The sequence below is a fragment of the Motacilla alba genome, unplaced genomic scaffold, assembly GCF_015832195.1.
Source record: "Motacilla alba alba isolate MOTALB_02 unplaced genomic scaffold, Motacilla_alba_V1.0_pri HiC_scaffold_34, whole genome shotgun sequence".
Lineage (NCBI taxonomy): Eukaryota > Metazoa > Chordata > Aves > Passeriformes > Motacillidae > Motacilla > Motacilla alba.
Genome location: NW_024037436.1, coordinates 1780530 through 1847346, shown reverse-complemented (window position 1 = coordinate 1847346; position 66817 = coordinate 1780530). Strand labels below are relative to the sequence as shown.

The 66817-nt window shown below is 52.2% G+C and overlaps 1 protein-coding gene across 1 annotated transcript; it reads right to left on the bottom strand.

The window, feature by feature from the left end:
- Positions 1 to 8496: 8496 nt before the first annotated feature.
- On the bottom strand, positions 8497 to 55277 carry LOC119696643 (bromodomain-containing protein 4-like). The gene is given in 24 exon segments (XM_038126447.1): positions 8497 to 8628; positions 9845 to 10136; positions 13106 to 13317; positions 14235 to 14362; positions 15239 to 15404; positions 18881 to 18993; positions 20334 to 20700; positions 20750 to 20967; positions 22415 to 22751; positions 24047 to 24099; positions 28669 to 28776; positions 29622 to 29920; positions 32174 to 32373; positions 34590 to 34799; positions 36220 to 36348; positions 36957 to 37319; positions 39426 to 39467; positions 39469 to 39698; positions 41661 to 41796; positions 42729 to 42866; positions 44813 to 45131; positions 46072 to 46184; positions 46985 to 47056; positions 55143 to 55277. Coding segments are annotated over 22 exon segments (4149 nt in total). The 5' UTR covers positions 46092 to 46184; positions 46985 to 47056; positions 55143 to 55277; the 3' UTR covers positions 8497 to 8559.
- Between the last annotated feature and the right edge of the window lie 11540 nt (positions 55278 to 66817).

Here is a 66817-nt window from a genome sequence, read left to right as displayed (position 1 = left end):
CCCAGCGTCCCCAACGCCCTCAATGCCCCCAGTGTCCCCAACATCCCCGATATCCCCCCGTGTCCCCCGTGTCCCCATGTCCCCAATGTCCCCAGAGTCCCCAATGTCCCCAATGTCCCCAACATCCCCCCGTGTCCCCCGCTGTCCCCGCTGTCCCCATGTCCCCTGTCACCTGCCATCACCCCCCTCTGGGGCGCGTCCATCACCACCAGCTTCTCCACCAGCTGCGGGTGACTCGATGCCACCTCCCAGGCCAGGACCCCTCCCCAGTCGTGTCCCACCAGGACGCAGCGCGGCGCCCCCGCCGGTGTCCCCAAGGCCTCGATGACGTCGCAGATGTCCCCAAGGAGCAGCTCCAGGCCGTAGCTGTCCCTCCCCGGGGGCTTCTCCGAGGCCCCGCAGCCGCGCAGGTCCAGGGCCACCACCCGGAAGCGGGGACTGAACTCCCGCAGCAGGTGACGCCAGCAGAACCTGGGGACACCGCGGGGACAGCGGTGGCACCGCGGGGACAGGAGCGGGGGGGGGCATGGGGACAGCGGTGGCACCGCGGGGACAGGAGCGGGGTGGGTATGGGGACAGCTGGGGACACCGGGGACAGCGGTGGCACCGCGGGGACAGGAGCGGGGGGGGGCATGGGGACACCGGGGGGACAGCGGTGGCACCGCGGGGACAGGAGCAGGGGGGGCATGGGGACACCGGGGGGACAGCGGTGGCACCGCGGGGACAGGAGCGGGGGGGGTACGGGGACACCGGGGACAGCGGTGGCACGGCGGGGACAGGGGGGGCATGGGGACACTGGGGGGACAGCGGTGGCACCGCGGGGACAGGAGCGGGGTGGGTATGGGGACAGCTGGGGACACTTGGGGGACACTTGGGGGACACCGGGGACAGCGGTGGGACAGGAGCAGGGTGGTTATGGGGACAGCTGGGGACACCGGGGACAGCGGTGGCACGGCGGGGACAGGAGCAGGGTGGGTATGGGGACACCTGGGGGACACCGGGGGACAGTTGGGGACCCTTGGGGACACTGACCAGTTCTGGGGGAAGCCGTGGAGCAGCAGCATCAGGGGGGCACCGGGGGGACCCCGGGTGACGTAATGGAGACGCAGCCCCGAGCCCTGGGGACACGGGGACACCGGGTGACACTGGGGACAGGGGGGGACACCGGGGGGACACCGGGGGGGGCACAGGGGACAGGGATACCTTGGGGACACCCGCAAATCAGCCCCTCCCCCCAAATCCCCTCAGGATCCCCCAAATCCCTCCAAAATCCCCCCAGATCCCACCCAAAATCCCCCAAATCCCCTCAAAATCCCCCCCAAAACTCCCCAAAATCCCCCCAAAACTCCCCCAAATCCCCCCCAGGACCCCCCAAAACTCCCCCAAATCCCCTCAAAACCGCCCGGGACCCCTCAAATCCCCCCCAAATCCCCCAAATCCCCCCAAAACTCCCCCAAACCCCCCAGGACCCCACAAATTCCCCCAAATCCCCTCAAAATCCCCCCAAATCCCCCCCAAAACTCCCCCAAATCCCCTCAAAAATCCCCCAAATCCCCCCAGGACCCCCCAGGACCCCCCCCGGAGCCCCTCACCCGCAGCCGCAGGTGCCGGTGCTCCCCGAAGGTGCCATCGGCCAGCCCGGCCGGGGCCGTGTCGCGCCGCCGCCACCCCAATGTCGCGCGGGGCCCGCGGCGCAGCAGCAGCGCCACCGCCCAGGCGACAAAGGCCACCCCCGAGGCCACCGCGGCCACCGCCAGCGCCCCCCGGGCCACGAGCCCCCGCAGGGCCAGCAGCAGCCGCGTGGGGGCCAGCAGCAGGGACAGCAGGCGGCGCGGCATGGCGACACGGGGACACCGGCGGGGACACTTGCGGGGACACGGGGACACCGGCGGGGACACCTGTGGGGACACGGGGACAGTGGCGACACGGGGACAGGGACACGGGGACACCGGCGGGGACACCTGCGGGGACACGGGGACACGGGGACACCGGCGGGGACACGGGGACACCTGCGGGGACACGGGGACAGGGATGTGGGGACAGCGGGGACACCTGCGGGGACACGGGAACACGGGGACACCTGCGGGGACACGGGAACACGGGGACACCTGCGGGGACACGGGGACAGGGATGTGGGGACACCTGTGGGGACACCTGCGGGGACACGGGGACAAGGGATGTGGGGACAGCTGTGGGGACATGGGGACACTGGCGGGGACACCTGGGGGGACACGGGGACAGGGATGTGGGGACACCTGCGGGGACACCTGTGGGGACACCGGCGGGGACACCTGTGGGGACACCTGCGGGGACACGGGGACAAGGGATGTGGGGACAGCAGTGGGGACATGGGGACACCGGCGGGGACACCTGCGGGGACACGGGGACAAGGGATGTGGGGACAGCTGTGGGGACATGGGGACACTGGCGGGGACACCTGGGGGGACACGGGGACAGGGATGTGGGGACACCTGCGGGGACACCTGTGGGGACACCTGTGGGGACACCTGCGGGGACACGGGGACAGGGATGTGGGGACACCAGGGGGATCTGGGGACACTTGGGGGGACACAGGGACATGGGGACAGCGGGGACACGGGGACAGGGACATGGGGACTCCTGCGCGGACAACTGCGGGGACACCTGTGGGGACACGGGGACACCTGGGGGACCTGGGGACACTTGGGGGGACACAGGGACATGGGGAAACCTGGGGGGACATGGGGACACAGGGACACGTGCGGGAACACGGGGACAGGGACATGGGGACACCTGGGGGACCTGGGGACAGGGACAGGGGCATGAGGACAGCGGGGACAACAGGGACACCTGGGGAGACACAGGGACAGGGACATGGGACAGCTGGGGACAATGTGGGAACAGCTGCGGACCCAGGGACAGGGACATGGGGACACTGCAGGGACACCTGAGGGTCCCATCCCCAAAGGTGTCCCCTATGGCAGGGTGGCCTCGTCACCAGTGTCCCATGTCCCCAGGCTGTCCCAACCCCACGGTGGCCCTGTCCCCAGAAGGTCCCCACTGCCACCAGGGTGTCCCCACAGCCCCTGCAGTGTCCCCACCTTGTCCCCATGGTCTCCATGGTGTCCCCATTGTCCCCAAAGCCCCCATGGTGTCCCCAAAGTCCCCACCTTGTCCCCATTGTCCCCACAGTGTCCCCATTGTCCCCAAAGCCCCCAGGGTGTCCCCAAAGTGCCCTCAGTGTCCCCTCCTTGTCCCCCACTGTCCCCACCTTGTCCCCAAGGCCTCCGCGGTGCCGTTCCCGGGATGTGCCACCACCTGTCCTCATTCCCGGGTGGCACCACCCCAGGGTGGCACCGTCGGGGGTGTCACCACCCCCTGGGTGTCACCACCGCCCCCAGAATGTCCCCGTTCCTTGGATGTCCCCTTGGGTGTCACCACCCCTGAGTGTCACCACCCTCGGGATGTCACCATCCCCTGGGTGCCACCACCCCTGGGTGGCTCGGTCAGGAGTGTCACCACCCCCAGGGCGTCACCATTGTCTGGGTGTCACCATCCCCTGGATGTCCCCATTCCTTGGGTGTCACCACCCCTGAGTGTCACCAACCTCAGGATGTCACCACCCCCAGAATGTCCCCGTTCCTTGGGTGTCACCACCCCTGGGTGTCACCAATGTCTGGGTGTCACCACCCTCAGGATGTCACCATCCCCTGGGTGTCACCACCCCTGGGTGGCACCGTCTGGGTGTCCCCATTCCTTGGGTGTCACCACCCCCAGGGTGGCACTGTCAGGAGTGCCACCACCCCCAGGGTGTCACTGTCCCCTGGGTGTCACCATTGTCCAGGTGTCACTGTCCCCTGGGTGTCACCACCCCCTGGGTGTCACCAATGTCCCGGTGTCACTGTCCCCTGGGTGTCACCATTGTCCAGGTGTCACTGTCCCCTGGGTGTCACCACCCCCAGGGTGTCACTGTCCCCTGGGTGTCACTGTCCGTGGGTGTCACTGTCCCCTGGGTGTCACCATCCCCAGGGTGTCACCAATGTCCGGGTGTCACCATCCCCTGGGTGTCACCATTGTCCCGGTGTCACTGTCCCCTGGGTGTCACCACCCCCAGGGTGGCACTATCAGGAGTGTCACCACCCCCAGGGTGTCACCACTGTCCCCTGGGTGTCACCACCCCCAGGGTGTCACCAATGTCTGCGTGCCACTGTCCCCTGGGTGTCCCTGTCCCCGGGGTGTCCCTGCCACCCAGGGGGTGTCCCTGTCACGGTGTCCCTGTCACGACATTGGGGTGTCCCTGTCACCAGAGTGTCCCTGTCACGGTGTCCCTGTCACGAGGTGTCACGACATTGGGGTGTCCCTGTCACCAGAGTGTCCCTGTCACGGTGTCCCTGTCACGAGGTGTCACGACATTGGGGTGTCCCTGTCACGGTGTCCCTGTCCCAAGGGGGTGTCCCAGTCCCGGTATCCCTGTCATGAGGTGTCACGACATTGAGGTGTCCCTGTCACCAGAGTGTCCCTGTCCCCGGGGTGTCCCTGTCACGGTGTCGCTGTCACGACGTGTCACGACATTGCGGTGTCCCTGTCCCCACGGGGGTGTCCCGGTGTCCTTGTCACCACGAGACGTCGCGACATTGCGCTGTCCTTGTCCCCGCTGCCCGATCGGGGCTCTCCCGATCCCGCCTCTATCGCGACAGCGCCGCCGCGTCCCCCCCTCCCCCACCGCGCCAGCCCCGCCCCCGCCCCGCCCCTATCGCGACATGGCGCCGTCCCCTCCGCTGCCGGGGCTGTTCCCCGCCGCCTCTGTCGCGACAGCGCGGGGCTGCCCCGCCGTCACCGACCTGTCGCGACCCCGGGGGGCTCCGCGGGCCCCGGGGCTTTTCTGTCGCCTCTGTCGCGATCGCGGCGCCGCCCCCGCCCCTCCCCCCCCCCCCCCGCCAGCGCCGCTTCCGCCTCCAGCCGCGCCGGCCCCGCCCCCGCGCGCTGATTGGACGGCGGGAAAAAGAGGGTGGAGCATTCCGTGAGCAGCCAATGAGAGCGCGAGAGGCGTGGCCTGGGCATACCGAGGGGGCGGGGCCTCCTGGGGGCGTATTTGGGGCATTTTTGGGGTTTTTTGGTTTTTTTCTCCTTTCTTTCTCTTTTTTGGTGGCGTTTTTTGGCTTTCCCCGTTTGATCCTTTTTAGTTTTCGCCTTTTTTGTCGCTTTCGCGTCTCCGGGCGCCTTTTTATCCTCGCAATTTTCATTTATTTTGAATTTTTCCCCCATTTTTCCCTATTTTTTCCCATTTTCATTCAATTTTCCCCCTCCTTTCCTTATTTTTATATTTTTGGCCATTTTAAACTAATTTTTTTTTTGCCTCTTCTCACTTACTTTCCTATTTCCCCCCCATTTTCCTCTTTTTTTTTCCCATTTCCTTTCCATTTTCCACAAATTTAAACCTTAAAAATGTCAAAATCCAACGGAAAAAAATTCAATTTACATCAAAAATCTCAATTTCTGCCGATTTCCACTTAAATATTCAAAATTCGGATTTAAAAATTCCAGATTTCTGTCAATTTCCACTTAAATATTCAAAATTCTGATTCAAAACCCCCCAATTTCTGTCGATTTCCACTTAAATATTCAAAATTCGGATTTAAAATCCCCAATTTCCACTTAAATGTTCAAAATTTGGATTTAAAACCCCCAATTTCTGCCGATTTCCACTTAAATATTCAAAATTCTCATTTAAAAATTCCCGATTTCTGCCGATTTCCGCTTAAATATTCAAAATTTTGATTTTAAAACCCCCAATTTTCTGCAGATTCCCAGTTAAATTTTCAAAATCCGGGTTTAATAATCCCCGATTTCCGTCGATTTCAACCCCAAAAATTCCGTTTTCCGCCGGTTTCCGCCCAAACCTCTTCAAAATTTAAATTATAAATTCCCGATTTCCGCCTCAATTCCCGATTCCGGGGCTTCCTCCTCCCTCCAATTCCCATTTTAATCGAAATATTTTGAATTTTAATTCCCTTTTTCCCCCCTTTTCCCCCTCCCATTCCCTCGGATTTTTTTTGGGGGGTTTTTTGGGATAAAAACGGGGCAGGAAAAACCTGAAAAATTCGGGGTTTTTTTTTTTTGTTTTTCTTTTTTTTGGCGTTTTTTTTTATACAAAAAAACCAAACTCGCGGCGTTTTTTATTTCCACGATCGGCGAAACCCCGGCGCGGGGAGAGGGGAGGGGAGAAAAAAACCCAACCCAAATAAAATTAATTAATTATTAATAATTAATCCAACCCCGGGGGGAAGGAGGGGGAAACGGGGAGAATTCCCGGGATTTTAGGGGGGAAGGAAGCGATAAAAAATTCAAAAAATGTGAATTAAAATGGGGGGAAAATGGGATTTTTTTGGGGGGGAATTGAGGGCGCGGCGGCGGATTTTGGGGGGGAAGGGGAGGGGAGGGAGGGGAAAGGGGGGGATTTAAAAAATTTGGGGTTTGTAAAAAAATTGGGGGAAAAATTGGGGAAAAATGGGGAAAAAAAAGGGGGAAAATGGGGAAAAAAGGGGGAAAAAATGGTGAAAAAATAGGGGGAAAAACGAAGAAAAAATGGGGGAAAAATGGGGAAAAATGAAGAAAAAAAGAAGAAAAAACAGAGGAAAAATGGGGTAAAAATGGGGAAAAATGAAGAAAAAAAGAAGAAAAAAGGGGAAATAATGAGGAAAAAAATGGGGGGAAAATGAGGAAAAAATGAAGAAAAAATGAAGAGAAAAATGGGGGGAAAATGAAGAAAAAATGAGGAAAAAATGGGGGAAAATGGGGGAAAAATGAAGAAAAAATGGGGTAAAAATGAAGAAAAAATGAGGGAAAAATGGGGAAAAATGGGGAAAAATGAAGAAAAATGGGGGAAAATGGGGGAAAAATGAAGAAAAAATGAAGAAAAATGAGGAAAAAATGTGGGGAAAATGAGGAAAAAATGAAGAAAAATGAGGAAAAAATGGGGGGAAAATGAAGAAAAATGGGGGAAAATGGGAATTTTGAAGGAAGAAATTCAAATTATAAAAAGAGGGAAAATAAAAATTAATGAAAGGGGATAAAGATAAAAAAAAGGGGAAAATGGGGGAGAAAAGGGGAAAAATCAGGGAAAATACAAAAAGGATGGGAAGGAAAATGAAGAAATGAGGGGAAAATTGGGGAAATATTTTAGAAATGGGGAAAAATTAAAAATAAAAGGGGGAAATTGGGAAGGAAAAAGAAGGAAAAGAAAAGAAAATTGGAAAAAAATCAGGAAAAAATGAAGAAAATCAGGGGGAAAATAGAAAAAAGTTAGGAAGAAAAAAGTGAAGAAAAAAAGAAAAATAATCAGAAAAAATGGAAAAAATTGGGGGAAAATTTTAAAAAAATCAGGAAAAATTGGAAAAAATCAGAGGAAAAAATCGGGAAAAAATTGAAAATAATCAGGGGAAAAATCAGGAAAGAAGTTGAAAATAAAAATCAGGGGAAAAAGTGAAAAAAACCCAGGAAAAATTGGAAAAAATCAGAGGAAAAATCAGGAAAAAAAGGAAAATAATCAGGAAAAAATTGAAAAAAATCAGAAAAAATTTGAAAAAAATCAGAGGAAAAAATCAGGAAAGAATTGAAAAAAAATCAGGGGAAAAAAGGAAAGTATCAGGAAACAATCTGAAAAAAATCAAGAAAAATTTTGAAAAATAAGAGGAAAAAAAGGGAAAAAAATCAGGAATAAATAAAAAAAATCAGGAAAAAATGGAAAAAAATATCAGGAAAAAAATGAAAAAAAAAAATCAGGGAAAAAATGAAAAAAAATCAGGAAAAATGGAAAAAAATCAGGAAAAAAATGGAAAAAAAATCAGGAAAAAATGGAAAAAAATCAGGAAAAAAATGGAAAATAATCAGGGGAAAAAGGGGAATTTTTGGGGAAGGAAGGGAACTAAAAAAGGAGGGAAAAAAGTGGGAAAAGGGGAGAAATTCCAGGGAAAACGGGAAAAGGCGAAGGGGGGGAAGTCCCTGAGGCCGCGGGTGGGGGAGGGGCCGCGCCCCTCCCCCCATCACCCCTCCCCCACCCAGTTCCTCCCCAAAAAGCCCCAAATCCGCCCCATTCCAACCCCCCCAAAAAAAAAAAAAAATCGGGATTTTTTTCCCATTTTTTCGCCGCCGCCCGAGGGGAAAAAAAACCCCAAAAAATCCAAAAAGAATCCAAAAAAAATTCCAAATTCCAATGAAAATCCCGGGAATTCCCAGGGTTTTTGTTTTTTGGTGTGAAAAAAGGGGAAAAAGGGCAAAAAAAAATGGGAATTCCGGGGTAAGGCGGCCCCGCCCCCGCTCCCATTCCCGAATTTTTCCGCAATCGAACGGAGAGTCCCAACTTTGAATTTTTTTTTTTTCTTTTTTTTTTTTGTTTTTCGCGTCGTTTTTTTTGGCCAGGAAAAAAAAAGGGAAAAAGAGAGAAAAAAAAAAGGAATTTTTTCTTTTTTTTTTGTCGTCGTCGATATTTTTCCACTTTTTTTTTTGTTTTTTTTTCCGGGTTTTTTGTTGGGGTTTTTTTTTTGTGGGAAAAGTCAAAATTCCCGGCCGGAGTCGCCTCTCCTAGAAAAGATTCTCCTCGAAAATGGCCAGGAGGTCGCTCTGGAAGTTCATGTCGATCGTCGCCGCCATCTGTAAAAAAAAAGCAAAATAAAATCCCAAAAAATCGGGAATTTATTCCCAAAAAATCAGGAAAAAATTGCCAAAAAATCGGGGAGAAATTCCCCCAAAAATCGGGAAAAAATTCCCCAAAATTGGGGAATAATTCGGAAAAACATCGGGAAAAAATTCCCCAAAAATCGGGAAAAAAATCCCTAAAAATTGGGGAATAATTCCCGAAAATCGGGAAAAAATTCCTCAAAAATTGGGGAATAATTCCCGAAAATCGGGAAAAATTCCCGAAAAATCGGGAAAAATTCCCCAAAAAATTGGGAATAATTCCCAAAAAATCGGGGAATAATTCCAAAAAAATTGGGAATAATTCCCAAAAACTCGGGAAAAATTCCCAAAAAATTGGGAAAAAATTCCCAAAAAATCGGGAAAAAAATTCCCAAGAGTGGGTGCCCCCCCCCCCAGTTTTTTGGGGCCATTTCTATGGGATTTTCTGGGATCATCCCGAAGATTTCCCCCCATTTTTGGGGCCATTTTTCTGGGATTCTTTGGGATCATCCCGACGATTTTCCCCATTTTTGGGGCCATTTTTCTGGGATTTTTTTGGAATATCCTGATGATTTCCCCCCCTTTTTGGGGCCATTTTTCCGGATTTTTCGGGATCATCCCAACAACTTCCCCCCATTTTTGGGGACCCTTTTCCAGGTATATTCCCATTATTCCCCCATTTTTGGGGCCATTTTTCTGGGATTTTTTGGAATATCCCGACGATTTCCCCCATTTTTGGGGCCATTTTTCTGGGATTTTCTGGGATCATCCCGACGATTTTCCCCATTTTTGGGGCCATTTTTCTGGGATTTTTTTGGAATATCCCGATGATTTCCCCCCCTTTTTGGGGCCATTTTTCTGGGATTTTTCGGGATCATCCTGACAACTTCCCCCCATTTTTGGGGACCCTTTTCCAGGTATATTCCCATTATTTCCCCATTTTTGGGGCCAGTTTTCAGGGATTCTTTGGGAACATCCCAACAATTTCCCCCATTTTTGGGGCCATTCTTGTGGGATTTTTTGGGGAATATCCCGACGATTTCCCCCATTTTTGGGTCCATTTTTCTGGGATTTTTTGGGGAATATCCCGACGATTTCCCCCATTTTTGGGTCCATTTTTCCGGGATTTTCCGGGATCACCCCGACGATTCCCCCCTTTACCCCGGTGCGTTTTTAACCCTTCTCTCACCGCTTCCCGGCGCCTCCTCTCCTGCTCCCTCTTGCGGGCCATCTCCCTCTGCTGGTCCAGCATGGCCTGCGAGCCGGCCGCGCCCTGCGCCTGCGGCGCCGCCGACGCCGCCGCCGGCACCGGCCCCGCGCCCGCGCCCGGCCCGGCCTGCGCCGCCGCCTGCGCCTGCGCCTGCGCCTGCTGCTGCTGCTGCTGCTGCTGCTGCGCCGCCTGCGCCTGCTGCTCCTGGCGCCGCCGCACCTCCTCGTGCACCCGCCGCGCCTGCTCCAGCGCCTCCTCGTCCTCCCGGCTCCTGCAGGGACCAGAGTGACCACTGAGTGACCATCAGTGACCACTGAGTGACCAGGAACCCTACAGGAACCACTGAGTGAGCAGGAACCCCCCAGACTGTTCCAGAACCTCCTCGTGCACCCGCCGCGCCTGCTCCAGCGCCTCCTCGTCCTCCCGGCTCCTGCAGGGACCAGAGGGTGACCATCAGTGACCACTGAGTGACCACAGGGACCACTGAGTGACCATCAGTGACCATCAGTGACCACTGTTCCAGAACCTCCTCGTGCACCCGCCGCGCCTGCTCCAGAGCCTCCTCCCGGCTCCTGGAGTGACCACAGAGTGACCACTGAGTGACCAGGAGTGACCAGGAGTGACCACTGAGTGACCAGGAGTGACCAGAGTGACCACTGAATGACCAGGGGTGACCACTGAGTGACCACAGTGACCACTGAGTGACCACAGGGACCACTGAGAGATCACAGTGACCACTGTTCTAGAACCTCCTCATGCACCCGCCGCGCCTGCTCCAGAACCTCCTCCCGGCTCCTGGAGTGACCACAGAGTGACCACTGAGTGACCAGGAGTGACCATCAGTGACCACTGAGTGACCAGGGGTGACCACTGAGTGATCACAGTGACCATCAGTGACCACTGAGTGACCAGGAGTGACCACTGTTCCAGAACCTCCTCGTGCACCCGCCACGCCTGCTCCAGCGCCTCCCTGTCCTCCCGGCTCCTGCAGGGACCACAGAGTGACCACTGAGTGACCATCAGTGACCACTGAGTGACCAGGAACCCCACAGGAACCACTGAGTGACCACAGTGACAATCAGTGACCACTGAGTGACCAGGAGTGACCACTGTTCCAGAACCTCCTGGTGCACCCGCCGCACCTGCTCCAGCGCCTCCTGCCGGCTCCTGGAGGGACCAGAGGGACCAGGAGTGACCACTGAGTGACCATCAGTGACCAGGAGTGACCAGGAGTCACCATCAGTGACCACTGAGTGACCAGGAACCCCACAGGAACCACTGAGTGACCACAGTGACCAGGAACCCCCCAGACTGTTCCAGAACCTCCTCGTGCACCCGCCACGCCTGCTCCAGAGCCTCCTCGTCCTCCCGGCTCCTGCAGGGACCACAGTGACCACTGAGTGACCACTGAATGACCATCAGTGACCACTGAGTGACCAGGAGTGACCACTGAGTGACCATCAGTGACCAGGAGTGACCACAGAGACCATCAGTGACCACTGAGTGACCAGGAACCCTACAGGAACCACTGAGTGAGCAGGAACCCCCCAGACTGTTCCAGAACCTCCTCGTGCAGCCGCCGCGCCTGCTCCAGCGCCTCCTCGTCCTCCTGGCTACTGCAGGGACCACAGTGACCACTGAGTGACCAGGAGTGACCACTGAGTGACCAGGAGTGACCACTGAGTGACCACAGGGACCACTGAGTGACTACAGGGACCACAGAATGACCATGAACCCCACAGGAACCCGCCAGACTGTTCCAGAACCTCCTCGTGCACCCGCCGCGCCTGCTCCAGCGCCTCCTCCCGGCTCCTGGAGGGACCACTGAGTGACCAGGAGTGACCACTGAGTGACCACTGAGTGACCAGGAACTGGACACGAGTCAGGAAATGTGGGAATGGGGCCATGGAGTGACCAGGAGTGCCCGGCCGTGTATGTGGAGCTCATGGTGGTGTTTGTGCGGTTCCTCGCCACGGTTAGGGTGTCCCTGATGGTGTCTGTGGTGTCTCTGGTGGTGTTTGTGCGTTTCCTGATGTTCTGATGGTGTCTGTGGTGTCTGTGATGGTGTCTGTCGTGTCCCTGGTGGTGTCTGTGGTGTCCCTGGTGGTGTCTCTGGTGGTGTCTGTGCGGTTCCTGATGTCCTGCTGGTGTCTCTGCTGGTGTCAGTGGCGTCCCTGCTGGTGTCTGTGGTGTCCCCGATGTCCTGCTGGTGTCTGTGATGGTGTCTGTGGTGTCTCTGGTGTCTGTGATGGTGTCTGTGGTGTCTCTGGTGGTGTCTCTGGTGTCTGTGATGGTGTTTGTGGTGTCTCTGGTGGTGTTTGTGGTGTCCCTGGTGTCTCTGGTGGTGTCCCTGGTGGTGTCTGTGCAGTTCCTGATGTCCTGCTGGTGTCTGTCATGGTGTTTGTGGTGTCAGTGGTGTCCCTGCTGGTGTCCCTGCTGGTGTCTGTGATGGTGTTTGTGGTGTCTCTGGTGTCTCTGGTGGTGTCTCTGATGGTGTCTGTGGTGTCCCTGCTGGTGCCCCCGCTGGTGTCTGTGGTGTCCCCGATGTCCTGCCGGTGTCTCTGGTGGTGTTTGTGCAGTTCCTGATGTTCTGGTGGTATCTGTGATGGTGTCTCTGGTGTCTCTGATGGTGTCTGTGGTGTCCCTGGTGGTGTCCCTGCTGGTGTCTGTGATGGCGTTTGTGGTGTCTCTGATGGTGTCTCTGGTGGTGTCTGTGCAGTTCCTGATGTCCTGCTGGTATCTCTGATGGTGTTTGTGGTGTCTCTGGTGGTGTTTGTGCGGTTCCTAATGTTCTGCTGGTGTCCCTGCTGGTGTCTGTGATGGTGTCTGTGGTGTCTCTGGTGGTGTCTGTGGTGTCTCTGGTGGTGTCTGTGGTGTCTGTGATGGTGTCTGTGGTGTTCCTGATGTTCTGGTGGTGTCCCTGGTGTCTCTGGTGGTGTCTGTGGTGTCCCTGGTGGTGTCTGTGCAGTTCCTGATGTCCTGCTGGTGTCTGTCATGGTGTTTGTGGTGTCTATGGTGGTGTCCCTGGTGTCCCTGCTGGTGTCCCTGCTGGTGTCTGTGATGGTGTTTGTGGTGTCTGTGGTGTCTCTGGTGTCTGTGATGGTGTCTCTGGTGTCCCTGCTGGTGTCCCCGCTGGTGTCTGTGGTGTCCCCGCTGGTGTCTGTGGTGTCCCTGCTGGTGTCCCCGCTGGTGTCCGCGGTGTCCCCGCTGTCCCGCCGGTGGCCCGGGCCGCGCCCTCACCTCATCCTCTCCTGCTCCCTGCGCAGCCGCTCCTTCTCGCGCTCCACCTGCTCGGCCTGGGCCTTGAGGGCCTTCTCGCGCTCCTCCTTCTCGCGCGCCGCGCGCTTGAACTGCTCGAAGGAGTCGCTCGAGGACTTGGCCGCCGCCGCCGGCGCCGCCGGGTGCTTCTGCACCAGCGACGCCCACGAGCCCATGTTCTTGATCTTCAGGTCCTGACGGAGACAGGGGACACCGCCGGGTCACCGCGGGGTCACCAGGGGGTCACCACGGGGTCTGGGATCCACCAGGAGCCACCCGAGCCGTGGTGGCCTCCACGGGATCCTCCAACGGCTTTGAACTGGAGCCGAATCTGAGCTCCCTCAGCCTGGGGGCATCTCAGGGGCTTCCCCAGGTCCAACCCTGGAGTTCCCTCAGCCTGGGGGCATCTCAGGGGCTTCCCCAGGACCAATCCTGGAGGAGTTCTGCTCCCTCAGCCTGGTGGGATCTCAGAAGGTTCTCCCAGGTCCAATCCTGGAGTTCCCTCAGCCTGGGGGCATCTCAGGAGGTTCCCCAGGTCCCTCAGCCTGGGGGCATCTCAGGAGGTTCCCCAGGTCCAATCCTGGAGATCCCCAGGTCCCTCAGCCTGGTGGCATCTCAGGGGCTTCTCCCAGACCCCATCCTGCAGATCCCTGGGTCCCTCAGCCTGGTGGGATCTCAGGGAGCTCTCCTGGATCCAACCACGGGGTCTGGGATCCACCAGGAGCCACCCGAGCCGTGGTGGCCTCCATGGGATCCTCCAACGGCTTTGAACTGGAGCCGAATCTGAGATCCCTCAGCCTGGTGGGATCTCAGAGGCTCCCTCAGGTCCAATCCTGGAGATCCCCGGGTCCCTCAGCCTGGTGGGATCTCAGAAGGTTCTCCCATTTCCAACCCTGGAGATCCCCGGGTCCCTCAGCCTGGTGGGATCTCGGGGGCTTCTCCCAAATCCAGCCGTGGAGTTCCCTCAGCCTGGTGCTCCTGGGAACTGCAAATCTGGGGATTTTTACTCAAAATTGGGGGATTTTTGCCCAAGCCTGGGGATTTTTGCCCAAATCTGGGGGATTTTAACCCAAACCCGGGGGTTTTTGCCCGGATCCGTGTCTTTCGTTACCTTTTTTGGGGCCACGGGGGTTTTGGGCTCCGTCTTCTGCCGCTCCTTGTCGGGCGCGGGCGGCGTCGGCTCCGGGGGCCGGATCACGGCGCGGGCGCCTCCCGCCTCCAGCGGCTTCAGCTCCGGCCCTGCGACCCCAAACCCCATTAGGGGGACCCCGGAAATGGGATCAGGGACCCAAAAACGGGGATTATGGACCCAAAAATGGGATCAGGGACCCAAAAACGGGGATTATCGACCCAAAAACGGGATCAGGGACCCAAAAACGGGATCAGGGACCCAAAAACGGGGATTATCGACCCAAAAACGGGGATTATCGACCCAAAAACGGGATCAGGGACCCAAAAACGGGGATTATCGACCCAAAAACGGGATCAGGGAACCGAAAAACGGGATCAGGGACCCCGAAAACGGGATCAGGGACCCCGAAAACGGGATCAGGGAACCCGAAAATGGGGATTATGGACCCAAAAACGGGATCAGGGAACCCGAAAACAGGAATGATGGAATTCGTGGGATTTTAATGGGATTTTAAGGGATTTTTTTGGGGTTTTCTCTTTCCCCATGACATTTGATGGGATTTTTTTGGGGTTTTCTCTCTCCCCACGACACTTCATGGGATTTTTTTGGGTTATTCTCTCTCCCCATGACATTTCATGGGATTTTAATGGGATTTAATGGGATTTCAATGGGATTTTATGGGATTTTTTTGGGATTTCTCCCTCCCCATGACATTTTCTGGGATTTTTTTTGGGTTTTCTCTCTCCCCATGACATTTCATGGGATTTTAATGGGATTTTAATGGGATTTTAAGGGATTTTTTTTGGGTTTTCTCCCTCCCCATGACATTTCATGGGATTTCAATGGGAATTTTTGGGTTTTTCTCTTTCCCCACATTTCATGGGATTTCAATGGGATTTTTTAGGGTTTTTTCCGGGGTTTTTGGTCTGTTTGGTTTCCGGGGGTGTCCCATGCCTGGGGGGCTCTGGGGTGGCCGCACTCACGCTGGGGGAGGTGCGGGGCCGCCTTGATGCCCTCGGGGTGGCCCTTGGGGGGCTCCTGGCGCAGGGGGGGGCTGAAGGTCTCGGTGCGGATCACGGGCGAGTGCAGCTTCTCCTCCTTCCCCGCGCCCAGCGGCTGCGACTGCACCACCGAGGCCGCTCGCAGCTCCTGCCACGGAAATCCGGGATCAGGATCCAGCCCAAAATCCCAATCCCGACCCAAATCCTGAGCCCGAGGCCGCTCGCAGCTCCTGTGGAAATCCGGGATCAGGATGGGCCCCAAAACCCTGATCCCGACCCCAATCCTGATTGTGGTTCCTGCTACTGAAATCCGGGATCATGATGGGCCCCAAAACCCCAATCCTGAGCCCAATCCTGAGCCCGAGGCCGCTCACAGCTCCTGCCACGGAAATCCAGGATCAGGATCCAGCCCAAAATCCCAATCCCGACCCAAATCCTGAGCCCGAGGCCGCTCGCAGCTCCTGCCACGGAAATCCGGGATCAGGATGGGCCCCAAAACCCCAATTCCGACCCAAATCCTGATCCCGAGGCCGCTCGCAGCTCCTGTGGAAATCCGGGATCAGGATGGACCCCAAAACCCCGATCCCGACCCCAATCCTGATTGTGGTTCCTGCCACGGAAATCCGGGATCAGGATGGGCCCCAAAACCCCAATTCCGACCCCAATCCCGATCCCGAGGCCGCTTGCAGCTCCTGTGGAAATCCGGGATCAGGATCCAGCCCAAAATCCCAATCCCAAACCCAATCCTGATTGTGGTTCCTGCTACAGAAATCCGGGATCAGGATGGGCTCCAAAACCCCGATCCCGACCCCAATCCTGAGCCCGAGGCCGCTCGCAGCTCCTGCCACGGAAATCCGGGATCAGGATGGGCCCCAAAACCCCAATTCCGACCCCAATCCTGATTCCGAGGCCGCTCGCAGCTCCTGCCACGGAAATCCGGGATCAGGATGGGCCCCAAAACCCCGATCCCGACCCCAGTCCTGATTGTGGTTCCTGCCACAGAAATCCGGGATCACGATGGGCCCCAAAACCCCAATCCTGAGCCCAATCCTGAGCCCGAGGCCGCTCGCAGCTCCTGCCACGGAAATCCCGGATCAGGACGGGCCCCAAAACCCCGATCCCGACCCCAATCCTGATTGTGGTTCCTGCCACGGAAATCCGGGATCAGGATGGGCCCCAAAACCCCAATTCCGACCCCAATCCCGATCCCGAGGCCGCTCGCAGCTCCTGTGGAAATCCGGGATCAGGATGGGCTCCAAAACCCCGATCCCGACCCCAATCCTGAGCCCGAGGCCGCTCGCAGCTCCTGCCACGGAAATCCGGGATCAGGATGGGCCCCAAAACCCCAATCCCCACCCCAATCCTGATCCCGAGGCCGCTCGCAGCTCCTGTGGAAATCCGGGATCAGGATGGGCCCCAAAACCCCGATCCCGACCCCAATCCTGATTGTGGTTCCTGCCACGGAAATCCGGGATCAGGATGGGCCCCAAAACCCGAATTCCGACCCCAATCCCGATCCCGAGGCCGCTCGCAGCTCCTGTGGAAATCCGGGATCAGGATGGGCCCCAAAACCCCGATCCCGACCCCAATCCTGATCCCGAGGCCGCTCGCAGCTCCTGTGGAAATCCGGGATCAGGATCCAGCCCAAAATCCCAATCCCAAACCCAATCCTGATTGTGGTTCCTGCTACAGAAATCCGGGATCAGGATGGGCCCCAAAACCCCGATCCCAACCCCAATCCTGAGCCCGAGTCCGCTCGCAGCTCCTGCCACGGAAATCCGGGATCAGGATCCAGCCCAAAATCCCAATCCCGACCCCAATCCTGATTGTGGTTCCTGCCACGGAAATCCGGGATCAGGATGGGCCCCAAAACCCCGATCCCGACCCCAATCCTGAGCCCGAGGCCGCTCGCAGCTCCTGCCACGGAAATCCGGGATCAGGATGGGCCCCAAAACCCCGATCCCCACCCCAATCCTGATCCCGAGGCCGCTCGCAGCTCCTGTGGAAATCCGGGATCAGGATGGGCCCCAAAACCCCGATCCCGACCCCAATCCTGATTGTGGTTCCTGCCACAGAAATCTGGGATCAGGATGGGCCCCAAAACCCCGATCCCGACCCCAATCCTGATCCCGAGGCCGCTCGCAGCTCCTGTGGAAATCTGGGATCAGGATCCAGCCCAAAATCCCAATCCCAAACCCAATCCTGATTGTGGTTCCTGCTACAGAAATCCGGGATCAGGATGGGCCCCAAAACCCCGATCCCCACCCCAATCCTGATCCCGAGGCCGCTCGCAGCTCCTGCCACGGAAATCCGGGATCAGGATCCAGCCCAAAATCCCAATCCCGACCCCAATCCTGATTCCGAGGCCACTCGCAGCTCCTGCCACGGAAATTCGGGATCAGGATGGGCCCCAAAACCCCGATCCCCACGCCAATCCTGATCCCGAGGCCGCTCGCAGCTCCTGTGGAAATCCGGGATCGGGATGAGCCCCAAAACCCCGATCCTGACCCCAATCCTGAGCCCGAGGCCGCTCGCAGCTCCTGCCACGGAAATCCGGGATCAGGATCCAGCCCAAAATCCCAATCCCAAACCCTGATCCCGACCCTGATACTGCTCACAATTCCTGTGGATCCCCAAATCCCATTTTTTCACCTGACCCCAAACCGCAAACTCCAACTCCGGTTGTTTCAGCCGACCCCAAACTCGGTGTTTTTCACCTGACCCCAAACCCCAAACTTCAGTAGTTTCAGCCGACCCCAAACTCGATGTTTTTCACCCGAACATCAAACCCAAACTCGGTGTTTTTCACCTGACCCCAAACCCCAAACTCGGTGTTTTTCACCCGAACATCAAACCCCAAACTCGGTGTTTTTCACCTGACCCCAAACCCCAAACCCCAAATCCGGGGTTTGTCACCTTTCCACGCACCCCAAATCCGGTGTTCTTCACCTGATCCCACACCCCACACCCCAAATCCGGGGTTTGTCACCTGACCCCAAATCCCAAATCCGGGGTTTGTCACCTGACCCCACACCCCACACCCCAAATCCGGGGTTTTTCACCTGACCCCACACCTCAAATCCGGGGTTTGTCACCTGAACCCACACCCCAAATCCCAAATCCGGGGTTTGTCACCTGACCCCACACCCCAAATCCGGGGTTTGTCACCTGACCCCGCACCCCAAATCCGGTGTTTTTCACCTGACCCCAAATCCGGGGTTTTTCACCTTTCCCCACACCCCACAAACCCCAAATCCGGGGTTTTTCACCTGACCCCAGACCCCAAATCCCAAAACCGGGGTTTTTCCCCTGACTCCAAATCCGGGGTTTGTCACCTTTCCCCTGACCCCAAATCCCAAATCCGGTGTTCTTCACCTTTCCCCACACCCCACACCCCAAATCCGGGGTTTTCACCTTTCCCCACACCCCAAATCCGGGGTTTTCACCTTTCCCCAAATCCCAAATCCGGGGTTTGTCACCTGACCCCACACCCCACACCCCAAATCCGGGGTTTTTCACCTGACCCCACACCCCAAATCCGGTGTTCTTCACCTGACCCCACACCCCACACCCCAAATCCGGGGTTTGTCACCTGACCCCAAATCCCAACTCCGGGGTTGTCACCTGTTTTTTTGGCTGGATGTTTTGCTGAGGGGGCGACTGAGGCACGAGGCCCTGGAACGGCGGCATCTGTGGGGAAGGCATCATGAGAGGGGAGGGGGCTTCCCGCAGGTGACCTGCAACAGGTGGGCACCAGGTGGTCAGTCCGCGTCCTCGCCGGCGCCGCGCCGCCGCCACGACCCCGCCACGCCCCAAAAAATCCCAGGGTGGCCCCAAAGACCCCAAAATGTCCTCGAGGAACACTGGGGTATCCTGGAAGAACTCCAAAATATTCCTGAGGGACATCGGGGTTTCCTCCAAGAACGCCAAGATGTTCTTGAGGGACATCAAGATGTTCTCAAAGAACCTTGGATGGCCCCAAAGAACCCCAAAATGTCCTTGAGGAACATCGGGGTTTCCTCAAAGAACCCCAAAATGTTCTTTAAGGACATCAAGATGTTCTCAAAGAACCTTGGATGGCCCCAAAGAACCCCAAAATGTCCTTTGGAACATCAGGATGTCCACAAAGGACACCAGGATGGCCCCAAGGGATCCCAGGATGGCCCCAAAGAACCTCAAGATGTCCTTGAGGAACATCGGGGTTTCCTCAAAGAACCCCAAAATGTCCTTGAGGAACATCAGGATGTTGTCAAAGGACACCAGGATGGCCCCAAGATGGTCCTGAGGGACAAGAACCCAAGACCCTCAAAAACTGGAGATCCTCGAAACCAGAGATCCGTGAAATCCTCAACAACTCAAGATCTCCAACACCTGGAGATCACTGAGATCCTCAACACCTGGAGAGCCCCGAGATCCTCAACATCTGGAGATCCCCAACACCTGGAGATCCCCAACACCTGGAGATGCTCAACACCTGGAGAACCTTGAGATCCTCAACACCTGGAGATCCTTAACACCTGGAGATCCCTGAGATCCTCAACACCTGGAGATCCTCAACACCTGGAGACCCTCAACAGCCTCAACCTCTCCCAGCTCCCGGATGTGCTGAGCCCTTGTGGGGTGATTCCACCCCACCCTACCCCATCCATCCATCCATCATCCATCCATGGATCCATCTCTGGATCCATCCGTCCATCCATCCATCATCCATCCATCCTTGGATCCATCCATCCATTCATCCATGGATCCATCTCTGGATCCATCATCCATCCACGGATCCATCTCTGGATCCATCCATCCATCATCCATCCCTCCCTGTGTCTGTCCATCCATCCATCCATGGATCCATCCATCATCCATCCATGGATCCATCCATAGATCCATCTCTGGATCCATCCATCATCCATCCATGGATCCATCCATGGATCCATCCATGGATCCATCCATAGATCCATCTCTGGATCCATCCATCCATCCATCATCCATCTATCCATGGATCCACCCATCACCCATCCCCGTTTCCATCCATCCCGTCCCGCGTCCGTCTGTCCGTCCCGGCTCGGCCGCCGGGGCTCACCGGTGCCGTAGGGGTCGGCTTTGTGGTGCCGCGGCGACGGGTGGTGCTGGATGACCTGCTGCGCTTTCGCCGGCGCCGCGGGCGGCTGCGGCGGCGCCGGCTGCGGCGGCTGCGGCTGCTGCTGGGGCTGCGGCGGCGCCGGCGGCTGCGCCAGGTGCGACGGGAAGGGCAGGGGCTGCAGGTGCAGCGGGCGCGGCGGCGGCGGCGGCTGCAGCGGCTGCACCGCGGGGTGCGCCGGCGGCGGCGGCAGCGCCGGGGGAGGCGGCGGCGGCTGCGGCTGCGGCGCCGGCTGCGACTGGACCTTCACTGAAGGGAGAAGCGGAGTCTGCGGCTGCACTTTCTGCAGCTGCTGCAGGTACAGCTGCATCTGGCTGGCGCTCAGGGGGAGGTTGTGGTGCGGCGGCGGCGGCACCGGCGGCGGCACCGGCGGCGGGCACCGGCGGCGGCTCCTCGTCCTCCAGCAGCACCTGCGGCGGCTGCGGCAGCGGCGGCTGCGGGAGCAGCGGCTGCGGCGGCGGCTGCGGCGGCGGCGGCAGCGCCGGGGACACGGCCGGCGGCCGCGGCGGCTTCGGGGGCAGCGCCGCCGCCCGGTTGCTGGGCCTCGAGGGCTGCTGAGGCAGAGCGTTGTGCAAAGCTGCCGAGGGAGGAAGGACACGCCGAGAGGTCAGGAGAACTTCCAGGGCATGGTCCTTCGGCCCCAGCCCCACCCAACGGTGTCCTCTGCTTCTGGGATGTCCCAGGAAGAACACGGTGGTGGGACAGGACAACTTCCATGGCATGGTTCATCACCTTCCAATCCCAACCCATCATCTTCCCGAAGGAACCAACCCCACCCACCACCATCCTCCTCCTCTGAGATGTTGGGACACCCCAACGAGACCATGGTGGACACCAAGAATGAAAAAACCCCACCCACCACCATCCTCTTCCTCTTAGGACGTCCCAAAAAGAGCACGGTGGACACCCAGAGCCGAGAACCTCCCTCTCCCCCACCCACCACCATCCTCTTCCTCTTTGACATCCCAACAAAACCATGGTGGACATCCAGAGCCGAGAACCTCCCTCTACCCCATCCACCACCACCCTCATCCTCCTGGGCCACCCCAAAAAAGCCACGGTGGACACCAAGAGTGAGGAACCTCCCTTTTCTCCCATCTACCACCGTCCTCATCCTCTGGGATTTTGGACATCCCCACAAGAGCATGACGGACATCAAGACCCAAGAACCTCCTTTTCCCCTCATCTACCACCACCCTCATCCTCCTGGGCCATCCCAAAAAGACTATGGTGGACACCAAGACCCCAGAACCTCCCTCTCCTCCATCTACCACCCTCCTCATCCTCCTGGGCCACCCCAACAAAGCCATGGTGGATACCAAGAGTGAAGAACCTCCCTTTTCTCCCATCCACCACCACCCTCATCCTCCTGGACCCCCCCAACAAATCCATGGTGGACACCAAGACCCAGAACCTCCTTTTTCCCCCATCCACCACCACCCTCATCCTCCTGGGCCACCCCAACAAAGCCGTGGTGGACACCAAGAGTGAAGAACCTTCCTTTCCTTCCATTCAGCCCCTTCCAGAAGACCCCAACCCCATCCACCACCCTCCTCATCCTCCTGGGCCACCCCCAGAGCCCACGGTGGACACCAAGACCCCAGAACCTCCCTCTCCCCCATCTACCACCATCCTCTTCCTCTTGGACCATCCCAACAAATCCACGGTGGACACCAAGAGTGAAGAACCTTCCTTTCCCCCATCCACCACCCTCCTCATCCTCCTGGGCCACCCCAACAAAGCCGTGGTGGACACCAAGACCCCAGAACCTCCCTCTCCCCCATCTACCACCATCCTCTTCCTCCTGTGACATCCCAACAAAGCCATGGTGGACACCAAGACCCCAGAACCTCCCTCTCCCCCACCCACCACCCTCCTCATCCTCCTGGGCCACCCCAACAAAGCCGTGGTGGACACCAAGACCCCAGAACCTCCCTTTCCCCTGCCCACCACCCTCCTCATCCCCTGGGCCACCCCCAGAGCCCACGCTGTCCCCCAGGCAGGTCCCCCGTGTCCCGCCTCACCTGGAGGAGACACCACGTGCTGGTTGAGGTGGGGCGGGGTGCTGTGCTCGGGCGCCGGGGGCAGGTGGGGCGGGGGCAGCTCGGGCTGGGGCAGGTGCAGGATGGGCTGGCCGAAGTGGGCCATGGTGTCGAACATGGTCCCCGGCAAGGGGTGCTCCAGGACGGGCACCTGGGCGGGGACGAAGGGCGGCGGCGGCGGCGGCGACGCCTTCAGGGGCGCGGCGGGCTGCGGGACGGGCGGCGGCTGCGGCGGCTGCAGCGCCGGCGGGACGGGCTGCGGCGGCGCCGGAGGGGGCTGCGGCGGCGCCGGCGCCGCTTGGTGGTGGTGGTGGTGGTGCTGTTGGAGAGGGAGGAGTTAGAAAGGGAGGAGACGTCGCGGTGGCGCGGCAGAACGGGGGTTTGGGTACGGGGACGAGGCGGTGGGGCGGCAAAGGGGTGCGGTGGGGCGTCAAAGTTGGTGGTTTGGTTGTCAAAATGACCTCTTGGGTCAGCCAAATGCGGTTTTGGGCACCAGAATGGTCTTTTGGTCATCGAAACGGCCTCCTGGGTCATCCCAATGTGGTTTGAGACACCAAAATTGGTGTTTTGGTCGTCAAAACGACCTCTTGGGTCATCCCAATGTGGTTTGAGTCACCAAAATTGGTGTTTTGGTCATTGAAACGGCCTCCTGGGTCACCTGAATGTGGTTTGAGACACCAAAATAGGTGTTTTGGTCATTGAAACGGCCTCCTGGGTCACCTGAATGTGGTTTGAGACACCAAAATAGGTGTTTTGGTCATTGAAACGGCCTCCTGGGTCACCTGAATGTGGTTTGAGACACCAAAATAGGTGTTTTGGTCATTGAAACGGCCTCCTGGGTCATCTAAATGTGGTTTGAGACACCAAAATTGTATTTTGGTCGTCAAAACGACCTCTTGGGTCATCCCAATGTGGTTTAAGACACCAAAATTGGTGTTTTGGTCATCGAAATGACCTCTTGGGTCATCTGAATGTGGTTTTGGTCACCAAAATGTTCTTCTGCGTCATCAAAATGGTTTTTGGTCATCAAAACAACTGATCCCATCTCAATCCCAATCCAACCCCAATCCATGGATCCAACCCCAACCTAATCCATGGATCTCATCCAAATCCATGGATCCAACCCCAATCCATGGATTCAACCCCAACCCATGGATCCCAATCCCAATCCAACCCCAATCCATGGATCCAACCCCAACCTAATCCATGGATCTCATCCAAATCCATGGATCCAACCCCAATCCATGGATCCAACCCCAACCCAAATCCATGGATCCAACCCCAACCTAATAAATGGATCCAACCCCAATCCATGGATCCAACCCCAACCTAATTAATGGATCCAACCCAAATCCATGGATCCCCAACTCCAATCCAACCCCAATCCATGGATCCCAATCCATGGATCCAACCCCAACCCACGGATCCCAATCCAACCCCAATCCATGGATCCCATCCAAATCCATGGATCCAACCCCAACCTAATGAATGGATCCAACCCCAATCCATGGATCCCCAACTCCAATCCAACCCCAATCCATGGACCCAAACACAACCCAATCCCAATCCATCGATCCAATCCCAACCCCAACCCAATCCCAATCCCAATCCTACCTTTTTCTGCTCCCGCCCCGAGTGCCCTTTTTTCTTCAACTTCGGCGCCATTTCTGCCAAAAAAAGGGGAAAAGGAAAAGAATTAATTTGGGAACGGCTCCGGACGGACCCGACGGCACCGATCGGGAACGGGGCTGGAATTCCCCAGGGATTTCTGGGATCGGGGATTTTTGCCGCCAAAACAAAACGAGGGAGAATTGTTGAAGAAAGATCCAACGGCCAAGAAAACGGACGGATTCCACAGGATCGGATATCCCGGGAACGTCGCTGCTCCAGAGGGAGAACCTCGGCAAAGTCCATCGCCGGTCGCTGGATCCCAGCTGGAATTGCGTTCGTGGGAGAAAGTACCAAGGATTTCAAGCCAAGGATGACCCCAAATTCCATCGCCAGTTGCTGGGTTCCAGTAAGATTTGTGAGGTCCCGAAGATTCCGAGGATTTCAAGCCAAGGATGATCCCAAATTCCGTCGCCAGTTGCTGGGTTCCAGTCGGAATCGCGAGGTCCAAAAGGAGATTCCAAGGATGATCCCAAATTCCATCGCCGGTTGCTGGGTTCCAGTCAGATTTGTGAGGTCCCGAAGATTCCAAAGATTTCAAGCCAAGGATGATCCCAAATTCCGTCGCCGGTTGTTGGTCCCAGTCGGAATCGTGAGGTCCAAAATGAAATCCCAAGGATTTCAATCCAAGAATGATCCCAAATTCCGTCGCCGGTTGTTGGTCCCAGTTAGAATCTTGAGGTCCAGCAGGATCATCCTGGATTTTAGAGATCCCAACTCAAAGCTGATCCCAACCTTCACCGCCGATTGTTGATCCAAGTCGGAATCACGACGTCCGGAAGATTCCAAGGATTTCAACCCAAGGATGATCCCAAATCCCATCGCCGGTGCTTGAGCCCAGTCGGAATCGCATTCCCAGAAGGATCATCCTGGATTCTGGAGATCCCGAGGATGATTCCAACCTTCATCCCCAGCCACTGGGTCGGAGTCACGAGGTCCGAAAGAAGATTCCAGAGATCCCAACCCGAGGATGATCCCGAATTCCATCACCAATTTCGGGTCCCAGCTGGAATTTCCTGCTCCACAAGGAGATTCCAAGGACTTCCAACTTGAGGATGATCCCAAACTCCATCACGATTTTGGATCCCAGCTGGAATGGTGAGGTTCCATGGAGATCCCAACCCAAGGTTGATCCCAGCTTCCATCACCGGTTGCTGGTTCCCAGTCGGAATCGCGTTCCCGGAAGGATCATCCTGGATTTCGGAGATCCCGAAGATGATCCCAACCTTCACCACCAACTGGAATTTCCTAGTCCAGAAGGATGATCCTGGAATTTGGAGATCCCAACCCAAAGATGATCCCAAATTTCATCACAGATTTTGGCTCCCAGCTGGAATTTTGTGCTCCAGAGGCGATTCCAAGGATTTCCACCCAAGGATGATCCCAAATTTCATCACCGATTTTGGCTCCCAGCTGGAATTTTCTGCTCCAGAGGCGATTCCAAGGATGATCTCAAATTCCATTGCCGGTGTTTGATCCCAGTCGGAATCACATTCCCAGAAGGATCATCCTGGATTTTGGAGATCCCGAAGATGATCCCAACCTTCACCGCCAACTGGAATTTTCTAGTCCAGAAGGATGATCCTGGATTTTGGAGATCCCAACCCAAGGATGATCCCAAACTCCATCATCAATTTTGGCTCCCAGCTGGAATTTTCTCTTCCAGAGGCGATTCCAAGGATTTCCACCCAAGGATGATCCCAAACTTCCTCCCTGGCTGTCGGATCCCGGTCGGAATCGCGCTCCCAGAAGGATCATCCTGGATTTTGGAGATCCCAACGCAACCCATGGATGAACCCTCAACCCCGAATCCACGGGGACAAAATCCAGGATCGATGGAAAAGTCACTTCCGGGTGACTTTGGTGGCAAAAATGACAAATTTATGGGATTTTTTCCTAAATTTCCCCCAAAATCCTGATTTTATTCCCACCCAAACAGCGAAACGGCGACGGACGGATCCGAATTCCTGCATCCTGGGGTGGAATTCCATGAAAAAAGTGAATTTTTGGAGTCCTTTTATGGCTTTTATTATTCCCAAAAATCCAAGGGATCCGATTTTCCAAGCTTTTGAGGGAGGGAGGAATTGGTGCTCCCAAGGCTGAGAAATCTTGGGAAAAGGAACATAAAAATCAAGGGATTTTGGGCAAAGATTTGGGGCAGATCAAGGTTTTCTGGGAAAAAAAATCTGGATTTGGTGGTTTGGAGTGAAACTCATCCCAAAAAATTCCTTTTCCAGGTTTTTCTGCTTCCAACACCCACTTTTTTTGGGAAAAAATTAACCTCTGGATTTGGGATGAGCCCAATCCCGTTAATTTTGGTGGATTTGTGGGAAAATCAGGCAACAATAAAAATAAAACCCTGATAAAAATAGGATTTAAAGGATAAATCCAGGGAAGAATTCAGCACCAAATGCCTGCGTTTTCCCATTCCTAAGCCAGGCCTAAAAATTCCAACAAAACCTCCAAAAATTCCAACAAAACCCCCAAAATTATGGAAAACTCCTTGAAATTGTTCAATAAAAAAATTCATTAAAATGCTCAAAGATTCCTAATTCTGGATTTATCCTGGAAAATTGCTGGGAATCACCGCCAGATCCGGCGCAATCCTGGTTTTTTTTGGATATTTTTGGGATTTTTTTCTCTTTTTTGGGGGGATTTTTTTGGATTTCTGCTCCCTCTCCACACCTGACCCCGCTGGAATTCAATCCCAAATATTTCCAGGGTTTTTTCCAACACCGGAGGCACCAAACCCTTCCCATTTCCCGGAGTTAAGCCCGGCTCAAGCTCGGATTTTGGGATGGGAACAAATCCCAAACCCACGGCGGGGACGGGAGCGAGGAAAAGTGGGGATTAGGAAAATTTGGGATAAAAAACCAGGAAAATTTGGGATAAAACCCAGGAAAAACTGGGATAAAAACCAGAAAAAAATGGGATAATAACCAGGAAAATTTGGGATAAAAATCAGGAAAAACTGGGATAAAAACCAGGAAAAATTGGGATAAAACCCAGGGAAATCTGGGATAAACCCCAGGAAATTCTGGGACAAAAACTAGGAACATTTGGGATAAAAACCAGGAAAATCTGGGATAAAACCCAGGAAAAATCAGAATTTTAACCCAAGGGAGGCGCAGGGAGCGACGCCGGAGAGCTGGAATTCCAAATTCCCTCAAAATCCATTTTTTCCCTCCAGATCCCAGATCCCAAATCCACCTGGTGCCATAAAGTAAAAAAGGATTTATCCCTAAAATCCCATTTCCTCCATGATTTAGCCCCAAAAATCTCATTTTTCCTGGTTTTTTTAATCCATTAAATCCCACTCCCTCACCTTAAGTTCCCATTTTCCCCATTTTTTAATCCACAGAATCTGGTTCTCTCAATTTTTTAATTCAGGAAATTTCATTTCCCCCATAAAATCCCACTTCCTCCACTTTTTTCCTCCATAAAACCCCATTTTTTTCCCACCAAATCCTTTTCCCTCCATCTTTTTATCCATAAAATCCCATTATTTCCATAAAATCCCTTTCCCTCCACTTTTTTTCTCCATAAATCCCATTTCCTCCACTTTTTTCCTCCACAAAACCCCATCTGCTCCACCATTTTTGCCTATAAAATCCCATTTTATCCATAAAACCCCATTTCCTACATTTTTCCTCCATAAAACCCCGTCTGCTCCATTTATTTCCCCATAAAAATCTCATTTTTCCCACCAAATCCCATTTCCTCCATTTTTTTCTCCACTAAACCCCATCTGCTCCACCATTTTTGCCCATAAAATTCCATTTTATCCATAAAATCCCATTTCCTCCATCTTCTCTTCACCATAAAATCCCATTTCCTCCATTTTTTCTCCATAAAATCTCATCTTCTCCATTTTTTTCTCCACAAAAATCCCATTTCATCCATAAAATCCCTTTTCCTCCATCTTTTTACCCATAAAATCCCATTTCCTCCATCTTCTCTTCACCATAAAATCCCATTTTATCCATAAAATCCACTTCCTTCCATTTTTTTCTCCATAAAATCCCATTTCATCCATAAAATCCCGTTTCCTTCATCTTATCTTCACCATAAAATCCCATTTTCCCCCTCTTTTTCTCCAATATTCCCATTTCCTCCATAAAATCCCATTTCCTCCATCTTCTCTTCACCATAAAATCCCATTTCCTCCATTCTTTTCTCCATAAAATCTCATCTTCTCCATTTTTTTCTCCACAAAAATCCCATTTTATCCATAAAACCCCATTTCCTCCATCTTATCTCCACCATAAAATCCCATTTCCTCCATTTTTTCCCCCGCAATTTCCCCATAAATCCCGTTTTTCCCCCCAAACCCCACTCCCTCCACCTCCACCACCAACCCCGTCATCCCCAAATCCCCCCCGAGCGCTCCCAACCCGAACGTCCCCCGGCGCCGGCTCCGGGATTAAAACAAACGCACAGGAAGGACAAATCCGCGGCACGGGGTCGGGGCCGGCCGAGGCTCCCCCAAAGACGAGCGGACGGCCAAGGCAGGAATGAAATCGAGTTTATTTGTCCGGAGAAGGTCGGGAGGGGCGGGAAGCGCTAACCTGAGTCCGACTCGTCGCTGTCGGAGGAGCTCGACTCGCTGCTGGATTCCGACTCCGACGACGAGAAGCCCTTGAGCTTGGAGGAGCCGGCCAGGACGTCGAGCTTCTCTGCCGGGAACAACGGGAGCGCGTCAGCGCCAGCGGGGACTGAGAGCCTCCACCCAACCGGGCTGGCCTAAAGGCAACCGCGGCGTCCCAGCTGGGGCGGCCTCAACCCAACTGGGGCAGCCTCAACCCAACTGGGGCAGCCTCAACCCAACTGGTTGGTTCTAAACCCAACTGGGGCAGCCTCAACCCAACTGGGGCAGCCTCAACCCAACTGGTTGGTTCTAAACCCAACTGGGGCAGCCTGAACTCAACTGGTTGGTTCTGAACCCAAGTGGGTTATCCTAAACCCAGCTGGGTCATCCTGAACTCAACTGGTTGGTTCTAAATCCAATTGGTTTATCCCAAACCCAACTGCTTGGTTCTAAACCAAACTGGCTTGTCTTAATCCCAACTGGCTGGTTCTAAACTCATTGGTTTGTTTCAACTGGTCAGTTCTAAATCAGTTCGTTCATCCCAAACTCAACTGGTTGATCCCAAACCCAGCTGGTTCATCCCAAACTCAACCGGTTGATCCCAAACCCAGCTGGTTCATCCCAACTGGTTCATCCCAAACTCAACTGGTTGATCCTAAACCCAGCTGGTTCATCCCAACTGGTTCAGCCCAAACTCAACTGGTTGATCCCAACTGCTTTGTTGCAAACGCGCACTCGACAATTTAAAATACTAAACTTTAAAATAAAATCTTTAATTATCTCAACTAGAACGCGACCCGTGGCGGCCGCCATTTTGAATCCTACCCGCCGCCATCTTGGCGAGGCGAAAACCCCTCCAAAACCTCCCCAAAACCCGACCCTTGGGATCAGAACTGGGCTGAACCCCCCCCAAGTTTTGGGGTTCGGGCGTACCTGGGGGTTTCCTCTTCTTGCGCAGGCAGGAGGTGACGTAGCGCTCGAGCTCGCGCAGCGTCGACGGCTTCAGCGTCTCGAAGTCGATCTCGATCTCGTCGGGGTTGGAGTTCTTGAGCGAGGGCTCGCGGGACTGGATGATGTGCACCACCCGGCCCAGCTTCTCCCCGGGCAGCTTGTTGATGTCCAGGCTCAGCTGGCGCTTCTCCTCGTAGGACATGGGCTTGCACTTCTCCTCCTCCTCCGACTCGTAGGCGGGCGCGGCTTTGCTGGGCTTCACCGGCGCCGGCTCCTTCTTGCTGCTCACGCCAACAAAAAGTGGTGGTTTAGGCCTAAACCCGACCTAAACCCAACCTAAACCAGCCCTAACCCACAGGATCTGGAGGACTTCAATGCGACCACCTCCTTCTTGCAGTTCACACCAACAAAAATGGTGGTTTAGGCCTAAACCCGACCTAAACGTGGTCTAAAACCAGCCTAAACCAGCCCTAACCCACAGGATCTGGAGGATTCACTGCCACAGCTCCTTCTTGCTGCTCATGCCAACAAAAATGGTGGTTTAGGCCTAAACCCGACCTAAACCCAGCCTAAACCAGCCCTAACCCACAGGATCTGGAGGACTTCGCTGCCACCAGCTCCTTCTTGGTGCATGTGAGACCTAAAAATGGTGGTTTAGGCCTAAACCCAGCCTAAACCAGCCCTAACCCACAGGACCTGGAGGACTTCGCTGCCACAGCTCCTTCTTGCTGCTCACACCAACAAAAATGGTGGTTTAGGCCTAAACCCAACCTAAACATGGTCTAAACCCAGCCTAAACCAGCCCTAACCCACAGGATCTGGAGGATTCACTGCCACAGCTCCTTCTTGCTGCTCATGCCAACAAAAAATGGTGGTTTAGGTCTAAACCCGACCTAAACCCAGCCTAAAGCAGCCCTAACCCACAGGATCTGGAGGACTTCGCTGCCGCCAGCTCCTTCTTGGTGCATGTGAGACCTAAAAATGGTGGTTTAGGCCTAAACCCAGCCTAAACCAGCCCTAACCCACAGGACCTGGAGGACTTCACTGCCACAGCTCCTTCTTGCTGCTCACACCAACAAAAATGGTGGTTTAGGCCTAAACCCAACCTAAACATGGTCTAAACCCAGCCTAAACCAGCCCTAACCCACAGGATCTGGAGGATTCACTGCCACAGCTCCTTCTTGCTGCTCATGCCAACAAAAAATGGTGGTTTAGGTCTAAACCCGACCTAAACCCAGCCTAAAGCAGCCCTAACCCACAGGATCTGGAGGACTTCGCTGCCGCCAGCTCCTTCTTGGTGCGTGTGAGACGCAAAAATGGGGTTTTAGACTTAAACCCGACCTAAATCCACCCTAAACCACAGGAGCTGCAACTTCACCGCTGGCTCCTTCTTGTTGTGACAAGAATTTTGGACCTAAACCTGCCCTAAACTCAACCGAAACCCAGCCCTAACCCACAGGACCACAAGAGCTTCGCCACTGGCTCCTTGCTGCTCGCAGGACCAAAAAAATGGCATTTTAGGTTTAAACCTGGCCTAAATCTGATCTAGACACGCCCTAAACCTGGCCCTAACCCACAGGAACCGGAGGAGGTTTAGTTTCCATCCTAAAAACGAGTGGCTTTGCTGGATGTGGCTTTGAGATGAAGCTCAGGTAGGAGCTGGGGTGGAAAGCTGAGCTTAAAATGTGTGGTAATATCAAGGCGAGCTTAAGATGGTCTAGACTAGGCTCAAGCTTCTCCTGGACACCCAGAACTGAGCTCAAGATGGTTCTGGACAGCCAAAGCTGAGCTCAAGCTGGTTCTGGACAGCCAAAGCTGAGCTCAAGCTGGTTCTGGACAGCCAAAGCTGAGCTCAAGCTTCTCCTGGACACCCAAAGCTGAGCTCAAGCTGGTTCTGGACAGCCAAAGCTGAGCTCAAGCTGGTTCTGGACAGCCAAAGCTGAGCTCAAGCTTCTCCTGGACACCCAAAGCTGAGCTCAAGGTGGTTCGGGACACCCAAAGCTGAGCTCAGGCTTCTCCTGAACACCCAAAGGTGACCTCAAGCTGGTTTGAACACCCAAAGCTGAGCTCAAGGTGGTTCTGGACACCCAAAGCTGAGCTCAAGCTGGTTTGAACACCCACAGCTGAGCTCAAGGTGGTTCTGGACACCCACAGCTGAGCTCAAGGTGGTTCTGGACACCCAAAGCTGAGCTCAAGGTGGTTCTGGACACCCAAAGCTGAGCTCAAGCTGGTTTGAACACCCACAGCTGAGCTCAAGGTGGTTCTGGACACCCAAAGCTGAGCTCAAGCTGGTTCTGGACACCCAAAGCTGAGCTCAAGGTGGTTCTGGACACCCACAGCTGAGCTGAATTTGCTCCTGCACAGCCAAGCCCAGCTCCAGGGAGAAGAATCGGCCCCAAACCCTGAGCTGACCTCGGGGCTGGGCTCAACCCCACCCCTCACCGCCAGGTCCCTCATTAATCCCCTGCGGTAATTACCTTAATTAGCACCGGGGAAATCCCCAAACCGCCCCAGGGAACTGTGGGAGGGCCCACCTGGAGGCGCTGCTGTTGCTGTTGCTCTTCTTGGCCTTCTTGGGCGGCGGCTCCTTGGCTTTGCTCTTCTTGGCGTCCTCCAGCTCCTCCTTCTTTTTGTGCTTCTCCTTCTTCTTCTCCTTCTTGTCCTTCTCCTTCTTCTTTGGTTTGTTCTGCTGGGGCTGGGACAGCGCCGCCAGCTGCTCGTGCACGGCCTTGAGCTGCGGGAACGGGGCCACGGGACGCTGGAGAACTCTCCGGAAGCTCGGGGCCACCTCAGGCTGAGCCCGACCTTCCGCAGGGCAGCGTCCACCCACGCCAGGGTCACCTCCAAGGTGACTGCAAACTGGGAGTGACCAACCCCCCTGGTGACCCAGATCAACGTCCAGGGGGGCCATGGGCACCTCCAGGGTCACCAAACCCAACCCTGGAGTGACCCCACCTGGGAGTGTCACCTGCAATGGCTCCATGGGCACCTCCAGGGTCACCAAACCCAACCCTGGAGTGACCCCACCTGGGAGTGTCACCTGCAATGGCTCCATGGGCACCTCCAGGGTCACCAAACCCAACCCTGGAGTGACCCCACCTGGGAGTGTCACCTGCAATGGCTCCATGGGCACCTCCAGGGTCACCAAACCAACCCTGGAGTGACCCCACCTGGGAGTGTCACCTGCAATGGCTCCATGGGCACCTCCAGGGTCACCAAACCCAACCCGTGACCCCACCTGGGAGTGTCACCTGCAATGGCTCCATGGGCACCTCCAGGGTCACCAAACCCAACCCTGCAGTGACCCCACCTGGGAGTGTCACCGGCAACCATTCCATGGACACCTCCAGGGTCACCAAACCCAACCCGTGACCCCACCTGGCCACTGAGTGTCACCTCCAACAATTCCATGGACACCTCCAAGGTCATCAAACCCAACCCGTGACCCCACCTGGCCACTGAGTGTCACCTCCAACAATTCCATGGACACCTCCAAGGTCATCAAACCCAACCCGTGACCCCACCTGGCCACTGAGTTTTGGGTCAACCCAACACTTCCAGGCCAACAAACTCGTTAATTTTAGGTCAACGAACCAAAGAATTTTGGCCAACAAACCAAACAGTTTTGGGTTATCCCAGCACTTTCAGGTCAACAAACTCAAGGGTTTTGGGTCAAACCAAGGGTTTTGGGCCAAAAAACCCAACAATTTCGGGTCAACCCAACACAACTTTAGGTCAACAAACCCAACTGTTTTGGAGCGACAAAGCCAACGATCCTGGGTCAAGAAACCCAACCATTTTCGGTCAACAAACCCAACCAATTCCAGTTAAAACCCGACTAATCTGGGTCAACAAACCCAATGATTTCATGTCAACCCAACAATTTCAGGTCGACAAACCCAACAATTTTGGGTAGACAACCCCAACCATTTAGGTCAACAAGCCCCATGATCTAGGTCCATAAACCCAATGATTTTGGGTTGACAAACCCAACGATTTAGGTCCATAAATCCAATGATTTTGGGTCACCAAACCCAATGATTCTGGGTCAACAAACCCAATGATTTAGGGTAGACAACCCCAACCATTTAGGTCAACAAACCGAATGATTTAGGTCCATAAACTAAACGATTCTGGGTCAACAATCCCAACGATTTAGATCGACAAACCCAACGCTTTTGGGTCAACAAACCCAACGACTTTGGTTTGACAAACCCAACTGTTCAAGCCCAGCAAACCCAACAAATTTGGTTTAGACAAACCCAACGGTTTGAGCTCAGCAAACCCAACGGTTTTGGTTTGACAAACCCAACTGTTCAAGCCCAGCAAACCCAACGGTTTTGGTTTGACAAACCCAACTGCTCAAGCTCAGCAAACCCAACGGTTTTGGTTTGACAAACCCAACTGTTCAAGCCCAGCAAACCCAACGGTTTTGGTTTGACAAACCCAACTGCTCAAGCTCAGCAAACCCAACGGTTTTGGTTTGACAAACCCAACTGCTCAAGCTCAGCAAACCCAACGATTTTGGTTTGACAAACCCAACTGCTCAAGCTCAGCAAACCCAACGATTTTGGTTTGACAAACCCAACTGTTGAAGCTCAGCAAACCCAACGACTTTGGTTTGACAAACCCAACAAATTTGGTTTGACAAACCCAACTGCTCAAGCCCATCAAACCCAACGACTTTGGTTTGACAAACCAAACGGTTTTGGTTTGACAAACCCAACTGTTCAAGCTCAGCAAACCCAATGGTTTTGGTTTGACAAACCCAACTGTTGAAGCCCAGCAAACCCAACGGTTTTGGTTTGACAAACCCAACTGTTCAAGCTCAGCAAACCCAACGGTTTTGTTGCCTCTGGAGCTGATGATGGTCGTGGGACATCCATCACCTCCAGCCGTGACCCCAAGACCACCCAACCCCACCGCAGGGACCCCTGGGCCATGCCGTACCTGCTCCTGGAGCTCGGCCAGGCGCTGCGCCCGCTCCTCCTCGGAGTCGTCGGAGGAGCTGTCGCTGTCGGAGGAGCTGTCGCTGCTGCTGTCGCTGGATGAGGGCGGGGCCACCTTGGTGGGGGGCGGGACCACCACCGGGGACGAGGCGGGGATCACCGGCTCCTCCGGCTCGTCCGGCATCTTGGCAAAGCGCATCTCGAACACGTCCTGCAATCACAGGCAACGGGCCCGAAGTGACGCCGGGGTCGGCACCGCGGCGTCTCCGAACGGGGGGAAACCTACGGACCGGTGGGCTCTCCACCAAAGCCAACGCCTGGACACGGGGTGGGGCGAGGGACCCTGAAATCTTGGGAGTTTCTTGGAATTCTGACTCTGTCCAAGGTGGATCTGGGGGGAAATTGATGGGATTGACTCAATTTCTCATTTAAAAGCTGCAACTTTCAGGTTCTTGAGGTCTTCCGGATCTTCTCGGATCACCTTCAGTAGAAGGTCCGCCTGTGGATTCCCACTGGAGATCTCAACCATCCCCAAAGTGGTTTTGGGAGAAAAAGTCACAGGATTTCCGCAATTTCTCATTTAAAAGCTGCATCTTCCACGTTCTCGAGTTCTTCTGGATCTTCTTGGATCATCTTTGGTTGACTCCATGATTTGCGAGGTCATTTCCGACCTCAATTCCACAGTGGATTCCCACTGGAGATCTCAACCATCTCCAAGATGGTTTAGAGGGAAAAATTTGTAGGATTTCCTCAACTTCTCATTTAAATCCCGCGTTTTCCAAGTTCTTGAGATCTTCTTGGATCACCTTTGGTTGACTCCATGATTTTCGAGGTCTTTTTCCAGCCTCAATTCCACCGTGGAGTCACAGCCCGCTCTCCTCTCCATCCATTCCAGGCATTTTCACTCGTTTTGAAGGATTTTCACTCGTTTTGGAAGGGTTTCACTCCCCTTTTTAAGGCGTTTCCCTCAATTTTGAAGGATTTTCCCAAATTTCTTTTTTTGTAATTTTTTTGCCCTATCAGCATTTTTTGATTATTGTGATTTTTTCCCCACCAAATCCCGCTGGGAAAAAAAAGGAATTTCCCTGGAAAGTTGGGAATTCTGGAATGTTGGGTATTCTGATTTCCTTCACTTCATCAACAAAAACACCCCAATTTTTTTGGGTTTTTTTTTGCCGAGTCAGCATTCTTTTATTATTCCGATTTTTTTTCCCCCCAAAATCCCGTTGGGAAAAGAAAAGGGAATTTCCCTAGAAAGTTGGGAATTCTCCTGGAAGGTTGGGAATTCTGATTTCCTTCACTTCATCAACAAAAACCCCCAATTTTTTTTTTTTTTTGGTAATTTTTTTGCCGAGTCAGCATTCTTTTATTATTCCGATTTTTTTTCCCCCCCCAAAATCCTGCTGGGAAAAAAAAAGGGAATTTCCTCGGAAAGTTGGGAATTTTCCTGGAATGTTGGGAATTCAAAATTCAAATTCCAATTCCTTCGCTTCAACAACAACAAAAAAGCCAATTTAAAATATTTTTTTTTCCGAGTCAGCATTTTTTGGATTATTTTGATTTATTTTTTTCCCCCAAATCCCGGTGGGAAAAAAAAACGGGAATTTTCCTGGAATGGTGGGAAGGCTCACCTGCAGCTTGCGGGCCATGGCCACCACCTCGTGGTCGGCGGGGTTGTACTTGTAGCAGTTGGAGAACATCAGCCGCACGTCGGCCGCGAACTCCTGAGCGTCGCGGTACTCGCGGCCCTCCAGCTTGGACTGCAACGGGGAAAACACCAAAAATGGGGAATTCCGCCCAAATCCCACCCTCGTCTTATCCACCAAACCCCATTTAATCCCCCGAAATTCCCCTTTTCCCCCCTCTTGTCCCCTCCAAATCCCATTTTTCCCCCCAAACCCTCATTTTATCCCCCCAAACCCCATTCAATCCCCCGAAATTCCCATTTTCTCCCTCTCATCCCCTCAAAATCCTGTTTTTTCCCCTCAAAATCCCATTTCTTCGCCTCAAAATCCCATTTTTCCCCTCCAAATCCCCATTTCCCCCCATTTTTCCCCCCCAAACCCCATTTAACCCCCGAAATTCTCATTTTCTCACTCTCATCCCCTCAAAATCCCATTTCCCCCCCCAAACCCCATTTAATCCCCTGAAAATCCCATTTTCTCCTTCTCATCCCCTCCAAATCCCATTTTTTCCTCTCCAAATCCCATTTCTTCCCCTCCAAATCCCATTTTTCCCCCTCGAAATCCCATTTCTTCCCCTCCAAATCCCATTTCTTCCCCTCTAAATCCCATTTTCCCCCCCCAAACCCCCATTTTCCCCTCCCGAACCCCATTTCCCCCCCCATTTCCCCCCGTCGCCCCCTGACCTTGATGGTGCTGAGGTCCATGGGGTGTTTGATGATGTCGCAGTAGTCGTGCAGCCCCAGCGCCTCCACGTCCACGGGTTTGTAGAAGGGCCACGCGTAGGCCGCGTGCTTCTTGGCGAACATCTCCTTGATGATGCCGCCGCAGTACTTGAGCTGCTCCGAGGCCTTGGAGCCGCGCAGCTCGGCCGAGTGCTGCTGCGAGTCGGGCATCTCCTTCTTGGGGGGCTTGACGGGCCGGCCGCTCTCGCGCCGCGGGCCCAGCTTGGTGGCCTTGGGCTCGGCGGGCAGCGAGGACGAGTCGTGGATGGGGTCCATGGCGGTGGGAGTGGTGGTGTCTGCTTTCCTCTTCACGCCTTTCTTTGTCTGCCGAGGGAACGCGCGGGTAAGCGAGGGCATCGGGGGTTGGAGTTTGGGCTTTGGGGGTGTTCCGTGGGGTTTTGGAGGTTGGGCTTTGGCGGCATTTGTTGGAATTTTGGGTTTTGGAGGTTGGGATTTGGTGGCATTTGTTGGAATTTTGGGTTTGGAGGTTGGGCTTTGGCGGCATTTGTTGGAATTTTGGGTTTGGAGGTTGGGATTTGGTGGCATTTGTTGGAATTTTGGGTTTGGAGGTTGGGCTTTGGTGGCATTTGTTGGAATTTTGGGGTTTGGAGGTTGGGCTTTGGGGGTGTTCCGTGGGGTTTCGGGGATTGGAGTTTCTACTCCAGGATCGTTCCTTGGAATTTGAAGTTTTGGAGTTTGGGCATGGCAGCGTTCAGTGGGGTTTGGCTTTTAGTGTTTGGGCTTTCAGGGCATTCGTTGGGGCTTTGGCTTTTGGGCTTTCTACCTCAGGATTGTCTGCTGGAATTTTGATTTCTGGAGTTTCTACTTCGGGATCGTTCGTTGGAATTTTGACTTCTGGAGTTTCTATCTTTGGACGGTTCATTGGAATTTCGACTTTTAGAGTTTCTATCTTTGGACAGTTCATTGGAATTTCGACTTTTAGAGTTTCTATCTTTGGAAGGTTCATTGGAATTTTGACTTTTAGAGTTTCTATCTTTGGACAGTTCATTGGAATTTTGACTTTTGGAGTTTCTATCTTTGGATCGTTCATTGGGTTTCTACTCTGGGATCCTTCATTGGAATTTTGAGTTTTGGAGTTTCTATCTTTGGATGGTTCATTGGGGTTTCTACTCTGGGATCGTTCATTGGGATTTTGGCTTTTGGAGTTTCTGTTTTTGGAAGGTTCATTGGGATTTTGGCTTTTGGAGTTTCTATCTTTGGATGGTTCATTGGGGTTTTGACTTTCGGAGTTTCTATCTTTGGATGGTTCATTGGGATTTTGGCTTTTGGAGTTTCTATCTTTGGATGGTTCATTGGGTTTCTACTCTGGGGTCGTTCATTGGGATTTTGGCTTTTGGAGTTTCTGTTTTTGGAAGGTTCATTGGGATTTTGACTTTTGGAGTTCCTATCTTTGGATGGTTCATTGGGATTTTGGCTTTTGGAGTTTCTATTTTTGGAAGGTTCATTGGGATTTTGGCTTTTGGAGTTTCTATCTTTGGAAGGTTCATTGGGTTTCTACTCTGGGGTCATCAGTTGGAATTTCGACTTTTGGAGTTTGTGCTTTGGGATCGTTCGTTGGAATTTGGGTTTTGGAGTTTCTACTTTGGGATTGCTCACGGGAATTTTGACTTTAGGTGTTTCTACCCCGAGATCACTCGATAAATAACATTAAATAAAATAATAAATCCCAACACCAAATGAGACTAATTAACCCTGGCTAACGAGGCGACAGTAATAATTACAAAAACAATCATGATATAAATTAATAACAACAACACGAGCAACGACTAACCTCAACAATAACAAACACAATACCAAACCCCACACCCCAATTAGGCTAATTACCCGTGCCTAACGAAGCAATAGTAATAATTATAATGACAAAGATAATAATGCTACTAATAACACCGTGATGATTAACACCAACGAAACCAAACACAATCACTACCCTCACCCCCCAATTAAGCTAATTACTGGTGCGTAATAAAGCAAAGATAATGATAATGAAAACTATAATAATAATAATAATAATAATAAAACCAACAACATAAACAACAATTAACACCACCAACCCCCTAATTAAGCTAATTACTGGCAGCTAACAATGAAATAATAATAGCAATAATAAAAATAATAAAGATGATGATAACAAAAGTAACAAAAGCAGTAACAGTAAAACAATTAACATCAGCAACACCAAACCCAATGCCACTCCCACCCCTAATTAAGCTAATTAGCGGCATCTAACAAACTAACAACAATAATAAAAAATAACTACCACTTAATAATAATAATAATAATAATAATAATAATAATAATAATAATTATAATAATAATAATAGTAATAGTAATAATAATAACAATAATAGATTACCGCCACCCCCCCGGGCCCCTAATGAGGGTAATTAGCGCGGCTAACGAGGCTCTCACCTTGACGGGCTGGGCGGGCGTGGGGATGACGGGCGGGTGGGGGCTGCAGCGCGGCGGGCGCGGGCGCGGGCGGCGCCGGGGCGGGCGCGGGGGGCACGGGGGGCACCACGGTCATGGCGGGCGGCACCAGCAGCTCGGCGCCCGCCGCGCCGGGGCCGCCGAAGGGCAGCGGCGGCGCCAGGCCCGGCACCGGCGGCACCGGCGGCACCGGGGGCGCCGGGGAGGAGGCCTGGGCGGCGTTGGGCACCGCCGAGGAGCCCGGCTTGGATGGCACTGCCGGGAGAAAAACCGTCAGGGGGAAATTGGGGAAATACGGGGGGAAAATAAGGGGAAAAAAGGGGGGAAAAGGGGGAAAATATGGGGAAAATAGGGGGGAAATAGGGGGAAAAATGGGGAAAATAAGGGGAAAATATGGGGAAAATATGAGGGAAAAAGGGGAGGGGAAGGGGGAAAATATGAGGGAAAATATGGGGAAAAATGGGGGAAAATATGGGGAAAAAAGGGGGGGGAAAAGGGGGGAAAAAAGGGGGGAAAAGGGGGGAAATAGGGGGAAAATAGGGGGGAAATAGGGGGGAAATGTGGGGAAAATGGGGGAAATATGGGGAAAAAAGGGGGAAAAGGGGGAAAATATGGGGAAAAAAGGGGGGAAATAGGGGGAAAAATGGGGAAAATAGGGGGAAAATATGGGGAAAATATGAGGGAAAAAGGGGGGGGAAAGGGGGAAAATATGAGGGAAAATATGGGGAAAAATGGGGAAAATAGGGGGAAAATATGGGGAAAAAAGGGGGGAAAATATGGGGAAAATATGGGGAAAAAAGGGGGGAAAAAGGGGGGAAAAGGGGGGAAAATATGGGGAAAAAAGGGGGAAAATATGGGGAAAAAAGGGGGGGGAAAGGGGGGAAAAGGGGGGAAAAGGGGGAAAAAAGGGGGAAAATATGGGGAAAAGGGGGGAAAAATGGGGAAAAAAGGGGGGAAAAGGGGGAAAAAAGGGGGGAAAAAGGGGGAATAAGGGAAAAAAGAAGGGAATAAAAGGGAAAAAAGAAGGGAATAAAAGGGGGAAAAAGGGGGAAAAAGGGGGAAAACTGGGGAAAAAGGGGGAAAAAAGGGGGAAAATATGGGGAAAAAATGGGGAAAAAAGGGGGAGTAAGGGAAAAAAGAAGGGAAAAAAAAGGAAAAAAGAAGGGAATAAAAGGGAAAAAAGGGGGAAAAGGGGAAAAAGAAGGGAAAAAGGGAAAAGAAGGGAAAAAAAGGGGAAAAAGAGAAAAAGAAGGGAAAAAAGAAGGCGAAAAAAGGGAAAAAAGAAGGAAAAAAAGAAGGGAGAAAAAGGGAAAAAAGAAGGGGAAAAAGAAGGGGAAAAGTGAAAAAAAGGGGAAAAAAGAAGGTGAAAAATTGGAAAAAAGTGAAAAAAGGGGAAAAAGGGGGAAAAGAAGGGGAAAAAAAAAGGAATAAAGCGGGAAAAAAAGGGAAAAAGAAGGGAAAGAAGAAGAAAAAATAGAAGAGGAAAAAGTGAAAAAAGGAGAAAAATGGGGAAAAAATGAAAAAAGAAGGTGGAAAAAAAGGAAAAATAAGGGAAAATAGGGGGGAATTAAAGAAGAAACAAGGGGAAATGTGGAGGGAAATAAGGGAGAAAATCAGGGGAAATGAGGGGAAAAAAAGCAGGAAAAGAGGAGAAAGATGGAAGAAAAAAGGGAAAAAATGAGGGGAAAAAACCAGAAAAACAACGGGAAAATAAGGGAGGAAAATAGGGGGGAAGAGGGGGGAAAAGGGGCAGAAAGGGAAATTTTGGGGGGAATTTGGAGGATTTTGGGGGAATTTTGAAGATTTTGGTTTTTTGGGGGGAGTTTTGAGGATGTGGGGATTTTTTTTGGCACAAATTTCTGGGAATTTTGGGGATTTTTAAGGGGAATTTCAGGATTTTTCCTTCTGGAATTTTTAGGATTTTGGGGGAAGGAATTTTGGGGGTTTTTTTCAGAAATTTCAGAAATTTTAAGGGAGAAATTTTGTGGATTTGGGGATTATTTTGGAAGGAGAATTTTGGGATTTTTGGGGGGGGATTTTGAGGATCTGGGGATTTTTGGGGGGGAATTTTGGGATTTTTTGGGGGGAAATTCTGCAGATTTGGGGGGGGGGATTTGGGGAACTTTTGGCAGGATTTATCGGAAATTTTTTTGGGGGGGATGTTGAGGATTCGGGGATTGTTTTGGGGGGAATTTTGGGATTTTTAGGGAGCCCCACCTGGTTCCTTGCGGGCGCGGCCCCGGCCCTTGGTCTGGGCGATGACGATTTCCGTCTCCTCCTGCGTCATCTCCGAGATCTTCTGCAGGAAAAGCTTCTCCAGAGCCTCTGCCATCAGCACGATGTCATCCCCTGGCTGGGAAATGGGGAAAAAAAACCAGGAATTAGGGAAAAAACCCCAAAATTAGAGAAAAAATCCCAAAAATTAGGGAAAAAACCCCAGAAATTAGGGGAAAAATAAACAGGAATTAGGGAAAAAAACTTCTCCAGAGCTTCTGCCATCAGCACAATGTCATCCCCTGGCTGGGAAATGGGGAAAAAAACAGGAATTAGGGAAAAAAACCCCAAAAATTAGGGAAAAAACCCAGGAATTAGGGAAAAGAACCCCAGGAATTAGGGGAAAAATAAACAGTAATTAGGGAAAAAAGCTTCTCCAGAGCTTCTCCAGAGCTTCTGCCATCAGCACAATGTCATCCCCTGGCTGGGAAATGGGGAAAAAAACCCCAAAAATTAGGGGAAAAAACCCAGGAATTAGGGAAAAATCCCCCAAAAATAGGGAAAAATCAAAAAAAAAATAGGGAAAAAACAGGAATTAGGAGAAAAACCCCAAAAATTAGGGAAAAAAACAGGAATTAGGGGAAAACCCCCAAAATTAGGGGAAAAAACCCCCAAAAATTAGGGGAAAAAACCAGGAATTAGGGGAAAAACCCCCAAAATTAGGAAAAAAATCCCAAAAATTAGGGAAAAAAACCAGGAATTAGGGGAAAACCCCAAAAATTAGGGAAAAAAACCCAAAAATTAGGGAAAAAACCCCAAAAATTAGGGGAAAAAACAGGAATTAGGGGAAAAACGCCCAAAAATTAGGGAAAAAATCTCAAAAATTAGGGGAAAAAAACCCCCAAAAATTAGGGGAAAAAACCAGGAATGAGGGGAAAAACCCCAAAATTAGGGGAAAAACCCCAAAAACCAAGGAAAATTAATTATTAATTTTAAAAATTGTCGATGAAATTGTGTTTTCCCCCAGCCCGACCCCGCTGACGTCCCGGCCCCGAGCGCGGCGCGCCGCACCTTGTTGTAGATGTAGCAGTTTGTAAACATGGTGTTGAAGTCCTGGATACATTCCTGGGCGTTCCAGTAGTAATTGTTCTCCAAGCGCTTCTTTATTGTTCCCATGTCCATCGGGGTCTTGATTATCTTGTAATAGTCCTGGGAAACACAAAGGAGGCGTCTTGAAGGGTTGGGGGCATCGACCCAACCAGGGGTCATCTACTCAACCATTGGGTCATCTACTCAACCAGGGGTCATCTACTCAACCATTGGGTCATCGACTCAACCAGGGGTCATCTACTCAACCATTGGGTCATCTACTCAACCAGGGGTCATCTACTCAACCATTGGGTCATCAACTCGACCATGGGGTCATCAACTCGACCACGGGATCATCAACTCAACCATGGGGTCATCAACTCAACCATGGGGTCATCAACTCAACCATTGGGTCATCAACTCGACCATGGGATCATCAACACAACTACGGGGTCATCAACTCAACCACTGGGTCATCAACTCGACCATGGGGTCATCAAATGAACCATGGGGTCATCGAATGAACCAATGGGTCATCAACTCAACCATTGGGTCATCAACTCGACCATGGGGTCATCAAATGAACCATGGGGTCATCGAATGAACCAATGGGTCATCAACTCAACCATTGGGTCATTGAATGAACCATGGGGTCAGCAACTCAACCACTGGGTCATCAACTCAACCACTGGGTCATCAAATGAACCATGGGGTCATCCACTGAACCAATGGATCATCAACTCAACCATGGGGTCATCAACTCAACCATGGGATCATCAACTCAACCAGGGGATCATCAAGTCAACAATGGGGTCATCAAGTCAACCACAGGATCATCAACTCAACCAGGGGATCATCAAGTCAAACATGGCGTCATCAAGTCAACCACTGGGTCATCAAGTCAACCACTGGGTCATCTACTCTACCAGGGGATCATCAACTCAAGCAGGAGATCATCAACTCAACCATGGGATCATCAACTCAACCAGGAGATCATCAACTCAACCATAGGGTCATCAACTCAACCATGGGGATCATCAACTCAACTACGGGGTCATCAACTCAACCATTGGGGCATCAACTCAACCATGGGGTCATCAACTCAACCATTGGGGCATCAAATGAACCATGGGGTCATCAACTCAACCATTGGGTCATCTACTCAACCAGGGGTCATCTACTCAACCAGGGGGTCAGCAACTCAACCACGGGGTCATCAAATGAACCATGGGGTCATCGAATGAACCAATGGGTCATCAACTCAACCATTGGGTCATTGAATGAACCATGGGGTCAGCAACTCAACCACTGGGTCATCAACTCAACCACTGGGTCATCAAATGAACCATGGGGTCATCCACTGAACCAATGGATCATCAACTCAACCATGGGGTCATCAACTCAACCATGGGGTCATCAACTCAACCATGGGGTCATCAACTCAACCAGGGGATCATCAAGTCAACAATGGGGTCATCAAGTCAACAATGGGGTCATCAAGTCAACCACAGGATCATCAACTCAACCAGGGGATCATCAAGTCAAACATGGCGTCATCAAGTCAACCACTGGGTCATCAACTCAACCACTGGGTCATCTACTCTACCAGGGGATCATCAACTCAACCAGGAGATCATCAACTCAACCATAGGGTCATCAACTCAACCATGGGGATCATCAACTCAACCACTGGGGTCATCAACTCAACCACTGGGTTATCAACTCAACCAGGGGATCATCAACTCAACCATGGGGTCATCAACTCAACCACTAGGGTCATCAACTCAACCATGGGATCATCCACTGAATCAATGGGTCAGCAACTCAACCATTGGGTCATCAACTCAACCACTGGATCATCAACTCAACCACCGGACCATCAGCATCAACCATTGGATCATCCAATCCAACCAACGGATCATCAACTCTACCACTGGATCATCAACTGAACCCTTGGTTCATCTCATCCAACCAGCAGCTCAACCCCACGTGCCACAATTCCCCGATTCCCGTAGAACCCCGACATCCCCAGTTCCTGGAGAGCCCCAACCTTCTCCAGAACCCACCGGGAGGTTGAGCTTGACGGCGTCCACGGGCTGCTGGAAGGGCCACGCGAACTGATGCTTCCAGAGGGTCTTGAGGACCACCTTGAGCAGATACTGCAGCTGGTTGGTTTGGCGCTTGGGTTTGTTGGGGTTGGACGTCTCCGGCGGCGGCGGGTTGACCCCGACGCCGCCCCCGGGCTGGGCCTGGCCGGGCGCCGGCGCCGCCGACGGCTGCGTGGAGTCCAGGGCGTCCGGCAGCACCGGGAGGTTCCGCAGGCGCGTGCCGGGGCCGCTCTCGGCCGCCATGGCGTTGATGCCGTTGCATTCCTCGCCGGAGACCCTGGGGACCGACGGGAGGGGCTCGAGCGCCGAGCTGGGGGGGTGGGACCACCCTGGGGTGGCACCGAGGGGGGTGGGACCACCGTGGGGTGGCACCGAGGGGGGTGGGACCACCCTGAGGGACCTGAGGTGGCACCAAGGGGGGTGGGACCACCCTGAGGGACCTGAGGTGGCACCAGGGGGGGTCAGGGTCACCCTGGGGTGGCACCAAGGGGGGTTGGGACCACCCTGGGGTGGATTTGGAATCACCCTGAGTGACCTGAGGTGGCACCAAGGGGGTTGGGACCACCCTGGGGTGGCACCAAGGGGGGTAGGACCACCCTGAGGGACCTGAGGTGGCACCAAGGGGGTTGGGACCACCCTGGGGTGGCACTAAGGGGGGTGGGGCCACCCTGGGGTGGATTTGGGACCACCCTGAGTGACCTGAGGTGGCACCAAGGGGGGTGGGACCACCCTGAGGGACCTGAGGTGGCACTAAGGGGGGTGGGACCACCCTGAGGGACCTGAGGTGGCACCAAGGGGGGTGGGACCACCCTGAGGGACCTGAGGTGGCACCAAGGGGGGTGGGACCACCCTGAGGGACCTGAGGTGGCACTAAGGGGGGTGGGACCACCCTGAGGGACCTGAGGTGGCACCAGGGGGGGTCAGGATCACCCTGGGGTGGCACCAAGGGGGGTTGGGATCACCCTGGGGTGGATTTGGGATCACCCCGAGGGATCTAAGGTGGCTTTGGGGGTTGGGATCAGCCTGGGGTGGCACCAAGGGGGTTGGGACCACCCTGAAATCGGTGGGGAAAAGAGAAATTCAGAAAAAGGGGCAGAAATTTAGGAAAAGAGGCAGAAATTTGGGAAAAGGGGCAGAAATTTGGGAGAAGGGGCAGAAATCTGGGGAGAGGGTCAGGAGTTTGGGGAAGGGGTTTTTGGGGTGGCCCAGGCCGGTACCTTGTCGGATACATTGCCATGGAATTCTATCCCAGAAGCCGCGGAGTCAGAGCGCGCTCGGCCTGTCCATGGATCCCGGCCCGGCTCCGGGCACGGCGCCTCCGCGCCCGACTCTGCAAAAACCTCGGGAATGTCGGGAATTCCCGCGGGAACCCGGGAAACCCACCCTGGGGTCGTTGGGAGCCACAAAAATCGGGAGATTCCCACAGAAAAATGAGATTTTGGCACCAAAATTTGGATTTTTCCCATTTTTTTCCGATTTCCAGCCCCAAATCCCAAAACAATCGGCAGAATTTGACAGAAAAATGGGATTTGGGCACCCAAATTTGGATTTTTTCCCATTTTTTCCCCATTTTTCCAGCCCCAAATCCGCATCCCAGGAGGGATTTCTATTCCAGATCCCAACTAGGAGGGAAATAAACCTCGGGAATGTCGGGAATTCCAGCGGGAACCTGGGAAATCCACCCTGGGTTCGTTGGGAGCCACAAAAATCGGGAGATTCCTATGGAAAAATGAGATTTTGGCACCAAAATTTGGATTTTTTTCTCATTTTTTCAGCCCAAAATCCCTAAAAAATTGGGAGAGCTCTATAGAAAATGAGATTTTGGTACCAAAATTTGGATTTTTCCCATTTTTTTCCCATTTTCCAGCCCAAATCCGCAAAAAAATGGGAGATTCACCTGGAAAAATGAGATTTTGGCACCAAAATTTGGATTTTCCCCATTTTTCCCCCATTTTCCAGCCCAAAATCCCAAAATAATCGGGAGATTCTGCTGGAAAAATTAGATTTTGGCACCAAAATTTGGATTTTTTCCCATTTTTTTCCATTTTTCCATCCCCAAATGCCAAAAAAACTGAGAGAATCTGACAGAAAAACGGGATTTCGGCAGCCGATGTGGATTTTCGAGCTCACCTGAGTTGCGGCCCCTCGGTGCGGCTCCCTCAGCCCCGGAGCCGCATCTTCCAGCGCACGCTGCCAAAAGCTCTGCGGGAAAGGGAAACGCATCAATTCCCGATTCCAGCCCCAAAATTCCCAATCCAGACCCAAATTCCCGATTTTGGCATCAAAATTCCCAATTCCAGCCCCAAAATTCCCAATTCCGGCCTCGAAATTCCCAACTCCGGCCTCGAAATTCTGAATTTTGGCATCAAAATTCCCAATTCTGGCCTCGAAATTCCCAATTCCAGCCTCAAAATTCCCAACTCTGGCATCAAAATTTTCAATTCCAGCCTCATAATTCCCAACTCCAGCCCCAAATTCCCAATTTTGGTATCAAAATTCCCAATTCCAGCCTCAAAATTCCCAACTCTGGCATAAAAATTTTCCCAATTCCAGCCTCGAAATTCCCAACTCCAGCCCCAAATCCTGAATTTTGGCATCGAAATTGCCAATTCCGGCCTCGAAATTCTGAATTTTGGCATCAAAATTCCCAATTCTGGCCTCAAAATTCCCAATCCCAGCCCCAAATTCTGAATTTTGGCATCAAAATTTTCAACTCCAGCCTCGAAATTCCCAATTCCAGCCTCGAAATTCCCAACTCCAGCCTCAAAATTCTGAATTTTGGCATCAAAATTTTCAATTCCAGCCTCAAAACTCCCAATTCCAGCCTTGAAATTCCCAATTCCGGCCTCGAAATTCCCAACTCCGGCCCCAAATCCTGAATTTTGGCATCAAAATTCCCCATTCCATCCTCAAAATTCCCAACTCCAGCCCCAAAATTCTGAATTTTGGCATCAAAATTCCCAACTCCGGCCGCAAATCCTGAATTTTGGCATCGAAATTTCCAATTCCGGCCTCAAAATTCTGAATTTTGGCATCGAAATTCCCAACTCCAGCCCCAAAATTTCCAATTCCGGCCCCAAAATTCTGAATTTTGGCGTCCAAATTTTCAACTCCAGCCTCGAAATTTCCAATTCCGGCCCCAAAATTCCCAACTCCAGCCTCAAATTCTGAATTTTGGCATCAAAATTCCCAACTCCAGCCTCGAAATTCCCAACCCCGGCCCCAAAATTCTGAATTTTGGCATCAAAATTTTCAATTCACAGTTCAGTGGTCCAGGGCTTTACTCATGGTTTTGTCACCCTGAGCAATTAAAACCGAGCTTAATGAACTTTTAGTGCTGGGTTTAAGTGATCCAGGGCCTTACTCACATCTTTGTCACCCTGAGCAATTAAAACCGAGCTTAATGAACTTTTAGTGCTGGGTTTAAGAGGTTCAGGGCTTTACTCTCGGCTTTGTCACCCCGAGTAATTAAAACTGAGCTTAATCAACTTTTAGTGCTGGGTTTAAGTGATCCAGGGCCTTACTCAGATCTTTGTCACCCTGAGCAATTAAAACCGAGCTTAATGAACTTTTAGTGCTGGGCTTAAGAGGTTCAGGGCTTTACTCACGGCTTTGTCACCCCGAGTAATTAAAACTGAGCTTAATCAACTTTTAGTGCTGGGTTTAAGTGATCCAGGGCCTTACTCACATCTTTGTCACCCTGAGTAATTAAAACTGAGCCTAACGAACTTTTAGTGCTGGGCTTAAGAGGTTCAGAGCTTTACTCACGGCTTTGTCACCCTGAGTAATTAAAACCGAGCTTAACGAACTTTTAGTGCTGGGTTTAAGTGATCCAGGGCCTTACTCACGGCTTTGTCACCCTGAGTAATTAAAACTGAGCTTAACGAACATTTAGGGCTGGGTTTAAGTGGTTAACCCTTAAATAACCCCAAAACTTTGGGAATGATCCTTAAATAATCCCAAAATTTTGGGAACGATCCCTAAGAAACCCCCAAAATTTGGAAAATCATCCTTAAATGACCCCAAAACTTTGGGAATTCTCCTTAAATGACCCCAAAACTTTGGAAACAGTCCTCAAATAATCCCAAAATTTTGGGAATGAGCCTTAAATAACCCAAAAAATTCAGGAATGATCCTAAAAACCACCAAAAATTTGAGAAATTATCCTTAAATGACCCCAAAAATTTTGGGATGATCCTCAAATAATCCCCAAAATTTGAGAATGATCCTTAAAAACCCCCAAATTTTGGGAACAATCCGCAGATAATCCCAAAATTTTGGGAATTAATCCTTAAGTAATCCCAAAACTTTGGGAATTATCCTTAAATGACCCCAAAAATTTGGGAATGATCCTTAAAAACACCAAAGTTTTGAAAATTATCCTTAAATAACCCCAAATTTTTGGGAATGATCCGTAAAAAAAAAACCCCCAAATATTGGGAACAATTCTCAAATAATCCCAAAATTTTGGGAACTATCCCTAAATGACCCCAAATTTTGGGAATTGAGGCTCAAAAATCCCAGAACTTTCACAGAAAATCCCCAAACAGCCCCAAAATCCCACAGGTGAAGCTCGAACAACCCCAAAATCGAACACAGGAGACTCAAAACCCCAAAAGTTTGGGAATTCCCACTCAAAAATCCCAGAATTGTCAGGAAATGTCCTCAAACAGCCCCAAAACTGCAGGAAAAAATGGAAAGCAGCACAAAATTCATCAAACCAACCCAAAATTCATCAAACTGCCCCAAAATTCATCAAACTGCAACAAAATTCATCAAACTGCAACAAAATTCATTAAAGCAGCCCCAAAATTCATCAAACCAACCCAAAATTCATCAAACTGCCACAAAATTCATCAAACCAACCCAAAATTCATCAAACCAACCCAAAATTCATCAAACTGCAACAAAATTCATCAAACCAACCCAAAATTCATCAAACTGCAACAAAATTCATCAAACTGCCCCCAAAATTCATCAAACGGACCCAAAATTCATCAAACTGCCCCAAAAATTCATCAAACCAACCCAAAATTCATCAAACCGACCCAAAATTCATCAAACCAACCCAAAATTCATCAAAGTGCCCCCAAAATTCATCAAACGGACCCAAAATTCATCAAACTGCAACAAAATTCATCAAACCAACCCAAAATTCATCAAACCAACCCAAAATTCATCAAACCAACCCAAAATTCATCAAACTGCAACAAAATTCATCAAACCAACCCAAAATTCATCAAACTGCCCCAAAATTCATCAAACGGCCCCAAAATTCATCAAACCAACCCAAAATTCATCAAACCAACCCAAAATTCATCAAACTGCAACAAAATTCATCAAACTGCCCCAAAATTCATCAAACTGCCCCCAAAATTCATCAAACGGACCCAAAATTCATCAAACTGCAACAAAATTCATCAAACGGACCCAAAATTCATCAAACTGCAACAAAATTCATCAAACCAACCCAAAATTCATCAAACTGCAACAAAATTCATCAAACTGCCCCAAAATTCATCAAACTGCCCCCAAAATTCATCAAACTGCCCCCAAAATTCAACAACTGATGCTCAAACCACCCCAAAAATTGACAGGTGAAGCTCAAAACACCCCAAAATTTTGTGAAAGGATCCCCAAAATTTTGGGAGAGGATCCCAAATCCCCTCAAGTTTGGGAAGTGATCCCCAAAATCCCCAAAACTTTGGGAAACGATCCCAAAATCACCCCCAAAGTTCAGGAAATGACTCCAAAATCCCCAAAACTTTAGAAAACAATTCCAAAATCACCCCCAAAGTTCAGGAAATAATCCCAAAATCACCCCCAAAATTCAGAAAACGACTCCAAAATCCCCAAAACTTTGGGAAAGGACCCCAAAATCCCCCCCAAACTTTGGGAAACAGTCCCAAAATCCCTACATATGTTCATTATATTACTCCAAACTCCCCCAAAGTTCAGGAAATTACTCCAAAATCCCCCAAACTTCACGAAACAATCCCAAAATCACCCCCAAAGTTCAGGAAACGACTCCAAAATCCCCAAAACTTTAGGAAACAACCCCAAAAGCCCAGGAATTCCCTCAGGCTGGAAATTCCAACCCCAAAAAACCTGGGAATTCCTTAGGTTCCCAATTCCCATCCCAAAAACCTCAGGAATTCCCTCAGGCTCCCAATTCCCACCCCAAAAGCTCAGGAATTCCCTCAGGCTGGAAATTCCAACCCCAAAACCTCGGGAATTCCCTCAGGCTCCCAAATTCCCCTCCCAAAATATCCAGGAATTCCCTCAGGCTGGAAATTCCAACCCCAAAACCTGGGAATTCCCTCAGGCTCACAACTCCCAGCCCAAAACACCCAGGAATTCCCTCAAGCTCCCAATTCCCACCCCAAAAACCTCAGGAATCACCTCAGCCTGGAAATTCCCACCCCAAAAGCTCAGGAATTCCGTCAGGCTGAAAACTCCCAGCCCAAATCTTTGGGAATTCCGTCAGGTTCCCAATTGCCAGCCCAAAATATCCAGGAATTCCCTCAGGCTGAAAAATCCCATCCCAAAACCTCGGGAATTCCCTCAGGCTCCCAATCCTAAAACCTGGGAATTCCTTCAGGTTCCCAATTCCCACCCCAAAACCTCAGGAATTCCCTCAGGCTGGAAATTCCCATCCCAAAACCCTGGGAATTCCCTCAGGGTGGAAATTCCCAACCCCAAAAAACCTGGGAATTCCCTCAGGCTGGAAATTCCAACCTCAAAAAACCTGGGAATTCCCTCAGGCTGGAAATTCCCAACCCCAAAACCTCGGGAATTCCCTCAGGCTCCCAATTCCCATCCCCAAATATCCAGGAATTCCCTCAGGCTGGAAATTCCAGCCCTAAAACCCTGGGAATTCCCTCAGGCTCCCAATTCCCATCCCCAAATATCCAGGAATTCGCTCAGGCTGGAAATTCCCACCCCAAAACCCTGGGAATTCATTCAGGTTCTGAACTCCCAATGCAAAACCTCCAGGAATTCCCTCAGGCTCCAAATTCCCATCCCAAAGTATCTGGGAATTCCCTCAGGCTGGAAATTCCCAGCCCAAAACCCTGGGAATTTTCTCAGGCCCGAAAACCCTGGGAATTCCCTCAGGCTGGAAATTCCTCAGGCTGGAAATTCCATCCCTAAAACCCTGGGAATTCCCTCAGGCTGGAAATTCCAACCCCAAAACCTGGGAATTCCCTCACACTGGAAATTCCCACCCCAAAAAAACCTGGGAATTCCCTCAGGCTGGAAATTCCCAACCCCAAAACCTCGGGAATTCCCTCAGGCTCCCAATTCCCATCCCCAAATATCCAGGAATTCCCTCAGGCTGGAAATTCCAACCCCAAAACCCTGGGAATTCATTCAGGTTCTGAACTCCCAATGCAAAACCTCCAGGAATTCCCTCAGGCTCCAAATTCCCATCCCAAAATATCTGGGAATTCCCTCAGGCTGGAAATTCCCAGCCCAAAACCCTGGGAATTTTCTCAGGCCCGAAAACCCTGGGAATTCCCTCAAGCTGGAAATTCCTCAGGCTGGAAATTCCATCCCTAAAACCCTGGGAATTCCCTCAGGCTGGAAATTCCATCCCTAAAACCCTGGGAATTCCCTCACACTGGAAATTCCTACCCCAAAAAAACCTGGGAATTCCTTAGGTTCCAAATTCCCACCCCAAAACCTCAGGAATTCCCTCAAGTTCCCAATTCCAACCCCAAAATTACTGAGACACCCCCAGGCTTCAAATTCCTACTCCAAACATCCAGGAATTCCCTCAGGCTCCCAATTCCCACCCCAAAACAAGCAGCAATTCCCTCAGTGTTTGCTCCTCATCCCAAAACAAATGGCAATTCCCTCAGGATCCCATTCCCACCCCAAAACATCCAGGAATTCCCTCAGTGTCTCATTCCCATCCCAAAAAAATGAGAAATTCCTTCAGCGTTGACTCCCCATCCCAAAACATCCAGGAATTCCCTCAGTGTCTCATTCCCACCCCAAAACATCCAGGAATTCCCTCAGTGTGCCCTCTCCATCCTATAAAACATCCAGGAATTACCTCAGCATTCCAGTCCCATCCCAAACATCCCCTCAGTGTCCCATTCCCATCCCAAACTTCCCAGGAATTCCCCCAGGGTTCCCTTCTCATCCCAAAGCATCCAAGAATTCCATCAGTGCCCCACCTCCAGTCCCAAAACATCCAGCAATTCCCTCAGTCCTCCATTCCCATCCCAAAACATCCAGGAATCCCCTCAGTGTTCACTCCTCACCCCAAACAAACCAGGAATTCCCTCAGTGTCCCATTCCCATCCTAAAACATCCAGGAATTCCCTCAGCATTCCACTCCCATCCCAAACATCCCCTCAGTGTCCCCTTCCCACCCTATAAAACCCAGGAATTCCCTCAGTCTTACGTTCCCACCCCCAAAATCCTGGGAACTCCCTCAGTGTTCACTCCTCATCCCAAAACATCCAAGAATTCCCCCAGTGTTTCCTTCCCATCCCAGAAAAACCAGGAACTCCTTCAATCTTCCCTCCTCATCCTCCAAAAAACCAGGAATTCCCTCAGTGTCCCATTCCCAGCCCAAACCATCCAAGAATCCCCTCAATGTCCCATTCCCACCCCGAAAAAAGTGAATCCCCTCAAGTGTTCCCTCCTCATCCCAAAACATCCAGGAATGCCCTCAATGTCCACTTCCTGTCCTAAAACATCCAAGAATTCCCTCAGAGCCTCACTCCCATCCCAAAACATCCAGGAATTCCCTCAGTGTCCCATTCCCATTCCCGAAAACCCAAGAATTCCCTCTGTGTTCACTCCTCACCCCAAATAAACCAGGAATTCCCTCAGTGCTCCCTCCTCATCCCAAAACCTCCAAGAATCCCCTCAGTGTCCACTTCCCATCCTAAAACATCCAGGAATTCCCTCAGTGTCCCATTCCCATCCCAAAACATCCAGGAATTCCCTCAGTGTGCCATTCCCATCCCAAAACATCCAGGAATGCCCTATGTGCGCATTCCTCATCCCAAAACATCCAGGAATGCCCTCAGTGTGCCATTCCCATCCCAAAACATCCAGGATTTCCCTCTGTGTCCCACAGCATCCCAAAACATCCAGGATTTCCCTCTGTGTCCCATTCCCATCCCAAAACATCCAGGATTTCCCTCTGTGTCCCATTCCCATCTCAAAACATCCAGCAATTCCCTCAGTGTTCTCTCCTCACCGAAACAAAACCAGGAATCCCCTCAGAGTCCCATTCCAATCCCAAAAATCCTGGGAATTCCCTCAGTGTGCCATTCCCATCCCAAAACATCCAGCAATTCCCTCAGTCTTCCATTCCCACCCCCAAAATCCTGGGAACTCCCTCAATGTTCACTCCTCATCCCAAAACATCCAGGAATGCCCTCAGTGTTCACTCCTCACCCCAAACAAACCAGGAATTCCCTCAGTGTCCCCTTTCCACCCCAAAACATCCAGCAATTCCCTCAGTGCTCCACTCCCATCCTATAAAACCCAGGAATTCTCTCATTATTCCATTCCCATCTCTCGAAAAAATAGGAATTCCCCCAGGGTTCCATTCCCATCCCAAAACATCCAGGAATTCCCTCAGTGTCCCATTCCCATCCCAAAACATCCAGGAATGCCCTCAGTGCGCACTCCTCATCCCAAAACATCCAGGAATTCCCTCAGTGTTCACTCCTCATCCCAAACCATCCAGCAATTCCCTCAGGCTCCCAATTCCCATCCCAAAACATCCAGGAATTCCCTCAGTGTCCCCATTCCCACCCCAAAAATCCCCTCAGGGTCCCGTTCCCACTCCAAACTCCCGGTGTCACCCCTCAGACCCCGCTGTCCTCCCTCAGGCCCTGGTGTCACCCCTCAGGCCCCGGTGTCCCCCTGAACTCCCGGTGTCCCCCCTCAGGCCCCGGTGTCCCCTCAGCCCCCGCGCTCCCCTCAGGACCAGCCCCGCTCGCAGCGCTCCAACGTCACCGCTGCCCAAACCCGCCCCAAACCCCGGCGATTCGGCAAAACCGCACCGGGAAAGCTCCGAACGGGCCCGGCAGAGGCCGCAGCGCCGGGCCCGCCGAGGCCCCGCGGCTCCGGGCCGCCCTGAGCGCGTCCTCCCCTCACGGAGCGGGCGGGGGCGGCCCCGCGGGGCGGGAGCGGCCTGGGCCTAACGGGGGCGGGCTGGGCCTAACGGGGGCGGGCTCTCTCCGCCGCAGCGGCGCGGCCCCGCCCGGCCCCGCCCGGCGCGGGGGGCGCTGCCGACGCGGTCGCGGGGCTCACTCACCGCGGGCCGGGCCGGGCCGGGCCGGCGCTGCCGCCGCGCAGGAGCCGCCGCCGCTTCCTCCCGGTCCGCGACAAAATGGCGGCGGCAGGAAGTGCCCCCCGCGCGCCGGCCCCGCCCCGCGCTACGCCAACGGCGTAAGGCGGCCCCGCCCGCGCCGCGCACGCCCGGCGCTGCGCAAACGGCGCAACGCCGCGCCGGGCTGCCCGTACGCCAACGGCGTAAGGCGGCGCCGAACGGCGCTTACGCAAACGGCGCAGCGCGGCCCCGCCCGCCCCGCCCCGCGCCCTACGCAAACGGCGTAACCCCGGCGGCGCAGGGCGGAGGGCGCTCCGCCGCGACCCCCGCGGCCCCCGGAGCCCCCGCGCCGCCCGGTGAGGGCGGACACGCCGCGGATCGCCCGCCGGCCGCACCGGGAGGCGGCGGAGAGAGCGGCGGGCACGGCGGAGCTGGGAGCGTGACCGCGCTCGCGCCAGCGGCGCCCCCGCCTTTACGGCGTTGGCGCAGCGGCGGGGCCCGCGCCGCAGCTTACGCCGTTGGCGTAGCCGCCCTGACGCAGCGGCCGCATTACGCAATGCGGGTTACGCCGGCGGGGCGACGTAAGCGGCGTTGGTGAATCGCGGCACCCCCATGAAGCCCACCCGGCGTCCCCGCTCCGTCCTCCCGCTTCCCCTCAGCGCCGGCGGCGCCCCCGGCCCGGCCCGGCCCGGCCCTCCCGGCGCTCCCGCGGCCGCCCCGCTCTTACCTGAGGGGGCCGGGCCGCGCCGGGCCGGGCCGGGCCGCCCTCCCTCCCTCCCGGCGGGCCGGGGGCGGCGGCGGGGGCGGAGGAGGAGGAGGAGGAGGGAGGGGAGGGGGCGGGGGGGGCCGCGGGCACCGAGGGGCAGCGGGTCCGGCAGCGGCGCCGCACTGACCTCACCGCGCTGCGCGTGACGTCACGGCGCACCGGGACACGCCCACCGCCGCCGGCCCCGCCGCGTGACGTCACGGGAGGGAGCGGGGGAAGGGGGGGGGAACCGGGGGGACACCGGAAGGGGGGGGAGGGGACACCGGGAGGGCACCGGGAGGGGACAGCGGGGTGGGGGAGGGGGGGAGGACACCGGAAGGAGGAGGGGACAGCGGGCGACAGCGCGGGGGGGGTACCGGGAACGGGGGGGGGGGGCACCGGGGAGTGAAGGGGACACCGGGAGGCGACACTGGGGGGGTCCCGGGGATACCGGGAGGGTCCTGGGGGACACCGGGAATAGGGGAGGGGTCACCGGGAGGGTCTTCGGGACGTTTTGGGGGGACACCGGGAATAGGGGAGGGGTCCCGGGGGGAGTCCCGGGTGACACCGGGGGGGTGGGGGGGGTTGGGGACAGCCTGGGGACGCTTTGGGGACATTTGAGGGGTCCCGGGACATTTTGGGGACAATTTAGAGACATTTGGGGGACATTTGGAGGGGATTTTGGGGGTCCCAGGGACAATTTGGGGACATTTTGGGGGTCCCGGGGACATTTTGGGGTTTGGGGGACAATTTGGGGACATTTTGGGGGTCCCAGTGACATTTTGGGGACATTTGGGGGGGATGTTGGGGTTTTGGGGCCACTTTGGGGACATTTGAGGGGTCCGGGGACATTTTGGGGGGGTCCTTGGGGACTTTGGGGACACCAGGGGGGTCTTGGGGGACATTTGAGGGGTCCCAGGGACATTTTGGGGACATTTCGGGGGTCCTGGAACATTTTGAGGGGTCCCTGGGGACACTTTGGGGGTCCCTGGGGGTCCTGGGGACATTTTGGGGACAATTTGGAGGCATTTGGGGACATTTTGGGGTTTGAGGGACAATTTGGGGACATTTTGGGGGTCCCAGTGACATTTTGGGGACATTTGGGGGTTTTGGGGACATTTTGGGGGTCCTGGGGACAATTTGGGGACATTTTGGGGACACTTTGGGGGGAATTTTGGGGATATTTTGGGGTTTTGAGGACAATTTGGGGACATTTTGGGGGTTTTGGGGACAATTTGGGGACATTTTGGGGGTTTTGAGGACAATTTGGGGACATTTTGGGGTCCCCTTCCCTCCCCCCCGGGAAATTCCCATTCCACAAAAATTTGGGATCAATCCGAAGAAAAATCCCCCCTAAAATTCCCATTTTTGGGGGGAATTCCATTGATTTTTGGGGTGAAAAAAGGGGATTTTGGTCAAATTAAAAACCGGGGGTTTCGTCCAAATTCCAGCTCCGAACCCCAAAAAATTCCTGGATTTTTTTGGGGGATTTTTAGGGGAAAAAAAGGATAAAAATCGAGGGGGCGGAGCCTCAAATTTTGCTGGAAAAGGGGAAAAAAATCGGGAATTTCTCCCAAAAATCCCCCTTGGAACAAAAATCCCCAAATCCCCCCGGGGAAGGAGAAAAAGGAAAATTAAAGGGAAAAATCCCAATTTTTTTGTGGAAAAATCTTCCCTAAAATTGAGGAATTTTGGGGAAAAAGCAAAAAAAAATCCCAGGAATTTTTCCAAACTTCCAACTTTTTATTTTCCCATTTTTGGGGTTTTTTTTATTCCCTGAGAATTGCCCCAAAATCCCAGAATTCCTCAGGGACGGGGGGAAAAAATCCGGGAATTTCTCCTCTTTTTGTGCCTTCTTCACCCTGGAAACGGAAAACAAAAAAAATCAGGAATGGGGGAAAAATCGGGGAAAAAAATTGGAATGATTTCCCGGGATTTCCCCCCAGAATTCCGATTTTAGGGTGGAAAAACCCTGGAAAAATTCAATTTTTTTTCATGGAATTCTCACCTTTTCCCTGCGGTTCTCAGGGCTCTTCCCGGCTTTTCTCTTCCTCTTTTTCCAGGCTTTTTTCCGGAATTTTTTCTGGGATTTTTCCCTCTTTTTCCGGGATTTTTCCCTCTTTTTCTGGGATTTTTCCCTCTTTTTCCGGGATTTTTCCCTCTTTTTCCGGGATTTTTTCCTCCTCTTCCCCCTCGGTTGGGTTTTGGGGGGAAATCCCCAATTCCCGGCAGTTTTCTCCTGCATTTTCTTGGGAATTTTGGGGATTTTCCTGGGAATTTTCAGCATTTTCCTGGGAATTTTTGGGATTTTCTTGGGAATTTTCTGCATTTTCCTGGGAATTTTGGGGATTTTCTTGGGAATTTTCTGCATTTTCTTGGGAATTTTCTGCATTTTCCTGGGAATTTTTGGGATTTTCTTGGGAATTTTCTGCGTTTTCCTGGGAATTTTCGGGATTTTCCTGGGAATTTTGGGGATTTTCCTGGGAATTTTCGGGATTTTCTCGGGGATTTTGGGGATTTTCCTGGGAATTCTGGGGATTTTCGGGAATGTCGGGCTCCTCCAGGAACGGCGGCACCAGGAGGGGCGCGGGGGCTCCCAGGAATTCCTGGGATTTGGGGCCGTCCGGGGCAATTTGGGAATTTTCCGGGGTTTTTTCGGGGCTCTCCTGGGGCGCTCCCGGCTCCGGCGGCTCCTCCGTGAAGGGATCCTCGCCCTGCGGGGGAAAAAAATGGGAATTTTGGGGGAAAAAAACGGGAAATTTGGGGGGGAAAATGGGAATTTTGGGAACAAAAAGGGAATTTTGGGGAATAAAAGGGGGATTTTGGGGGGAAAAATGGGAAATTTGCGGGGGAAAAATGGGAATTTTGAGGGAAAAATTGGAATTTTGGGAAAAATTGGGAATTTGGGGGGAAAAAAGAGGAATTTTGGGAAAAAAAAGGGAATTTTGGGGAGAAAAAAGGAAATTTGGGGGGAAAATGGGAATTTTGGGGGGAAAATTGGATATTTGGGGGGAAAATGGGATATTTGGGGGGGAATGGGAATTTTGGGGGAAAAAATGGGAAATTTGGGGGGAAATTGGGAATTTTGGGGGAAAAAAGAGGGAAATTTGGGGGAAAAATGGGAAATTTGGGGGGAAATTGGGAATTTGGGGGGAAAAAAAGGGGAAATTTGGGGGAAAATGGGGAATTTTGGGGAACAAAGGGGAAATTTGGGGGAAAATTGGGACTTTTGGGGGAAAAAATGGGAATTTTGGGGGGAAAATGGGAATTTTGGGGAAAAAAGGGGAAATTTGGTGGGAAAATGGGAATTTTTGGGGAAAAAAATGGGAATGTTGGGAAAAACATGGAAAATTGGGGGAAAAACCCGTGGAAAATTAGGGAAAGCCATGAGAAAATGGGGGGGAAAGCAGGGAAATTTGGGAAAAAAAAGGAAAATTGGGAGGGGAGGGAAAAATAGGGAAAATTTGGGGTAAAAACCATTGAAAATTAGGGGAAATGGTGAAGGAAAACATGGAAAATTGGGGGGAAATTCCAGGAATGGGGGGTGGGAGGAGAAATTTCAACGCTCCAAAGGGGAAAAATCGGGATTATCGAGGGGGAATTGTCCCGAAATCCCTGTGCATCATCCCAAATCCCGCTGCAGGGCTTTTCTGGGAAGTTTTGGGGTTTTTTTCTGGGAATATTCAGGCTTTCGGAGGGATTTTTGTGGGGAATTCTCTTGGAGGTTTTTTTTGGGTCGAGTTTTTTTTAATTTTCGGGGGGGGTTTCTTTGGGAATTTTCTAGGGGTGCTTTTTGGTGAATTTTCGGGGTTCTTTGGGGATTTTTTTGGGGTTTTGGGAATTTTTAGGGGGTTTTGGGGAATTTTGGGGAAATTTTCAGGGGTGTTTTTAGGGTTTTTTTGGGAATTTTTAGGGTTTTTTGGGAATTTTTAGGGTTTTTGGGAATTTTTAGGGGTTCTGGGGGAATTTTCAGGGGTGTTTTTAGGGTTTTTTGGGAATTTTTAGGGTTTTTTGGGAATTTTTAGGGTTTTTGGGAATTTTTAGGGGTTCTGGGGGAATTTTCAGGGGTGTTTTTAGGGTTTTTTGGGAATTTTTAGGGTTTTTTTGGGAATTTTTAGGGTTTTGGGGAATTTTTAGGGGTTCTGGGGAGGTTTTCAGGGGTGTTTTTAGGGTTTTTTGGGAATTTTTAGGGTTTTTGGGAATTTTTAGGGGTTCTGGGGGGATTTTCAGGGGTGTTTTTAGGGTTTTTTGGGAATTTTTAGGGTTTTGGGGAATTTTTAGGGGTTCTGGGGGAATTTTCAGGGGTGTTTTTAGGGTTTTTTGGGAATTTTTAGGGTTTTGGGGAATTTTTAGGGGTTCTGGGGGATTTTCAGGGGTGTTTTTAGGGTTTTTTGGGAATTTTTAGGGGGTTTTGGGGAATTTTTGGGCATTACCTGGACTCCTGAGCTCCTGCCTCCCCTTTTCCAGCTGGGAATTGCTCACCTGGGAATGCTGCCAGGGAGATCTGGGGAATTCCAGGGAATTTTGGGGAATTCCAGGGAATTTTGGGCACATTTCGGGTGGGGTTTCTTTCCTGGGAGATTTTTCCAGGATCAGCTCCGTGGGGTGGAAAGGATCCAGTTTGGGATGGGCTGGGATGCTGGGAATTACTGGGAGAATGGGAATGGAATTCCTGGGATAATGGGAATTCCTGGGATAATGGGAACGATCCCACCCCAAACTGGGATCCGGGAACGATCCCAAACTGGGCTCAGGGAACGATCCCATCCCAAACTGGGATCAGGGAATGATCCCAAACTGGGATCAGGGAACGATCCCAAACTGGGATCAGGGAACGATCCCATCCCAAACTGGGATCTGGGAACGATCCCATCCCAAACCGGGATCAGGGAACGATCCCATCCCAAACTGGGATCAGGGAATGATCCCAAACTGGGATCTGGGAACGATCCCAAACTGGGATCAGGGATGGATCCCATCCCAAACTGGGATCAGGGAACGATCCCATCCCAAACTGGGATCAGGGAACGATCCCATCCCAAACTGGGATCAGGGAACGATCCCATCCCAAACTGGGATCAGGGAACGATCCCATCCCAAACTGGGATCAGGGAACGATCCCATCCCAAACTGGGATCAGGGAACGATCCCATCCCAAACTGGGATCAGGGAACGATCCCATCCCAACCTGGGATCAGGGAATGATCCCAAACTGGGATCAGGGAACGATCCCAAACTGGGATCAGGGATGGATCCCATCCCAAACTGGGATCAGGGAACGATCCCATCCCAACCTGGGATCAGGGAATGATCCCAAACTGGGATCAGGGAATGATCCCAAACTGGGATCTGGGAACGATCCCATCCCAAACTGGGATCCGGGAACGATCCCATCCCACGCAGCCGATTCCAAGCTCTAGGTCCCTACTTTTCCCGGGATCCAAACCTATTTTTTGGGATCCCAAATCCCCGCTTTTCCCGAGATCCAGCGTCCTCTCTTTTGGGATCCAACGTCCCTCTTGAAAGTCCATCCTCCTGGGATCCAAAATCCCTGCGTTTGGGATCCCAAGTCCCTCCTTTTCCCACAATCCAAGATCCCTTTTTCCCGGGATTTAGGGTCACTTTCCTCAGGATCCAAAATCCCTTCTTTTCCTGGGATCCACCATCCCTCTTCTTGGGGATCCACATCCCATTTTTCCCGGGACCCAAGGTCCGTCTTCCCAGAATCCAAAATCCTTTTTCCTTGGAGTCCAAAGTCCTTTTTTCCCGGGATCCAAATCCCTCTTCAGGTCCCTTTTCCCACGATCCAAGATCCTTTTTCTTGGGATCCAAATCCCATTTTCCCCTGGACCTCAGGTCCATCTTCCCGGGATCCAAAGCCCTTCTTTTCCCGGGATCCAACGTCCTTTTTCCTTGGACTCCAAAGTCCTTTTTCCCCCAGGATCCAAATCCCATTTTTTAGGATCCAAATCCCATTTTTTAGGATCCAAATCCCATTTTTTAGGATCCAAATCCCCTTTTTTCCCCGGGATCCAAATCCCTTTTTCCCCAGGACTCCAGGTCCGTCTTCCCGGGATCCAAAGTCCCTTTTCCATGGACTCAAAATCCCTTTTTCTGGGGATCCAAATCCCATATTTTGGGATCCAAATCCCTTTTTTCCCCTGGACCCAAGGTCCTTTTTTCCCCGGGATCCAAAGTCCCTCTTCTTGGGATCCAGCGTCCTTTTTTTAGGGATCCACATCCCATTTTTCCCGGGACCCGAGGTCCATCTTCCCAGGATCCAAAGTCCTTTTTCTTTGGACTCCAAAGTTCCTTTTTTGGGATCCAAATCCCATGTTTTGGGATCCAACGTACCTTCTTTCCAGGCTGCGCCGTCCCTCTTCTCGGGATCCAAATCCCATTTTTCCCAGGACTCCGGGTCCGTCTTCCAGGATCCAAAATCCTTTCTCCTTGGACTCCAAAATCCCTTTTTCTGGGGATCCAAATCCCATTTTTTTGGGATCCCAAGTCCCACTTTTCCCAGGATCCAGCGTCCCTTTTCCCAGGATTTGGGGTCACTTTTCCCGGGATCCACCATCCCTCTTCATGGGATCCACATCCCGTTTTTCCCAGGACTCCAGGTCCTTTTTCTCCCGGGATCCAAAATCCTTTTCCTTGGGCTCCAAAGTCCCTTTTTTTGGGATCCAAATCCCGTTTTTCCCAGGACTCCAGGTCCTTTTTCTCCCGGGATCCAGCGTCCCTCTTCTCGGGCTCCAAATCCCATTTTTCCCGGGATCCACCGTCCCTTTTCTCAGGATCCAAAGTCCTTTCTTTGGGATCCCAAGTCCCTTCCTTTTGGGATCCAAATCCCATTTTCCCCTGGACCTCGGGTCCATCTTCCCGGGATCCAAAAATCCCTTCTTTCCCGGGATCCAGCGTCCCTTCTTTCGGGATCCAAAGTCCTTTTCCTCGGGATCCCATTTTTTGGGATCCAAATCCCCTTTTTCCCAGGACGCCATGTCCTCTCTTTCCCGGGATCCAAAGTCCCTCTTCTCGGGATCCACCGTCCCTTTTCCCGCCATCCAAAGTCCTTTTTCCTCGGACTCCAAAGTCCCTTTTTTCGGGATCCAAATCCTGGTTTTTGGGATCCACATCCCACTTTTCCCCTGGACTCCAGGTCCGTCTTCCCAGGATCCCAAATCCTTTTTCCTTGGACTCCAAATCCCATTTTTTAGGGATCCAAATCCCATTTTTTAGGGAATCCAAATCCCTTTTCCCCCTGGACTCCAGGTCCTTTTCCCCCGGGATCCAAAGTCCCTCTTCTTGGGATCCAGCGTCCTTTTTTTGGGATCCAAAATCCCTTCTTTTCCCGGGATCCAAAGTCCCATTTCTTGGGATTCAAGTCCCTTCTTTTCCTGGGATCCAGCGTCCCTTTTCCTTGGACTCCAAATCCCGTTTTTTTGGGATCCAAATCCTTTTTTTCCCAGGATTTTGGGTCACTTCTCCCGGGATCCCAGGCCCCTCTTCTTGGGATGCCAATTCCCTTTTTTCGGGATGCAAATCCCACTTTTCCCGGGACTCCGGGTCCCTTTTCCCAGGATCCAAGACCCTTGGGATCCAAATCCCATTTTTCCCTGGACCTCAGGTCCATCTTCTTGGGATCCAAAAATCCCTCTTTTCCCAGGATCCAAAATCCTGTTTTTTGGGATCCAAAATCCCGTTTTCCCGGGATCCGAAATCCCGTTTTTTGGGATCCAGCATCCCTTTTCCCAGGACCCAAGGTCCGTCTTCCCGCGATCCAAAGTCCTTTTTCCTTGGACTCCAAAGTCCCCTTTTTCGGGATCCAAATCCCATTTTTTTCGGGATCCAAATCCCATTTTTTCCCAGGACTCCAGGTCCGTCCTCCCGGGATCCAAAGTCCCTCTTCTTGGGATCCAAAATCCTTTTCCTTGGGCTCCAAAGTCCCTTTTTTAGGGATCCCAAATCCCATTTTTCCCAGGACTCCAGGTCCTGTTTCTCCCGGGACTCCAGGTCCCTTTTCCCAGGATCCGAGGTCCTTTTTCTTGGGATCCAAATCCCATTTTTTTGGGATATAAATCCCATTTTCCCCAAGACTCCAGGTCCGTGTTCCCAAGATCCAAAATCCTTTTTCCTCGGACTCCAAAGTCCCATTGTTTGGGATCCAAATCCCTTTTTTTGGGATCCAAATCCCATTTTTTCAGGATCCAAAATCCCATTTTTTCGGGATCCAAAATCCCATTTTTCCTGGGATCCAGCGTCCCTTTTCCCAGGATTTAGGGTGACTTTTCCTGGGATCCGAAGTCCCTCTTTTTGGGATCCAAAGGCCTTTTTTTTGGGATCCAAATCCCTTTTTTCCCGGGATCCACCGTCCCTTTTCCCAGGATTTAAGGTCACTTTTCCAGGCCCTTCTTGGGATCCAAATCCCTTTTTTTTTGGGATCCAAATTCCCGATTTTTGGGATCCAACAATCCCATTTTCCCCTGGACCTGAGGTCCGTCTTCCTGGGATCCAAATCCCATTTTCCGGGATCCAAATTCCCTCTTTTTCCCGGGACTCCGGGTCCGTCTTCCCAGGATCCAAAGTCCATTTTTCGGGATCCAAATCCTGGTTTTGGGATCCTAATTCCCGTTTTTCGGGATGCAAATCCCATTTCTCGGCACCCAAATTCCCGTTTTTCGGACCCAAATTCCCGTTTTTGGGATCCAAAGTCCATTTTTCGGGATCCAAATCCCGTTTTTGGGATCCAAATTCCCATTTTTGGGATCCAAATTCCCATTTTTTGGGATCCAAATCCCATTTTCCCAGGAGCCAGCAGTCGGAGGCACCGTTTTCCCCTTTTTTTTCCCTTTTTTCCCCTTTTTTTCCCATTTTTTCCACGTTTTCCCGGCCCCGATCCCGCGGCACCGGGGAGGGATTTTTGGGATCCCGGAGCTTCTCCCGCCGGAATTCCCGGGAATCCTCCGGAGGCGCCTCCGCTCCGTCCTGCCCGGAACGTTCCGGAAAACCCCGGCCCGGCCCCCCCAGCCCGGCGTTCCCAGGGGGGAAAATTGGGATTTGGGGGAATTTCGGGGGGATTTGGGATGCTGGGATTGGGATTTGGGGGAATTTGGGGGGATTTTGGGGGAATTTTGGGGGTGTTTGGATGCTGGGATTGGGATTTGGGGAATTTCGGAGAATTTTGGGGGTGTTTGGATGCTGGGATTGGGATTTGGGGGAATTTTGGGGGTGTTTGGATGCTGGGATTGGGATTTGGGGGAATTTTGGGGGGATTTGGATGCTGGGATTGGGATTTGGGGGAAATTGGGGGGATTTGGGTGCTGGGATTGGGATTTGGGGGGATTTCGGGGGATTTTGGGGGATTTTTGGGGGTGTTTGGATGCTGGGATTGGGATTTGGGGAATTTCGGGGGAATTTTGGGGGGATTTGGGTGCTGGGATTGGGATTTGGGGGAATTTGGGGGGGATTTGGATGCTGGGATTGGGATTTGGGGCAATTTTGGGGGTGTTTGGATGCTGGGATTGGGATTTGGGGGAATTCTGGGGGGATTTTGGGGGATTTGGGTGCTGGGATTGGGATTTGGGGGAATTTTGGGGGGATTTGGATGCTGGGATTGGGATTTGAGGGAATTTGGGGGGAATTTTGGGGGGGTTTGGATGCTGGGATTGGGATTTGGGGGAATTTGGGGGGAATTTCGGGGGGATTTGGATGCTGGGATTGGGATTTGAGGGAATTTCGGATGCTGGGATTGGGATTTGAGGGAATTTCGGATGCTGGGATTGGGATTTGGGGGAATTTGGGGGGATTTTGGATGCTGGGATTGGGATTTGGGGCAATTTTGGGGAGATTTGGATGCTGGGATTGGGATTTGGGGGATTTTGGGGGGGATTTTGGGGGGGATTTGGATGCTGGGATTGGGATTTGGGGGAATTTGGGGGAATTTCGGGGGGATTTGGGTGCTGGGATTGGGATTTGGGGGAATTTCAGGGGATTTTGGATGCTGGGATTGGGATTTGGGAGATTTCGGGGGGGGTTTGGGGGAATTTCGGGGGATTTGGATGCTGGGATTGGGATTTGGGGGAATTTTGGGGGATTTTGGATGCTGGGATTGGGATTTTGGGGGATTTTTGGGGGTGTTTGGATGCTGGGATTGGGATTTGGGGGAATTTCAGGGGATTTTGGATGCTGGGATTGGGATTTGGGAGATTTCGGGGGGGTTGGGGGAATTTTGGGGGATTTGGGTGCTGGGATTGGGATTTGGGGGAATTTTGGGGGAATTTTGGGGGGATTTTGGATGCTGGGATTGGGATTTGGGGGAATTTCGGGGGGATTTGGGTGCTGGGATTGGGATTTGGGGAATTTCGGGGAATTTTGGGGGATTTGGATGCTGGGATTGGGATTTGGGGAATTTTGGGGGATTTTGGATGCTGGGATTGGGATTTGGGGAATTTTGGGGGGGATTTTGGGGGGGATTTGGATGCTGGGATTGGGATTTGGGGGAATTTCGGGGGGATTTTTGTGGAATGTTTTGTGGAATTTTTTTTAATTTTTTTGTGATTTTGGTGGGATTTTTTTGGATTTTTTTGTGGAATTTTTTTGTGATTTTTTTTGATTTTTTTGTGATTTTTTTGTGATCCTTTGAGGAATTTTTTTTGTGATTTTTTGGTGTGATTTTTTTGTGGAATTTTTTTGTGATTTTGGTGTGATTTTTTTGGAATTTTTTGTGATTTTTGTGGGATTTTGGTGAGATTTTTTGGAATTTTTTGGGGAATTTTTTGAGGAATTTTTGTGGGATTTTTTTCTGAATTTTTGTGATTTTTTTGTGGATTTTTTTTGTGATTCTTTTGTGATTTTTTTGTGATTTTTTTGGGGGGATTTTTGTGGAATTTTTGTGGGATTTTTTGTGGAATTTTTTTTG